General features: G+C 42.6%; 4 protein-coding genes and 1 pseudogene across 4 annotated transcripts; 4 read left to right on the top strand and 1 right to left on the bottom strand.

Moving 5' to 3' along the window:
• Nucleotides 1–955: 955 nt before the first annotated feature.
• Nucleotides 956–5,813, top strand: LOC148115986 (vomeronasal type-2 receptor 26-like). Its single transcript, XM_087885345.1, has 5 exons — nt 956–995; nt 1,844–2,190; nt 3,346–3,588; nt 4,091–4,204; nt 4,884–5,813. Exons 1-5 carry the CDS (start codon nt 956–958, stop codon nt 5,811–5,813), a joined length of 1,674 nt encoding a protein of 557 aa, XP_087741471.1.
• Nucleotides 5,814–12,056: 6,243 nt separating this feature from the next.
• Nucleotides 12,057–22,180, top strand: LOC148115985 (vomeronasal type-2 receptor 26-like). Its single transcript, XM_087885344.1, has 7 exons — nt 12,057–12,217; nt 15,963–16,254; nt 16,333–16,464; nt 16,921–17,145; nt 19,057–19,284; nt 20,102–20,228; nt 21,276–22,180. The coding sequence occupies exons 1-7, from the start codon at nt 12,057–12,059 to the stop codon at nt 22,178–22,180; spliced, it is 2,070 nt and encodes a 689-aa protein (XP_087741470.1).
• An 8,183-nt stretch (nt 22,181–30,363) lies between these two features.
• On the bottom strand, nt 30,364–38,477 carry LOC148115984 (vomeronasal type-2 receptor 26-like). The gene is made up of 6 exons (XM_087885342.1): nt 38,317–38,477; nt 36,452–36,743; nt 35,493–35,717; nt 32,768–32,995; nt 32,293–32,419; nt 30,364–31,268 (listed from the first exon to the last, which is right to left on the bottom strand). The coding sequence occupies exons 1-6, from the start codon at nt 38,475–38,477 to the stop codon at nt 30,364–30,366; spliced, it is 1,938 nt and encodes a 645-aa protein (XP_087741468.1).
• Nucleotides 38,478–38,491: 14 nt separating this feature from the next.
• LOC148115983 (vomeronasal type-2 receptor 26-like) lies at nt 38,492–43,339 on the top strand (annotated as a pseudogene).
• Nucleotides 43,340–49,565: 6,226 nt separating this feature from the next.
• On the top strand, nt 49,566–59,365 carry LOC148115982 (vomeronasal type-2 receptor 26-like). The gene is made up of 6 exons (XM_087885341.1): nt 49,566–49,726; nt 53,467–53,758; nt 54,425–54,649; nt 56,563–56,790; nt 57,308–57,434; nt 58,461–59,365. The coding sequence occupies exons 1-6, from the start codon at nt 49,566–49,568 to the stop codon at nt 59,363–59,365; spliced, it is 1,938 nt and encodes a 645-aa protein (XP_087741467.1).
• Nucleotides 59,366–70,651: the final 11,286 nt, after the last annotated feature.

The raw sequence follows: 70,651 nt of genomic DNA, 5'->3' as shown, positions 1-70,651 counted from the left end.
CTCTTTTCTATTGTTTCTTTTAATTGTAAGCCACTCAGAGACAAAATCGGTCTCATTTGTTTGTAGAATTCATGGTGAATCTATGAATTCTATAAACAAATGACTAACTAAAGCAATCAGCCAACCAATACAGGGGTGAGGTGGAAGAGAGATTTTCTTTTGTTTCTCTGTATCCACTTTTCTTTCTTTCTTTCTTTCTTTCTTTCTTTCTCTTTCTTTTCATTCTTTCTTTCTTTGGCAAACATGTACAAGATAGCAGGTAGAAGTATGAACATGGACATGAACGAAGGAAAGAATACAAATAAATGGGGACAGTAGGATAAGGATGGAAGGCACGCTGGTGCGCTTATGCACAACCCCTTACAGACCTCTTAGGAATGGTGTGTGAGGTCCACAGTAGACAGTTTAAGGTTGAAGCTGTGAGGGTTTGAGGATATAACAATGGACTTGAGTAGAGCATTCCAGGCGTTGACCACTCTGTTGCTGAAGTTGTATTTTCTGCAATTGAGTTTGAAGCGGTTTACCTTGAGTTTACCTCTAGCTCTACTCATAGGACAGAATAGAAAATGAATGGGGAAAAATATTTTGACTGAAGTTTTACACTTTAAAACTTAAAGTGAGTTTTGTGATCTGCAGTGTGCAGTAGGGGCCCAAAATAGATTCAGAAAGTAAGTTAGCAAAGAGAGCAGATCAGCGAGAGAGCATCTTGTTTTTTTGATGGCCAGGACCTGTATATATTTATTGAAGTGCCTCTAATGCAGTGTGCAGGGATTGACTTACCGTGAGAATTTTGTTGAAGGACTTCTATCAAAGCTTAATAATTGAAACCGTGCAACCATTGCAGAGACTATGCCACTAATCATATAATCTCCTGGCTTGTAATGATGCTCTGGATCCACTTCACTCTGCTGCAGAGTCAGGAGGCATTTGGCTTTGTGCATCACACCAGATCCCGATGGCCACAGAATCAGCACAAAGAGAAGCAGAAGCAACATGTATTGTGTCCCTGACTGAGTCTTTCCTGTGTCACCTGCTTTTAAAGAGAGAAAAATAAGAGGTGGAAGAAACCAAACCTAGTGTCTCCTGCTTGAGAAGGGGGGAAGGACTTGAAGATCTCCAATGTCCCTTCCAAATCTGTTGTTCTGTTATTTCTGTAAGATGCTTCGGATCAAGTCATAGTCAGCAACGGGACATAAACACAGCATCTGCTTTGATCTAAAACTACTATCAAATTCGCTTTCTGTATATACCCAGCATTTCTGACACAGACTCCACCCAACATTGCTTTGGAAGTCTGATATTGACACCAAAATATTTCCTCACATGTTTGTGTGACATTTTTTTTAAGTTTGCAGAAACCTCTCTAGGGCAATTAAGACAACAAATAAACCACTATGATTTGGATAATTGTATGGAAGAGAACTTTCAAATCTCTGAACCCTGAAGGAGGGAGAACTAATGACTTCAAGCTTTGAAAATGGGCCAGTGAGGAAGATTGGAGGATCTGGCCCAGATCTTTTTAATAAAACGCTTTTAGAAAACCCAGAATAGAGATTTTTAGCATGGCCAAAAAAAGTGACACTTAATATGTATTTACTTGGAGTTTTTACCTAGGAAAATTTATAGATAGATCTGTAGCCATCTGTGAATCTTATTTAGAGATGACTAACTAGTCCCTTAGGGATGTAGTGGCTCAGTGGCTAAGACACTGAGCTTATCGATTGGAAGGTTGGCAGTTCAGCAGTTCGAATCCCCCCAATACCTAAGGTGTCACTACGTAAAACCCAATACCCATATCAATTAATACATGTTGATTTCGTTGGGCCATTTACACCGTCCCTAGGGAAAAGGCAGTATTTCCTCATTGCCGTCGATGACTTCTCGAGGTACGGCTATGTGTATACCCTCATGGAAAAGTCTGAGGCTTTTGACGCCATAAAATCACTGTATAACTACGTCAAAACCCAGCACAAGCCCAGGATCGCGCAGCTGCAGAGCAACAGTGGGGCTGAGTTCATGTCCCAAAAATTCCAGGACTGGATAAGGCACAAGGGCATACACCATTTTTGTACAGCACCTTTTACTCCTGCGCAGAACGGCGTTGTAGAAAAACGAAACGGCATTCTGCAGACTATGGTGCGCAGCCTGATTGCGGATGTTGGGGTTGCGGAATCGTACTGGGCGGAGGCGGTACACTACGCCAACTACACCCTGAATTAATAATAATAATAATAATAATAATAATAATAATAATAATAATAATAATAATAATAATAATAATACTGACAGGCACTTGGTCCACAACACACCTGACATAACAATAGTTGAAAAGAAAAAGGTATGGTTCATTGACATTGCAATACCTGGTGATGCACGGATTGAAGATAAGCAGCAAGAAAAAATCACAAAGTACCGAGATTTGCAAATTGAAGTTGAGCGACTGTGGAAAAAGAAATCGTGTGTTGTCCCGATTGTAATTGGAGCCCTTGGAGCAATACCCAAAGGGCTACCCCGCTATTTAGAAATTCTAAATTTGCCGGACTTGAACATTTTGACTCTACAAAAAACCACCTTACTCGGAACAGCTTACATCCTCCGACGATACCTTAACAGTTCTTAAGTCCTTGGTTAGGACTCAAGCTGCTGAGCTATTAACCAGCCTCAAAGGCTGTGAATCTCACTAAAGATTAACTAATAATAATAATAATAATAATAATAATAATAATAATAATAACAACAACAACAACAACAACAACAACAACAACAACGGTACCTGGAGCAGTGTTGTGAACCACACCCCATATTTTCTGGTCCACGGTAAGAAGCTAAGTTTGGGACACTTGTGTGTGTTTGGCTCCTACACTTGGGTGCACATCCCCAAGCAGCTGCAGAAGAAGGGGAGATCCATCTCCCAGAGACTGAAGTTCTTGGGCTATGCCCCTGGCTCCAAGTGGGGGTTTGAGGAAGTAACAAAGGAGCCGGGTAGAGCATTCCAGGCATTGACCACTCTGTTGCTGAAATCATATTTCCTGCAATCGAGTTTGGAGGGTTTACCTTAAGTTTGTGTCTATTGTGTGCTCAAAGTTAGCTACGTAGCCAGTTTTGTTTTTTCACCAAAAATTATTCTGATCAAGATATTTAAATATTATGTTAGCAGCTGTTATTATTCCCCTGCTTATTAATATTCTTCTACCCAAGTTTGACTCTGACAATAAAACCTGTCTTTTTGAGCAGAGAGACAGAAATGTTCAGAGCTCTCCCAGCATAGACAATGGGGTCTTTAAAAAAGAAACACAAACCTCTGATGTCCCTTCTAAACTTTTATTTACCTTACGTTCTTTCCAGCTTCACCCCTTCCTTCAAAGCTCTCAGTTTTACAATAATTCCATAGAAGGGGTATATTTGGATGAGAAAGGAGATCTTACACCTGACCTGGACATTGTGAGCTGGATTGTTTTCCCAAATAAATCTGTCAAGAGAGTGAAATCTGGGAGCCTAGAAAAACGGGAATCCCAGGATTTTAAATTTTCCATTGACCGGAAGAATATCGCACAGGTGGAACTGCTGAACAAGGTGCGAGTAATACTGGTATTTATTTTATTCCACTGAAGGTGGCTATAACAGGAATACACTTGAATTCTCCATCGGTGGAGAATTGCTTTCAATGCCTTTGAGTTAGCACATCAGCTGATAAGACTCTCAAGAGTGAAAAATACCTTTATTGCTTATGGATAATAATTTTCAATTTTCATACAAACCATTCACTGAGTCTATGGAAAGAAAGGTAGAATGAGGAGCCATTCAAACAACGTGGTTTACCTAGCCAAAGAAAAGTATGCAGGCAATATATCCTTGAGCAATTAAATATCTACGTTTAAAATGAAAGTCGAAATTTTTAATGTGTGTGAAACACTAAAAGCAATTAGAAACAGAGAGGAGTGTGCAATTCAATCTTTTAGATCTAATTAGTCAAAGCTATGTCTTGGAATAAACCCTCTGCCATTTTTCTGAAAATAAGTTATTTTTCTGGGTATGTTATGTATGCCACCCATCTCACTATCCAGAGTTTTATTTCCTTTTCTCTCCTCAGCCCTTTCCTCCTTCTACATGTGTGGAAAGCTGTCATCCTGGATTTATGAAAGTGGCACAGGAAGGGAGGCCCATCTGCTGCTATGACTGCCATCCTTGTGCAGAAGGAACCCCAGTGTAAGTTTCAGTTTCTCAAGTTTCCAAAACCACTGTCCCATTGTCCAAACAAGGTGGGAGCTGGATGGTTGGCTACATCTCTCCTCCAACTTCTCCACACCCACAGAACCAGTAGTAAAAAATTTTGAAACCCACCACTGGTCCAGTGCATATCTTAATTTAATTTATTGTATTGCTTTTTTCACTGCTTGAATATTTAAAGGTATACTTAGACTACGTTGATCATTAAACCCCATTACATTAGCTTTTTAATTAGATAAATGTAGGCTCAAAAAAATTAAGTGGTCCTGATATGGGAGGAAGAAAGTTCTTTATTTAAGTGAATTTCAAACTCTTTCCAGCATAAAGAGAATTGCAACCCAAATAAAACAGGCTCTTTTGTAGGGTAGCTGCCAACCCAAACTAATGCTAATTCCATTGGAGAGCTTGGACTGATTATCATCAAGTCCTTATCTGAGAATACCCAGGAAAGTCTTTGGGAAGTTAAAATGAAAGCTCATGAAGAGGGACAAAGGTGCTGGGTTTTTTTCTTTTTCTTTTTGCTGAACAAACTGAAAAATTAACTCTGTACATCGTCCTGGCACTACTGGTGAAAAGCCAGTACTTAAATTTCTGAACGCATTCATGCACACCATCATCAGTTTCACTCCAACTATGCAGATAACGGAAGAACCTAGTTTATATTGATCTTGCTCTTTTCAGATGCTGAAAAATGCACCAAATGTCCAGCAGATAAGTATCCAAATATCAACCGAGATGACTGTATACCTAAGACTGAAACGTTCCTATCCTATCAAGAAAATTTGGGGATCATCCTAGCTTCACTTGCCTTGTTCCTCTCTTTAGTAACAGGTTTTGTCTTGGGAATCTTCATTAAATTCCGAGAAACTCCCATAGTCAAAGCCAACAATCGGGACCTTTCCTACATCCTCCTCATCTCCCTCCAGCTTTCCTTCTTGACCTCTTTTCTATTCATTGGCCAGCCAAGGAGAGCCATGTGCCTTCTCCAACAAACAGCCTTCAGCAACATCTTCACAGTTGCCATTTCTACAGTCTTGGCCAAAACAGTCACTGTGGTATTAGCATTCTTTGCCACAAAACCAGGGAATAATTTACAGAGATGGTTAGGGAAGACCTTGGCCAATTCTATCATCCTTTTGTGTTCTGGTGTCCAAGTTGTCCTCTGCAGCATCTGGTTGGCCACTTCTCCCTCATTCCCGGAGTCAGACAGGTACTCACAACCTGCAGAGATCATCCTCCAATGTAATCAAGGCTCCGTTGCCATGTTCTACCTTGCCCTTGGCTACATGGGTTTCCTGGCTATCATCTGCTTCACAGTGGCTTTTCTGGCTAGGAATCTCCCCGGGGCCTTCAACGAAGCCAAGCTGATCACCTTCAGCATGCTGGTCTTCTGCAGTGTCTGGGTGTCTTTTGTGCCCACTAACTTGAGCACCAAAGGAAAATACATGGTGGCTGTGCAGGTCTTCTCCATCTTAGCCTCCAGTGCTGGTCTGTTGGGTTGCATCTTCATCCCCAAGTGCTACATTATCCTTCTGAGGCCAGACTTGAATACAAAAGAGCAACTTACAACCAGAAGAAGTGTATAAATGTGAAATAGAGGAATTTGTGCTCTCAATATATTCCAATGGGCCAATCATAGAAAATGATCCAAGTGTTCTGACCTAGGCTTCCTTAGAAAGTAAACAGCACAAACAAAGTCCCAGCAAACCTCTTTAATTCATACGGCTGTAAATTACTTTCATTTACAGTCCGCAAGGCTTGATAAACAGTCTTTCAGAGGAAGGTTATCAACACCCACCTATCTCGTATGGAACGCTGCCAAAGATCTAATTTCCAGACTCAGGGCAAGGCCAAATCTGGCACAGAGTCACAAATAGAAGTTTCAAATCTTGAATCAGCCAGATGAACTAATTGCTTCCTGCAAAAGCTCACATCCCATTCACTTCTCCTTTCTGTGTTATGGGAGAGGCCAATCTTCTCCAAGCTTTACTCCCAAGTCGATCATATTTCCTTAATTGTTCCCGTCTCCTGGCAGCTCTGCGCATGCACACACTGGGAACAGGCTCATGCTGTTCTTCTGCCTCACTGATGTCAGACTCCGGAGACTCCGGAAGCAGCAAAGAACTACCAGATGGCCTTGGCCCCCTCTCTGCCTCTGACTTAGAGCCATTTCCAAGCTTTCCCCAGACTCCAGGACTGGCCCACATTCCTCCCCAACTTCCTCACGTCTGAATCTGCTGCCAGCTTTGGTGGCTGCTGGTGGGCGACAACACCAAGTTGTCCTCCATATATGATTTGGGAAAGTGATTTTGCTTGAAATAATAAAAGGGCAGTTGGAAAATAGTGTCCCACATCCTTGTCCAGGAGAATTGCAATATGGCTGCTTAGTTCTTTGAACAGCCACTGCATCCTATCTGTCTTCAGCCTACCTGAAATGCCACACCACAAATATTTGAAACATGATGCTTGTGCAATGGGAATCTTGCTGATATGCCAGAAATATCAGAGAGCCAAGGTGGCACAGTGGTTAGGGTGCAGTACTGCAGCTACTTCAGCTGACTGATAGTTCAGCAGATCAGTGGATCAAATCTCACCGGCTCAAGGTTGACTCCATCCTTCCAAGGTGGATAAAATGAGGACCCAGATTTTTGGGGGCAATATGCTATTTAGTATACTGTCTTTGGTGTAAGCAGCCCAGAGTCCTTGGAGAGTGGGTGGCATAGAAATATGAATAATAAAATAAAAAAATAATAAATAATAAAATAATATTTTGGGAGGTTGGTGTTCTCTAAAAGTCCAATTATTTTAATATAAATTATCAGCAAATGTAATTACTGGCAATATTGTAGTCAAGATCTCATCTGTCAGTGTCCCAAGTAATGCACCCATAGAAAACAGAACTCCGAGGAAGGCAGGTTCCTCAAAGAACAGTTTATTGGATACTTCATATTGGCAGAACTGGAGAAAGCCGGCTCTGAATTTTCCCGTGGCTTTCACCTGGTTAAAAGTAAAAGTTTCCTTTCCCCACCTCCCCCTGAAATCACTGGTCATGCTGTCCAATTCAGGTACTGACTGGTTGCCTGGTTACTTGCTTCTCCTTTGGCCAGCCACCTGTGAGAATGCCCTTGGTTCCTATAGGAAAACTTTATTGTTTGAGCTATAAAACCCCATCTAACTATTCCCCCTCCCCACCATCCCCATTGGTGTGGCAACTCTCAAGCCTCCAAGTTGGCTTCAGCCAGGTTTACTTCATGGTTGGCATCAGCAACTGCAACAATGAAGAGACACTTCCTGGCCAAATTAGGAGGATATTCAGGATTATCTACCCAGTGTGATGTCCTAGGGTACAGCACAGAGATAACACAAACAGCTGGCAGTTCAAACTGCCCCTTTAATGCTCCAAATCTCCCAAAATTCTCCCACGTTTCTGGCAAGTCCCAGTGCAGAGTGATAACAAAACCCCACACAAACCTCAAGCAGCTTCTAGCTGCAATTAGTCCAGCCCAGCGCTGTCCACACCAAGGCTGCATGGCAATAAATCCAAATATATTTGGCAAATCAAGGGCAAATCAAGGCGTTCAGGGAGCAAAAGATCCAGGTAATTAGTCCAGAACGCCAAAAGGAATGCAAGGCCTCTTGGCAAGTTCAAACATCGGCACGCAACACTTCAGGAACTAGAGCGTTTGTTCCTAACAAATGCCCCTCCCCACAGCGTCTCCTTAAGTCTCATTCCCCAGGTGTGCCTGCTGAAGATAGACACTCTTCTCGCAAGTAGCCTACTCAGTCTGCAATGATCACACCTTCTCTGCACTCTCCGAGCTTTTGGATCAGGAGGGGGTGGTTCTTGCTCCTCATCTGAGCTCTGTCTCTCATGTTCATCCTGCCCATGTTCCTCCCTGCTTGCAGGTCTTACTAATTCTGAAAAGCCTTGCCTGGACTGACTCTGCCCTTCCCCAGCTTCCTCCAAGGCCAACGGAGCTGCCCTCTCAATCGCTGTCAGCTCTTGTTCCAGTTCATCTTCCCCCACAGAGTCAGACTCCGATGGGAGCAAGACACCTGGTCTACTACGTTGTTATATGAAGGGGAAGATTCATTCTCTGAGCTTGTGGGTTGGTTTCTGAACCTTTCATTACCTGGCTAGGTAACATCTCTAACAGAGTTCAAGGTATGTCAGTGTCAGTGTTTATAAGGGCTTCAGCTGTGGGTGTATAAAGTGAAGGTCTTGTAATGGTCTGGTTATCTGTGAGTCTTCTGCTGGGGTGGTTATGAACTGCATGGGGCTTGCATGGGTTGGTTGAGGGTCAGAGCTGTCTCTGGTTGACTATGTGCTTGATTTGGATTCTGAGAGGTTTGTAAGCTGCTCATAGATCAGTGTGTCTATTGATGGAATTGCTTGTGGAATGCCAGGCTTCAATGAACTCACGAGCGTGCTGGGTGGTAGCGTGGCTGGTGATTTTTGTGTTGCTCCAATCAAACGGGTGCTGTTTGGTGTCAGTGTGGGTAGAGGTTCAGGATTTGGGAGAATAGAATGGAATGGAATAGAATAGAATAGAATAGAATAGAATAGAATAGAATAGAATAGAATAGAATAGAATAGAATAGAATAGAATAGAATAGATTTTTTTATTGGCCAAGTGTGATTGGACACACAAGGAATTTGTCTTGGAGCGTATGCTCTCAGTGTACATAAAAGAAAAGATACGTTCATCAAGAATCATAAGGTACAACACTTAATGATAGTCATAGGGTACAAATTAGCAATCAGGAAACAATATTAATATAAATCGTAAGGATACAAGCAACAAAGTTACAGTCATACCTTCATAAGTGGAAGGAGATGGGTGGTGGGAATGATGAGAAGATTAATAGAAGTGCAGACGTAGTAAATAGTTTGACAGTGTTGAGGGAACTATTTGTTTAGCAGAGTGATGGCATTTGGAAAAAACTGTTGTTTTGTCTAGTTGTTCTGGTTGTGCAGTGTTCTATAGCGTCGTTTTGAGGGTAGGAGTTGAAATAGTTTATGTCCAGGATGCGAGGGGTCTGTAAATATTTCCACAGTCCTCTTTTTGACTCGTGCAGTATACAGGTCCTCAATGGAAGGCAGGTTGGTAGCCATTGTTTTTTCTGCAGTTCTAATTATCCTCTGAAGTCTGTGTCTGTCTTGTTGGGCTGCAGAGCCAAACCAGACAGTTATAGAGGTGCAGATGACAGACTCAATAATTCCTCTGTAGAAGTGGAACATCATGGTGTTTGACTGCCAGCCGGTGTTCGTGGATCCTGGTTTTTAATTGATGTGATGTTTGTCCCGCGTAGAATTGCTTGCAATGATTACAGTTGATTTTGGAGATTACATTGCTTCTTTCATCCTTCTGTATTTCGTCTTTGGTTCTGGATAATTCCTGGTGGAATGTGGTTGTGGGTTTGTGGGCTATTGTTGTTCCTAGGGGTTGGAGGATTCTGGCTGTCATTTCCGACACCCCTTTTGTATACGATAGGGTTAGGTTTTTCCTGAGTAGGATGTCTGTGAAATGTGTTGTAGTTTGCATGCTGTGTCGGAATAGGAAGTTTTTTGGATAGCCATTATAGAGAAAGACGTTGAGCAACGATTTCTCTTCCACCTTTCTTAGTGTTGTGGTGCTGCAGTGTGTCTTGGCCCTTTTGAACAGGATCTGGATACAGCTTCTTTTGTGTACAGTAGGGTGGGGTTGCTTGCGAAGCTGAGGATCTGGTCCATGTGAATGGATTTGTGGTAGACACAGGTTTCTAGTTCTCTGTTGTCTAGTGTCCTTATGTCAATGAGGAGGAATGGGAGTCTGTTTCCTCTTTGCATGTGAATTTGATCCCAGGGTATATGTTATTGATGCAGTAGCAGTGAACCTTGACTATTTCCTTTGTATTCTGAATTTTGATTCCACACATTCTAAGTCAGGATGAATATCTTCTGGGATGGGATCTTAATTTAAAGTCTAAAGGCATTGGTTACCCATATACAATTTGAAAGGCAGAAATATATGTTTAGCTCCCTTAAAGATGGGTTTTTCACAAGTAGGAGTGCCAGGGGAAGTCAGCAAAATCAACTTGAATCCTCCGGGAAGGGTACCGGTCTCTAGAAAATCAGGAGGGACCTGGCCTCAGCCCCCTTCCTTTGGAATAGGCTAAAGAAACTGCACAGATACCAATCATTTCCTATGTCTCTCTTTGACTTCTTTCTCCTACCCAATGTTGGTTGAACCTTTGAGCTGCTGCTTTTGCTCCTTCATGGGTCTGGTAACATGGTGACTCATGAGGTTAAAATGCTGGGCTCCTGATAGGGAAGCCCGTGTTCAAGACCCATTGCTGCCACAAGCCATATGCTGTCATATGCTCCAGCTCCTGCCGACCCAGCGGTTCAAAAGCAGGTGACTGAGAGTAGATTAATGGGTATCACTTCAGCGGGCAACTTCATGGGACATGAAAGGAGCCCCCAAATGGGTGCCCCCAGGGTGATGATGATATCACTGGCAAATCCTTTAACCACAGAAACACTTTGGTGTTTCTGACATAGAAAAAAATAATGGGTCTGGTTATGGAACATAAACTTTGTTTTACTGCCATTCTTGAAATAATCCCTTTCTCTTTCAATTTCTATTTCCAAATTCCTAGTTCACAAGTTATTGTTTAGTGCTTTTTCTTTGTCTTTTTCTTCCTCAGGTGCTGCTCCATACATTTGTCTCTCTCAAAATAGGGACTAGTTAAAAGGTAACCGTAAAGGTTCCCCCGCACATGCGTGCTAGTTGTTCCCGACTCTAGGGGGCAGTGCTCATCTCAGTTTCTAAGCCAAAAAGCCAGCGCTGTCCAAAGACATCTCTGTGGTCATGTGGCCGGCATAACTCAACACCAAAGGTGCACAGAACGCTGTTACTTCCCACCAAAGTGGTCCCTATTTTTCTACTTGCATTTTTTACATGATTTCGAACTGTTAGGTTGGCAGAAGCTGGGACAAGTAACGGGATCTCACCCTGTTACACGGCACTAGGGATTCGAACCGTTGAACTGCCGACCTTTCGATCGATAAGCTCAGTGACTTAGCCACTGAGACCCTGCATCCCTAAGGGACTAGTTAGTCATCTCTAAATAAGATTCACAGGTGACTACAGATCTATCTATAAATTTTCCTAGGTAAAAAGTCCAAATAAATACATATTAAGTCTCACTTTTTGTGGCCATGCTAAAAATCTCTCTTTATTCTGGGTTTTCTAAAAGCGTTTTATTAAAAAGATCTGGGCCAGATTCTCCTATCTTCCTCACTGGCCCATTTTCAAAGCTTGAAGTCTCTAGTTCTCCCTCCTTCAGGGTTCAGAGATCTGAAAGTTCTCTTCCATACAATTATACAAATCATAGTGGTTTATTTGTTGTCTTAATGCCCTAGAGAGATTTCTGCAAACTTAAAAAAAATGTCACACAAACATGTCAGGAAATATTTTGGTGTCAATATCAGACTTCCAAAGCAATGTTGGGTGGAGTCTGTGTCAGAAATGCTGGGTATATACAGAAAGCGAATTTGATGGTAGTTTTAGATCAAAGCAGATTCTGTGTTTATGTCCCGTTGCTGACTCTGACTTGATCTGAAGCATCTTACAGAAATAACAGAACAACAGATTTGGAAGGGACCTTGGAGATCTTCTAGTCCTTCCCCCCTTCTCAAGCAGGAGACACTAGTTTGGTTTCTTCCACCTCTTATTTTTCTCTCTTTAAAAGCAGGTGACACAGGAAAGACTCGGTCAGGGACATAATACATGTTGCTGCTGCTTCTCTTTCTGCTGATTCTGTGGCCATGGGGATCTGGTGTGATGCACAAAGCCAAATGCCTCCTGACTCTGCAGCAGAGTGAAGTGGATCCAGAGCATCGTTACAAGCCAGGAGATTATATGATTAGTGGCATAGTCTCGGCAATGGTTGCACGGTTTCAATTATTAAGCTTTGATAGAAGTCCTTCAACCAAATTCTCACGGTAAGTCAATGCGTGCACACTGCATTAGAGGCCCTTCAATAAATGCATACAGGTCCCGGCCATCAAAAACACAAGAAGCTCTCTCGCTGATCTGCTTTCTTTGCTAACTTACTTTCTGAACCTATTGTGAGTCCCTACTGCACACTGCAGATCACGAAACTAATTTTAAGCTTTAAGGTATAAAACCTCAGTCAAAATAAGAGCCTTGATAGTACAGTGGTCTAAGCACCCTGTTATTAACACAGCTGCCTGCAATTTACTGCTGGTTTGAATCTCTCCAAGGCTCAAGGTTGACTCAGCCTTCCATCCTTTCTAAGGTAGGTGAAATGAGGACCCAGTTTGTGGGGGCAATAAGCTGACTTTGTATAAATATACAAAAGTGTCCTATGAGTAGAGCTAGGGGTAAACTCAAGGTAAACCGCTTCAAACTCAATTGAAGAAAGTACGACTTCAGTAACAGAGTGGTCAACGCCTGGAATGCTCTATTCAAGTCCATTGTTACATCCTCAAACCCTCACAGCTTCAATCTTAAACTGTCTACTGTGGACCTCACACACCATTCCTAAGAGGTCTGTAAGGGGTTGTGTTTAAGCGCACCAGTGTGCCTTCCATCCTTATCCTACTGTCCCCATTTATTTGTATTCTTTCCGTCGTTCATGTCCATGTTCATACTTATACCTGCTATCTTGTACATGTTTGACAAAGAAAGAAACAAAGGAAAGAAAGAAAGAAAGAAAGAAAGAAAGAAAGAAAGAAAGAAAGAAAGAAAGAAAGAGTGGATACAGAGAAACAAAAGAAAATCTCTCTTCCACCTCACCCCTGAGGCTGCCACAAAGAAGAGGGCAGCACCAGAAGGCAGGACAAGAAATAAGGGTTGGAAACTATTCAAGGAGCCTTGGTAGTACAGTGGTTTAAAGCACCCTGTTATTAACACAGCTGCCTGCAATTACTGCAGGTTCGAATCTTACCAGGCTCAAGGTTGACTCAGCCTTCCATCCTTTCTAAGGCAGGTTAAATGAGGACCCAGTTTGTGGGGGCAATAAGCTGACTTTGTATAAATATACAAAAGTATGAAGGCTATTGCTTAACGCATTGTAAGCCGGGCTGAGTCTCCGCAGAAAGGCGGCATATAAATCAATTTTTTTTTAAAAAAGGAGGGAAGCAACCTGGAATTAAGGAGAAACTTTCCAACAGTGAGGACAATTAACCAGTGGAACAGAACTTTGCTCCAGATGTTGTGGGTGCTCCATCACTGGAGGTTTCTAAGAAGAGACTGGACAGTCACTTGTCTGAGATGGTATAGGTTCTCCTGCTTGAGCAGGAGGCTGGACTAGAACCCCTCCAGGTTCCCTTCCAACTCTATTCTATTCTATATTCTGTGGGACACCTGATCCAAGCACAGCAGAATGTTGTTTTTTTCTGTCTGCATCAGAGATGTCTCCATCATTGTTTCTCCACGCTAAAATTTACTGCTGGGATGAAAGCCTCCCAGTTAAGAACATAGGAATTGATATCTCAATGGTGCTTTTTTTTCAACCATGACCTGGATGACTGAGAATATCCATAGATATATAGGAATTGATAGACAGGGAAAATATAACTCATTCTTGTTCACAAATTCATGCCAGGAACCAAGCAAAATCTTTAAATGAAATAATAATCTATTGGTTGGTTGATTGCTTTAGTTAGTCATTTGTTTATAGAATTCATAGAATTCACTATGAATTCTATAAACAAATGAGACCCATTTTGTCTCTGGGTGGCTTACAATTAAAAGAAACAATTGAAAACAGGAAAAGAATCAAAGAAAGGCCCCAGAACAAGAAAAAGTAAGCAACAACATTGTTTCAACTTTGACTCGGCCCAAGACCTGATGGTTAACAGACTCTGAATATCATCAAAAGGTAACCAACTAACATCCATCTAAAAGAGACTCAACCTTCTCTCTGTCCAAGATACGGAGAAAATAACCTGGTCTTGAACTTGAAATGGATTGGTTTTCATATATGCAAATATAGTCTAGATATGATGAAGATTCTAAAAAGGAGGGTTTTTTTATAGCACCTTGACAAACTTAGATAAAATTTTAATAGGTTCTGATGACTATGTGATTAAAAAATTGTATAGCCATTTATTAGAAGTAAAATTGGCAGAAGAACAAATGAAAGAAACAATGATTGCATGGGGGAAAAATGTGGGTCATGGGATTTAGTTAGAGAAATGGGAAAAATTATGGTCACAGAATTATAAAATGACAATGTCAACAGCATATAAGGAAAACTTGTATAAGATGTTTTACAGGTGGCATCTACCCCCGGCAAGAATAGCCGGAATGTATAAGAACAAATCGGAGAAATGTTGGAAGTGTCATCAGTCCCCGGGCACATATTACCATATGTGGTGTACATGTGTAAAAGCTAAAAGATATTGGACTAAAATCCACAGGTGGTTGGAAAAAATGACAAAGAAACATATTGACTTTAAACCAGAGATATTTTTATTGGGGATTTTACCAGAAATATATAATAGAGAAATGAGATATTTAATTGTGAATGTTTTAACGGCAGCTAGAATTGTATTTGCTAGAAACTGGAAAGGTGAGAAGATACCCACATATGACGACGTTATCAAGAAAATCTTGGAGTGTGCTGAAATGAGTAAATTGACATTTGAAATTAGTGAACAAGAAGATAAACAATATTATTTGATATGGGATTTATTTTATCAATGGTTAGACAAGAAAGAATGGAAATGAAATATGAAATGAAATGGATAAGATAATAAAATATATAAAGGGGTTCCCCCCCCTTTTATAGGATAATTTATTGTTAAATAATTGGTAAAGGAAAATAATAATGTAATAAACTGTTAAATAAGAAAATGTGGGATAGAGGATTAAGCACAAAAGATTTGTAACCGATCAATACACTTTCTGTAATTCTAATGGATGACAATTGTTTTATGTTTTAAGTTTTGTTTAAAAATAAAAAAAATTTTCAAAAAAAAAATAACTTGATTTTGAACAGTTTCTGAATATTATCCATGCAGGAGCTATTTTGAATCAGTTTAAACTCTTGGGGCCAATGCCAAATATATTGATAATATCTAGAACATAAAAGAGATAATAGTTCCTTTTATCTCTCTGGGTATATCAATCAGTTTTACTAAGACAGAGGAAGCAACCCATCACATATATAAAATATTAAATGCTAGAAGACAAGCGCATGAAATTGAAGCGTTGCAAGTTTCACCAATTAGGAGAGTGACTTTTAACTAATATCGTATGATCCAAAAATATTGTATTGATACCGTGTTTCCCCCAAAATAAGCCCTCTCCCGAAAATAAGCCCTGCCCTGAAAATAAGCCCTCCCCCAAAAATAATCTCTCCCTGAAAATATTTAAATGCATGCACAGCCGGTCCCCACCATTTCCTCTAGTTAGGGTTAGAGAGAGAGAGTTGGAAATCAGGTAAAATGGCAAGAGGAGCCCCGTCTTGCTCCACGTGCCCCAAAGTAATAAGACCTCCCTGAATATCAGGCCAAGCACTTATTTCGGGGTTCAAAAACATATAAGACAGGGCCTTATTTTCAGGGAAACACCGTATTATTCTTTTTCTATTAATGTTTTTGTTAATATTTTGGAATATTCCAAACTGTTTGGGGTAAAATTGTGATTGAGTGTACTACAACTATTCTCATGGAATGAAAGTTAAATTTATTTTCATTCATATCTTCATATCTGCAGAGTATCAACCAAGAGGTATTGGAAATTTGTACCTTTCCTTTTCACCATTGAGGACATCAACCGGAATGACCACCTCTTACCCAACATCACCCTGGGTTATAATATCTATGAAAATTTCTTCAAGGTAGAGATGACTACAGATCCTTTGCTGGACCTGCTTTCCGATGGGGAGGCCAATGTGCCCAACTACAGGTGTGGAAGGCAGAGAAACACAGTGGCTGTTCTGGAAGAGGCCGAGGCTGGCATCTCCATTCAGATTTCCAGCATGTTGGGCACCTACAAAGTCCCTCAGGTGTGTCTTTCTTGGGAAACAATGTTCAATTGTGTGATTTTCAATCAGAATTGAAATAATATCTTCCATTTCTTCCAGATCAGTTATAGTTTTGCTTCCAAGATTCTGGGGGATAAAACTCAGCATCCTTTCTTCTACACGATGCTCCCTGCTGAAGGAGTCCAGTACCCAGGGATGATCCAGCTTCTCCTCTATTTCAAGTGGACCTTGGTTGGTCTTGTTGCTCCGGAAACTGACCAGGGACAGAGGTTCATGAGGACAATGTCTGCTTTGATGTTGAAGAATGGCATTTGTGTGATTATATATCAAAGCTTTAGATTGAATGTCGCTAATATGGTTTTCAAAGTAACAGAATATTACAAATGGAGAAAAGTCAATGTCTTTGTTTATGGTTCAGAGACTAGTTCGTTCTCAGTAGGAATGGTAGTTATCAACACAATACTTGCACATCTTCCAGAACGTGTCATAGATAAAGTCTGGATCATCACAGCTCAGTGGGATCTCAGTCTTGATTTTATGTTTAGTGTGAAGTCCCTGAAACACATTGGTTGCATTTTTTCTTTCTTGATAAAGAAAAGAAAATGGGCAAACTATGAAGATTTTAAAACCTTGGTTAAACTCCTAATTAACTTTTTGGAGAAAACCTTTATATGTTCATCCACCAAGGATGCCCCTTCAGTGAAAGTCTGGAGACGGTGTAGACAAACAGAAGAATTGGAGGCTGTGAGGAAAGTGGAGATTGATCGGATCCTAACTCTGGACAGCTACCTCATTTACAACACCATTTGGTCTGTGGGAATAGCCTTAAATTCAGCTTACATAGCCGCATTCAAGAGATCAATGAGAAACAGGGGCATGAAGGTAGAAGATCCAAGGCTAAAGGCTTGGCAGGTACTTCTTTTCCATTAGACATATTTCCTCAAAATATGGGAAATAGTTTTATCACTGGATGACTTGGTTATTTATTCTGAAAAATGAAATTACTCAGAAACTCAATTCCAATCTAATCACAACCTTCTGTTTCTTTCTGCTCTTATCCTCCCCCCACCAGGGGTGGGATTCGCACAATTTACCTACCAGTTCTCCCAGCACCAAAAATGTGAGCAGACGCGGGCTTGCTTCACTCGCGACGTGCCACCTCCACACATGCGCATGGCTTGAAAATGTGGCTAAATAGAATGGCATAGCGCCGGGGCAGGTTGCTACTACCAGTTCGCCTGAACTGGTCCGAACCGGCTGAATACCACCTCTGCCACCCCACCCCCAATATTCTCTTGTTTTAATTTTATGTTTTTAAAAGCGAATTCATTGGTTTCTTGGTTGTTCAATCCATTCTTTTTTTTTTCCAAACTGATGAAGTTGGTACAAACAACAAGCCATCAAATGGTAGCAAGAAGGATAATATCAACCAATATCTTTCAGTGATGATCAGGGGTGGGTTCTAAATTTTTTTACTACCAGTTCTGTGGGCGTGGCTTATTTCTGGGTGTGGCTTGGAGGTCATGTGACTAGGTGGGCATGGCTAGCTGGTCAGAGTCATTTCTGGAAGGTCCTCACACTTACGACCAGTCCTCGAATTTACTACCCGACTCATTTGTTTGCTTTTAACACCGATCAGCTGTAGGACGGCCCTTTGAAGCCCCGCGGCAAGAGTTTAAACAGTTTTTTTCCCTCTAGTCATCAGCTGGGACTCAGGAGGCAGCAATAGATTGGGGGTGGGACCAAATAAAAGGTAAGAATAACTTAGGGGGGTGGGGGGTGAGAGGGCAGGGGAGAGAACCAGTTCGTTGACGTCATATCATCACCACTACCGGCTCAGCCGAACCGGACTGAACCGGGAGGAACCCACCACTGGTGATGATGCTTGCAGTGTGACGTCACTGATCTTCACCATTGAAGGCCGTAAAGAAAGCATAGGAAAGTAAGAATAGCAAAGCTACCTACTTTACTTGGGCAACTAAGGATACAACACAAGAGAAAAATCTAACAAGAACTCTCAAGTTAAAGGAAAATCTGAATGGATGAAATTTCAGGCATCTGTTTTTAGATTAATTAAACATGATTTTGTTTTAAAAAATACTTTTGTCTTTACAGGAGTTGTACATTTCTATTGCTCTAATAAAGCATTGGGACCATGAATGACCACATTCCTATCTTCTGTCCTTTACCATCATTATTTTATTTTTATTTATTTTATTTTATTTATTTTATTTTGTCAAGCATGTATTTTATGACAGATACAAGTGTAACCATAATTGTAAATACATGAAAAGGATACGAATAAAAGAAAACATTAGGACAGGGACGGTAGGCACACTGGTGCTCTTATGCATGCCCCTTACAGACCTCCTAGGAATGGGGTGAGATCAACACTAGACAGTCTAAGGTTAAAGTTTTGGGGGTTTGGGGATGAAACCACAGAGTCAAGTAGTGCATTCCACGCATTGACCACTCTGTTGCTGAAGTGGTATTTCCTGCAATCGAGTTTGGAGCAGTTTACCTTCAGTTTGTATCTATTGTGTGCTCAAAGTTAGCTACGTAGCCAGTTTTGTTTTTTGGGTTTTTTTTTTGCCAAAAATTGTTCTGATCAAGATATTTAAATATTAAGTTAGCAGCTGTTATTATTCCCCTGCTTATTAATATTTTCCACCCAAGTTTGACTCTGACAATAAAACGTGTTTTTTTGAGCAGAGAGACAGAAATATTCAGAGCTCTCCCAGCATAGACAAAGGGGTCTTTAAAAAAGAAACACAAACCTCTGATGTCCCTTTTAAATTTTTATTTACCTTACGTTCTTTCCAGCTTCACCCCTTCCTTCAAAGCTCTCAGTTTTACAATAATTCCATAGAAGGGGTATATTTGGATGAGAAAGGAGATCTTACACCTGACCTGGACATTGTGAACTGGATTGTTTTCCCAAATAAATCTGTCAAGAGAGTGAAATCTGGGAGCGTAGAAAAACGGGAATCCCAGGATTTTAAATTTTCCATTGACCGGAAGAATATCGCACAGGTGGAACTGCTGAACAAGGTGTGAGTAATGCTGGCATTTATTTTATTCCACTGAAGGTGGCTATAACAGGAATACACTTGAATTCTCCATCGGTGGAGAATTGCTTTCAATGCCTTTGAGTTATCACATCAGCTGATAAGACTCTCAAGAGTGAAAACGCCTTTATTGGCCATAAATAATAATTTTCAATTTTCATACAAACCATTCACTGAGTCTATGGAAAGAAAGGTAGAATGAGGAGTCATTCAAACAACATGGTTTACCTAGCCAAAGCAAAGTATTCAAGAGCCTCGGTAGTACAGTGGTCTAAGGCACCCTGTTATTAAGCTGGTTATTAAGACCAGCTGCCTGCAATTACTGCAGGTTCAAATCTCGCCAAGGCTCAAAGTTGACTCAACCTTCCATCCTTTCTAAGGTAGGTAAATTGAGGACCCAGTTGTGGGGGCAATAAGCTGACTTTGTATAAATATACAAAAGGATGAAGGCTATTGCTGAGCACATTGTAAGCCGCCCTGAGTCTCCAGAGAAGGGCGGCATATAAATCAAATTTTAAAAAATAAATAAATAAATAAATAAAAGTATGCAGGCAATATATCCTTGAGCAATTAAATATCTACATTTAAAATGAAAATCTAAATTTTAATGTGTGTGAAACGCTAAAAGGAATGAGAAACAGAGGAGGAGTGTGTAGTTCAATCTTTTAGATCTAATTAGTCAAAGCTACATCTTGGACTAAACCTTCTGCCATTTTTCGGAAAATAAGTTAATTTTCTGGGTATGTTATATATGCCACCCATCTCACAATCCAGAGTTTTATTTCCTTTTCTCTCCTTAGCCCTTTCCTCCTTCTACATGTGTGGAAAGCTGTCATCCTGGATTCATGAAAGTAGCTCAGGAAGGGAGGCCCATTTGCTGCTATGACTGCCGTCCTTGTGCAGAAGGAACCATCTCCACCATTGAAGGTGGGTGACTCCAGAGGAAAGGGGAAGACTTTCAGGATGACCATAGATATTCCGGCATTTTTAACTAAAGAGTGACAAAGATTTTCTCCTTCTAACTGGAGTCACTTCAAAAACTATAAAAATGAGCCTTGTCTTTTCATCCCTATTCAGAAGAGAGAAGACATTAGTTCTTGCTTTCTTGACATGGGTGGGAGGAAAAAGAAACAATGGAACAGACCAACCAGATAAGTGCTCTCCAGAAATAAAACCTGACCATTTCCTTGGTCCAGATGAAGGGGGGCATTCATATTTGCAGGGGCCATTGCGTCCTTGATTTCAACATCTTATTCATGTCAGGCTCCAAGTAATGCATCCATCACAAATAAAACTTCAAGGCATTACTTCTCCTCAAAGAACAAATTTATTTAGATACATCATCTTGGCACTACTGGTGAAAAGCCAGTACTAAAGTTCCCGGGCTTTTCACCCCAATGTAAGTTTCAGTTTCTCAAGTTTCCAGAACCACTGTCCCATTGTCCAAACAAGGTGGGAGCTGGTTGATCGGCTACATCTCTCCTCCTCCTTCTCCGATCAGCCAGACGTTAGAATGTGGTTACTCATCAGTTAGGAATGCTGTTTTGAATGAAGACTCCCCCCCCTTCAGCTCCCAACTTTGTCAAGCTGAATGCATGTCAGAATGCCCAAAGATACAAACAATCCCACACCCCAATCAATTATAGGCTTGACAATTCCTTCCTGTGATTCACCTAATCCAGTACCAGCAGGCCCAGTCTCTACATGGGTCATTGATGAGAGGACTGTGGGGTGCTTTGGATTGCATGTCTAACACATGCTTCATGGAATCACACTGAGATTCCATTAAAGGCAGCCGGATCTCGTCCTGGGAATGTGTGGCAGAGAATCTCAGTTGCTTTTTGAACTTGTCCTTTTGCTTAATATTACTCAAATTTCTGAACATATTCATGCACCCCATCACCAGTTTCACTCCAACTATACAGATGATGGCAGAACCTAGTTTATGAGAGATATTGATCTTGCTCTTTTCAGATGCTGAAAAATGCACCAAATGTCCAGCAGATCAGTATCCAAATATCAACCGAGATGACTGTATACCTAAGACTGAAACGTTCCTATCCTATCAAGAAAATTTGGGGATCATCCTAGCTTCACTTGCCTTGTTCCTCTCTTTAGTAACAGCTTTTGTCTTGAGAATCTTCATTAAGTTCCGAGAAACTCCCATAGTCAAAGCCAACAATCGGGACCTTTCCTACATCCTCCTCATCTCCCTCCAGCTTTCCTTCTTGACCTCTTTTCTATTCATTGGCCAGCCAAGGAGAGCCATGTGCCTTCTCCAACAAACAGCCTTTAGCAACATCTTCACAGTTGCCATTTCTACAGTCTTGGCCAAAACAGTCACTGTGGTATTAGCATTCTTTGCCACAAAACCAGGGAATAATTTACAGAGATGGTTAGGGAAGATGTTGGCCAATTCTATCATCCTTTTGTGTTCTGGTGTCCAAGTTGTCCTCTGCAGCATCTGGTTGGCCACATCTCCCTCATTCCCAGAGTCAGACATGTACTCACAACCTGCAGAGATCATCCTCCAATGTAATCAAGGCTCCGTTGCCATGTTCTACCTTGCCCTTGGCTACATGGGTTTCCTGGCTATCATCTGCTTCACGGTGGCTTTTCTGGCCAGGAATCTCCCTGGGGCCTTCAATGAAGCCAAGCTGATCACCTTCAGCATGCTGGTCTTCTGCAGTGTCTGGGTGTCTTTTGTGCCCACTTACTTGAGCACCAAAGGAAAATACATGGTGGCTGTGCAGGTCTTCTCCATCTTGGCCTCCAGTGCTGGTCTGTTGGGTTGCATCTTCATCCCCAAGTACTACATTATCCTTCTGAGACCAGACTTGAATACAAAAGAGCATCTTACAACCAGAAGAAATGTATAAATGTGAGATAGAGGAATTTGTGCTCTCAATATATTCCAATGGGCCAATCATAGAAAATGATCCAAGTGTTCTGACCTAGGCTTCCTTAGAAAGTAAACAGCACAAACAAGGTCCCAACAAACCTATTTAATTCATACGGCTGTAAATTACTTTCATTTACAGTCCGCAAGGCTTGATAAACAGTCTTTCAGAGGATGCTGCCAAAGAGCTAATTTCCAGACTCAGGGCAAGACCAAACCTGGCACAGAGTCACAAATAGAAGTTTCAAATCTTGAATCAGCCAGATGAACTAATTACTTCCTGCAAAAGCTCACGTCCCATTCACTTCTCCTTTCTGTGTTATGGGAGAGGCCAATCTTCTCCAAGCCTTACTCCCAAGTCGATCCTGTTTCCTTAATTGTTCCTGTCTCCTGGCAGCTCTGCGCATGCACACACTGGGAACAGGCTCATGCTGTTCTTCTTCCTCGCTGATGTCAGACTCCGGAGACTCTGGAGGCAGCAAAGAACTACCAGATGGCCTTGGCCCCCTCTCTGCCTCTGACTCAGAGCCATTTCCAAGCCTTCCCCTGACTCCAGGACTGGCCCACGTTCCTCCCCAGCCTCCTCACTGTTTTAATCTACTGCCAGCTTTGCTGGCCGCTGGTGGGCCACAACACCAAGTTGCCCTCCATATATGATTTGGGACAATTATTTTGCTTGAAATAATTAAAGGGCAGCTGGAAAATAGTGTCCCACATTCTTGTCCAGGAGAATTGCAATATGGCTGCTTAGTTCTTTGAACAGCCACTGCATCCTATCTGTCTTCAGCCTACCTGAAATGCCACACCACAAATATTTGAAACATGATGCTTGCGCAATGGGAATCTTGCTGCTATGCCAGAAATATTTTGGGGGGTTGGGGTTCTCTAAAAGTTCAATTATTTTAATTTAAATTATCAGCAAATGAAATTCCTGGCAATATTGGAGTCAAGATCTCATCTGTCACTGTTCCAAGTAATGCACCCATAGAAAACAGAACTCCGAGGAAGGCAGGTTCCTCAAAGAACAGTTTATTGGATACTTCATATTGGCACAACTGGAGAAAGCCGGCTCTGAATTTTCCCGTGGCTTTCACCTGGTTAAAAGTAAAAGTTTCCTTTCCCCACCTCCCCCTGAAATCACTGGTCATGCTGTCCAATTCAGGTACTGACTGGTTGCCTGGTTACTTGCTCCTCCTTTGGCCAGCCACCTGTGAGAATGTCCTTGGTTCCAATAGGAAAACTTTATTGTTTGGGCTATAAAACCCCATCTAACTATCTTCCCCCCCTCCCACCATTGGTGTGGCAAATCTGAAGCCTCCAAGTTGGCCTAGGGCACGGCACAGAGATAACACAAACAGCTGGCAGTTCAAACTGCCCCTTTATTGCTCCAATTCTCCCAAAACTCTCCCATGTTTCTGGCAAGTCCAAGTGCAGAGTGATAACAAAACCCCACACAATCCTCAAGCAGCCTCTGGCTGCAATTAGTCCAGCCCAGTGCTGTCTGCACCAAGGCTACATGGCAATAAATCCAAATATATTTGGCAAATCAAGGAGTTCAGGGAGCAAAAGATCCAGGTAATTAGTCCAGAACGCCAAAAGGAATGCAAGGCCTCTTGGCAAGTTCAAACGTCAGCACGCAACACTTCAGGAACTCAGCGTTTGTTCCTGACATATGCCCCTCCCTACAGAGTCTCCTTAATCAGGAGGGGGTGGTTCTTGCTCCTCATCTGAGCTCTGTCTCTCATGTTCATCCTGCCTCTGCCTGCAGGCCTTACTAATTCTGAAAAGCCTTGCCTGGACTGACTCTGCCCTTCCCCAGTTTCCTCCAAGGCCAACGGAGCTGCCCTCTCAATCGCTGTCAGCTCTTGTTCCAGTTTATCTTCCCCCGCAGATTCAGACTCCGACGGGAGCAAGACACCTGGTCTACTACGTTGTTATATGAAGAGCATGTGCGCAGTCCTGCTGCAAACCAGTAGTAAAGATAAGTAGAACCAGGGGTGAAATGCTCCCAGTTCGGACCGGATCACCCGATCTGGTAGCGTTGGTGGTGGGTGGTTCAAAGAACCGGTAGCAAAAATCCCTGCCTCCTCCATGCCCAGCTGAGCCACGCGATCATCTGAGGTTTTTTTTTTTTTTAACTTTTAAAAGCATTTTTTCTATAACCTCTTCGGCTGAAAAAATGCTTTTAAAAGTAAAAAAAAAAGCCTCAGATGATCACGCGGCTCAGCTGGTAGCGTCAGAGGCTTCTAAAAGCAGTTTTTTCTGCACCCTCTTCGGTCAAAGAGGTTGTAGGAAAAAATGCCTTTAAAAGCCTTTGGCGATCCCAGCTGAGTTGCCTGATCATCAGAGGCTTCTAAAAGCACTTTTTTCTGCAATCTCTTAAGGTTGTAGAAAAAATGCTTTTAAAAGTAAAAAAAAAAAAGTTGGCCACGCCCACCCAGTCACATTAATACCCCCCAAGCCATGCCCACAGAACCAGTAGTAACAAATTTTACATTTCACCACTGAGTAGAACCCACCCCTGCACCATACCCACAAAGATGATGCCACTACAGAACACAGAAACCATCATGAAACTCCTGCATCTATGCCTCGATTCATAGTTCAATGGGAAAAACTAGAAGCAAATGCAAGGTATCTTGATGGGATCACTTATATCAGGCCTAATAGCAGAAGCAGTCATGCAACGACTCAAATCCATGGCTCCATCCACCATCATCCAATCAGAATTCTGGACACGCTACATCGATGACACCTTTGATGACACCATTATCAAATGCTCCTAAACTGAAGAAACACACCAACTACTCAATAACATATACCCTGGGATCAAATTCACATGCAAAGAGGAAACAGACAACAGACTCCCATTCCTCGTCATTGACATAAGAACACTAGAACAGAGAACTAGAAACCTGTGTCTACCACAAATCCATGCACATGAACCAGATCCTCAGCTTCGCAAGCAACCCCACCCTACTCCACACAAAAGAAGCTGTATCCAGATCCTGTTCAAAAGTGCCAGGACACACTGCAGCACCACAACACTAAGAAAGGTGGAAGAAACATTATTGCTCAATGTCTTTCTCTATAACGGCTATCCAAAAAACTTCCTATTCCGACGCAGCATGCAAACTACAACACATTACACAGCCAACCACCATGCAAAACCTAACCCTATCGTATACAAAAGGGGTGTCGGAAATGACAGCCAGAATCCTCCAACCCCTAGGAATAACAATAGGCCACAAACCCACAACCACATTCCGCCAGGAATTATCCAGAACCAAAGACAAAATACAGAAGGATGAAAGAAACAATGTAACCTACAAAATCAACTGTAATCATTGCAAGCAATTCTATGTGGGACAAACATCACATCAATTAAAAAGCAGCATCCACGAACACCGGCTGGCAGTCAAACACCAAGAAGTTATTATTGAGTCTGTCATCTGCACCTCTATAACTGTCTGGTTTGGCTCTGCAACCCAACAAGACAGACACAGACTTCAGAGGATAATTAGAACTGCAGAAAAAATAATGGCTACCAACCTGCCTTCCATTGAGGACCTGGATACTGCACGAGTCAAAAAGAGGACTGTGGAAATATTTACACACACCTCACATCCTGGACATAAACTGTTTCAACTCCTACCCTCAAAATGACACTATAGAGCACTGCACACCAGAACAACTAGACACAAGGACAGTTTTTTCCCCGAACGCCATCACTCTGCTAAACAAATAATTCCCTCAACACTGTCAAACTATTTATTACGTCTGCACTACTATTAATCTTCTCATCATTCCCACCACCCATCTCCTTCCACTTATGACTTTATGACTATAACTTTGTTGCTTGTATCCTTACGATTTATATTGATATTGTTTCCTGATTGCTAATTTGTACCCTATGACTATCATTAAGTGTTGTACCTTATGATTCTTGATGAAGGTATCTTGTCTTTTTATGTACACTGAGAGTGTATGCACCAAGACAAACTGGAGGCCGTACGGATCTGGATGGGGAGAAACATGCTCAGGCTCAACCCAACCAAGACTGAGTGGCTGTGGTTTCTGATGTCCCGATATAGTCAGCTGGTGCCATCGCTGACTATTGGGGGCAAATCGTTGGCCCCCATGGAAAGGGCTTGCAACTTGGGCGTCCTCCTGGATTCACGGCTGTCTTTAGAAGAGCACTTGACGGCCGTGACCGGGAGGATTTTTCATCAGGTTCGCCTGATCCGCCAGTTGCGTCCCTTTCTAGATCGGGACTCTCTACACACAGTCACTCATGCCCTAGTCATCTCTCATCTGGACTATTGTAACGCTCTCTACATGGGGCTCCCTTTGAGGTGCACTTGGCGGCTCCAACTGGTGCAGAGTGCGCCTGCACGGGTGGTTATGGGAGCGACATGGAATTCCCATGTAACACCTCTCCTGCGTGAGCTGCACTGGCTCCCAGTGGTCTTCTGAGTGCACTTCAAGGTTCTGGTTATCACCTTTAAAGCGCTCCATGGCTTAGGACCTGGTTATCTACGGGACCACCTGCTACCACCAATAGCCTCCCACTGGCCAGTACACTCCCATAGAGAGGGGCTCCCCCGGGTGCCATCGGCCAAACAATGTAGACTGGTGGCCCCTAGAGGGAGAGCCTTCTCTGTGGGGGCACCTACGATCTGGAACGAGCTCCCCCCAGAGATACGGAGGATTCCGGATCTGCACGACTTCCGTCGCACGCTTAAGACTTTTTTATTTCATCAAGCTGGCCTGGCCTAAATCTTCTCCCCTTTTTAGATGGAAATTTTAATTTTTTTTTAAATTATGGGGTATTTTAAATTCAGCCAAATTATTTAATTCCTTTTAATTTATTTTAAATTTTTGTATTTATGTGTTTTATCTTGTGGCTGTTCACCGCCCTGAGTCCTTCGGGAGAAGGGCGGTATAGAAATTTAATAAAATAAAATAAAATAAATAATAAATAAATTCCTTGTGTGTCCAATCACACTTAATGTCAGCCTCCAACTTTCTGCTTTGGCTGCCATAAGAAATGGGGGAGGGAAGAGCGTGGGGGAGGGAAGCAAGCTGGTGGATTTTGAAGAAACGAAATCTAAGCACCGAAGTGGCTATCGGGTCAACCGTCATTGCGTTCCTGATTGATGACGATGCCAGACGTGCTTCCACCTGACCTCTGGGAGACCTTTGGATTGGGTGATTGATGATGGACAGTGGGAGGGGATGCTTTCTATATGCAACTTTCGCGCCTATTGCTTTAGTTTCAGCTTTCCTTTGGTTGCGTTCATTTCATCTTCCAGTAAAAGTACATTACTCTATAAAATATGGAGTTTGGCTCATTCTTTCCTGACTTTGAAGGAAGCACACCTGACACTTGGCCAATAAAAGAATTCTATTCTATTCTATTCTATTCTATTCTATTCTATTCTATTCTATTCTATTCTATTCTATTCTCCCAAATCCTTAACCTCTACCCACACTGACACCAAACAGCACCCGTTCGATTGGAGCAACACAAAAATCACCAGCCATGCTACCACCCAGCACGCTCATGAGTTCATTGAAGCCTGGCATTCCACAAGCAATTCCATCAATAGACACACTGATCGATGAGCAGCTTACAAACCTCTCAGAATCCAAATCAAGCACATAGTCAACCAGAGACAGCTCTGACCCTCAACCAACCCACGCAAGCCCCATGCAGCTCATAACCTCCCCATCAGAAGACTCACAGATAACCAGACCATTACAAGACCTTCACTTTATACACCCACAGCTGAAGCCCTTATAAACACTGACATACCTTGAACTCTGTTAGAGATGTTACCTAGCCAGGTAATGAAAGGTTCAGAAACCAACCCACAAGCTCAGAGAATGAATCTTCCCCTTCATATAACAACGTAGTAGACCAGGTGTCTTGCTCCCGTCGGAGTCTGACTCTGCGGGGGAAGATGAACTGGAACAAGAGCTGACAGCGATTGAGAGGGCAGCTCCGTTGGCCTTGGAGGAAACTGGGGAAGGGCAGAGTCAGTCCAGGCAAGGCTTTTCAGAATTAGTAAGGCCTGCAAGCAGGGAGGAACAGAGGCAGGATGAACATGAGAGACAGAGCTCAGATGAGGAGCAAGAACCACCCCCTCCTGATCCAAAGGCTCGGAGAGTGCAGAGAAGGTGTGATCATTGCAGATTGAGTAGGTTACTTGCGAGGAGAATGTACTGCCCAACTTCAGCAGGCACACCTGGGAAATGAGACTTAAGGAGACGCTGTGGGGAGGGGCATTTGTTAGGAACAAACGCTCTAGTTCCTGAAGTGTTGCGTGCCGACGTTTGAACTTGCCAAGAGTCCTTGCATTCCCTTTGGTGTTCTTGACTAATTACCTGGATCTTTTGCTCCCTGAACGCCTTGATTTGCCCTTGATTTGCCAAATATATTTGGATTTATTGCCATGCAGCCTTGGTGTGGACAGTGCTGGGCTGAACTAATTGCAGCCAGAGGCTACTTGAGATTTGTGTGGGGTTTTGTTATCACTCTGCATTGGGACTTTCCAGAAACATGGGAGAGTTTTGGGAGATTTGGAGCAATTAAGGGGCAGTTTGAACTGCAAGCTGTTTGTGTTATATCTGTGCCGTGCCCTAGGTCATCAAACCAGGTAGATAATCCAGATTATCCTCCCAATTTGACCAGGAAGTGTCTCTTCATTCTTTTGCTGCTGTTGCTGATGCCAACCCTGAAGTAAACCTGGCTGAAGCCAACTTGGAGGCTTCAGAGTTGCCACACCAATGGTGATGGGGGGGGGATAGTGAGATGGGGTTTTATAGCCCAAACAATAAAGTTTTCCTATCGGAACCAAGGGCATTCTCACAGGTGGCTGGCCAAAGGAGGAGCAAGTAACCAGGCAACCAGTCAGTACCTGAATTGGACAGCATGACCAGTGATTTCGGGGGGAAGGAGGAAACTTTTACTTTTAACCAGGTGAAAGCCACGGGAAAATTCAGAGCTGGCTTTCATCAGTTGTGCCAATATGAAGTATCCAATAAACTGTTCTTTGAGGAACCTGACTTCCTCGGAGTTCTGTTTTCTATGGGTGCATTACTTGGAACAGTGACAGATGAGATCTTGACTCCAATATTTTCAGGAATTTCATTTGCTGATAATTTAAATTAAAATAATTGAACTTTTAGAGAACCCCAACCTCCCAAAATATTTCTGGCATAGCAGCAAGATTCCCATTGCGCAAGCATCATGTTTCAAATATTTGTGGTGTGGCATTTCAGGTAGGCTGAAGACAGATAGGATGCAGTGGCTGTTCAAAGAACTAAGCAGCCATATTGCAATTCTCCTGGACAAGGATGTGGGACACAATCTCCCAACTATCCTTTAATTATTTCAAGCAAAATCTTAGTCCCAGATCATATATGGAGGACAATTTGGTGTTGTGGCCCACCAGAGGCAAAGCAGATTCAGCAAAGCAGATTCAGACAGTGAGGAGGTTGGGGAGGAATGTGGGCCAGTCCTGGAGTCTGGGGAAGGCTTGGAAATGGCTCTGAGTCAGAGGCAGAGAGGGGGCCAAGGCCATCTGGTAGTTCTTTGCTGCCTCTGGAGTCTCTGGAGTCTGACATCAGTGAGGCAGAAGAACAGCATGAGCCTGTTCCCAATGTGTGCATGCGCAGAGCTGCCAGGAGACAGGAACAATTAAGGAAACAGGATCGACTTGGGAGTAAGGCTTGGAGAAGATTGGCCTCTCTCATAACACAGAAAGGAGAAGTGAATGGGACGTGAGCTTTTGCAGGAAGCAATTAGTTCATCTGGCTGATTCAAGATTTGAAACTTCTATTTGTGACTCTGTGCCAGGTTTGGCCTTGCCCTGCGTCTGGAAATTAGATCTTTCGCAGAGTTCCATACGAGATAGGTGGGTGTTGATAACCTTCCTCTGAAAGACTGTTTATCAAGCCTTGTGGAGTGTAAATGAAAGTAATTTACAGCCGTATGAATTAAAGAGGTTTGCTGGGACTTTGTTTGTGCTGTTTACTTTATAAGGAAGCCTAGGTCAGAACACTTGGGTCAGAACAATCACACCTAGGTCAGAACAATCATTTTCTATGATTGGCCCATTGGAATATATTGAGAGCACAAATTCCTCTATTGCACATTTATACATTTCTTCTGGTTGTAAGATGCTCTTTTGTATTCAAGTCTGGCCTCAGAAGGATAATGTAGCACTTGGGGATGAAGATGCAACCCAACAGACCAGCACTGGAGGCCAAGATGGAGAAGACCAGCACAGCCACCATGAATTTTCCTTTGGTGCTCAAGTAAGTGGGCACAAAAGACACCCAGACACTACAGAAGACCAGCATGCTGAAGGTGATCAGCTTGGCTTCATTGAAGGCCCCAGGGAGGTTCCTGGCCAGAAAAGCCACCGTGAAGCAGATGATAGCCAGGAAGCCCATGTAGCCAAGGGCAAGGTAGAACATGGCAACGGAGCCTTGATTACATTGGAGGATGATCTCTGCAGGTTGTGAGTACATGTCTGACTCTGGGAATGAGGGAGAGGTGGCCAACCAGATGCTGCAGAGGACAACTTGGACACCAGAACACAAAAGGATGATAGAATTGGCCAAGGTCTTCCCTAACCATCTCTGTAAATTATTCCCTGGTTTTGTGGCAAAGAATGCTAATACCACAGTGACTGTTTTGGCCAAGACTGTAGAAATGGCAACTGTGAAGATGTTGCTAAAGGCTGTTTGTTGGAGAAGGCACATGGCTCTCCTTGGCTGGCCAATGAATAGAAAAGAGGTCAAGAAGGAAAGCTGGAGGGAGATGAGGAGGATGTAGGAAAGGTCCCGATTGTTGGCTTTGACTATGGGAGTTTCTTGGAATTTAATGAAGATTCTCAAGACAAAACCTGTTACTAAAGAGAGGAACAAGGCAAGTGAAGCTAGGATGATCCCCAAATTTTCTTGATAGGATAGGAACGTTTCAGTCTTTGGTATACAGTCATCTTGGCTGATATTTGGATACTGATCTGCTGGACATTTGGTGCATTTTTCAGCATCTGAAAAGAGCAAGATCAATATCTCTCATAAACTAGGTTCTTCCATCATCTGCATAGTTGGAGTGAAACTGGGGATGGGGTGCATGAATATGTTCATAAATTTAAGTAGTATTAAGCAAAAGGACAAGTTCAAAAAGCAACTGAGATTCTCTGCCACACATTCCCAGGATGAGATGTGATTCCTTTAATGGAATCTCAGTGAGATTCCATGAAGCATGTGTTAGACATGCAATCCAAAGCACCCCACAATCCTCTCATCAATGACCCACGTAGAGACTGGGTCTCCTAGTACTGGATTAGGTGAATCACAGGAAGGAATTGTCAAGCCTATAATTGATTGGGGTGTGGGATTGTTTGTATCTTTGGGCATTCTGACATGCATTCAGCTTGACAAAATTGGGAGCTGAAGCGGGGTGTGTGTGTGAGTCTTCATTCAAAACAGCACTCCTGATGATCGGCGAAGGTGGAGGAGAGATGTAGCCGACCAACCAGCTCCCACCTTGGTTGGACAATGGGATGGTGGTTTTGGAAACTTGAGAAACTGAAACTTACATTGGGGTGAAAAGCCCAGGAACTTTAGTACTGGCTTTTCACCAGTAGTGCCAAGACGATGTATCTTAATAAATTTGTTCTTTGAGGAGAATAATGCCTTGAAGTTTGATTTGTGATGGATGCATTACTTGGAGCCTGACATGAATAAGATGTTGAAATCAAGGTCGCAATGGCCCCTGCAAATATGAATGCCCCACCTTCATCTGGACCAAGGAACTGGTCAGTTTTTATTTCTGGAGAGCATTTATCTGGTTGGTCTGTTCCATTGTTTCTTTTTCCTCCCACCCATGCCAAGGAAGCAAGAACTAATGGCTTCTATCTTCTGAATAGGGATGAAAAGACAAGGCTCATTTTTATAGTTTTTGAAGTGATTCCAGTTAGAAGGAGAAAATCTTTGTCACTCTTTAGTTAAAAATGCCTGAATGTCTATGGTCATCCTGAAAGTCTTCCCCTTTCCTCTGGAGTCACCCACCTTCCATGGTGGAGATGGTTCCTTCTGCACAAGGACGGCAGTCATAGCAGCAAATGGGCCTCCCTTCCTGAGCCACATTCATGAATCCAGGACGACAGCTTTCCACACATGTAGAAGGAGGAAAGGGCTGAGGAGAGAAAAGGAAATAAAACTGTGGATAGTGAGATGGGTGGCATATATAACATACCCAGAAAATTAACTTATTTTCAGAAAAATGGCAGAGGGTTTATTCCAAGACGTAGCTTTGACTAATTAGATCTAAAAGATTGAATTGCACACTCCTCCTCTGTTTCTCATTCCTTTTAGTGTTTCACACACATTAAAAATTTAGACTTTCAGTTAGTTTAGTTATTTAGTTTTATCAGCTGATGTGATAACTCAAAGGCATTGAAAGCAATTCTCCACCCATCCCAAAAGTGTATTCCTGTTTTAGCCACCTTCAGTGGAATAAAATAAATGCCAGCATTACTCGCACCTTGTTCAGCAGTTCCACCTGTGCGATATTCTTCCGGTCAATGGAAAATTTAAAATCCTGGGATTCCCGTTTTTCTAGGCTCCCAGATTTCACTCTCTTGACAGATTTATTTCGGAAAACAATCCAGCTCACAATGTCCAGGTCAGGTGTAAGATCTCCTTTCTCATCCAAATATACCCCTTCTATGGAATTATTGTAAAACTGAGAGCTTTGAAGGAAGGGGTGAAGCTGGAAAGAACATAAAGTAAATAAAAATTTAAAAGGGACATCAGAGATTTGTGGGGGGTTTTTTTTAAGACCCCTTTGCATATGCTGGGAGAGTTCTGAACATTTCTGTCTCTCTGCTCAAAAAAACACGTTTTATTGTCAGAGTCAAACTTGGGTGGAAGAATATTAATAAGCAGGGGAATAATAACAGCTGCTAACTTAATATTTAAATATCTTGATCAGAATAATTTTTGGCAAAAAAACAAAACTTGCTACGTAGCTAACTTTGAGCACACAATAGATACAAACTTAAGGTAAACCGCTCCAAACTCGATTGCAGGAAATACGACTTCAGCAACAGAGTGGTCAATGCGTGGAATGCACTACCTGACTCTGTGGCTTCTTCCCAAAACCCCCAAAATTTTAACCTTAGACTGTCTACTGTTGACCTCACCCAGTGGTGAAATCTAAAATTTGTTAAAACCGTTTCTGTGGGTGTGGCTTGGTGGTGGTGTGGGTAATGTGACTGGGTGGGCGTGGCCATTTTTTTTTACTTTTAAAACCATTTTTTCTACAACCTCTTCAGCGAAGAGGTTGTAAAAAAATGCTTACAAAAAACTCTGACGATCCCAGCTGAGTTGCCTGATCGGCAGAGGCTTTTCTTCTTTTAAAAGCCTTTGACGATCCCAGCTGAGCTGCGCGATTATCAGAGGCTTTTTTTTTTACTTTTAAAAGCATTTTTTCGGCAAAAGAGGTTGTAGAAAAAATCCTTTTAAAAGTTAAAAAAAAAGCCTCTGATGATTGTGCGGCTCAGCTGGGCATGGGTGGGGGGGGCAGGGATTTTTGCTACCGGTTCTGCGAACCACCCGCCTCCATCACTTGGGTGATCAGACCGAACCGGGAGCATTTCTCCCCTGACCTCACCCCATTCCTAGGAGGTCTGTAAGGGGCGTGCATAAGATCACCAGCGTGCCTACCATCCCTGTCCTAATATTTTCTTTTATTCATATCCTTTTCATGTATTTATAATTATGGTTACACTTGTATCTGTCATAAAATACATGCTTGACAAAATAAAATAAGTAAAATAAAATAAATAAAAATAAAATAATGATGGTAAAGGGCAGAAGTTAGGAATGTGGTCATTCATGGTCCCACTGCTGTATTAGAGCAATAGAAATATACAACTCCTCTAAAGACAAACAAGTATTTTTTTAAAAAAAAAATCATGTTTAATTAATCTAAAAACAGATGCCTGAAATTTCATCCAGTCAGATTTTCCTTTAACTTGGGGGTTGTTGTTAGATTTTTCTCTTGTGTTGTATCCTTAGTTGCCCAAGTAAAGTATTATTTATTTATTTTATCAAATTTATATGCCGCCCTTCTCCCATAGGACTCGGGGCGGCTCACAGAATAGAAACAACATAACAATAAAACAGTGCTAAAACAAGCCAATTTAAAATCCCCAGACAATTAAAACCTCACGGCAGATCAGGGAATTTACTCAAAAAGCCATGTCTTCAGGTCGGCGTAGAAAGTGCGGAGGTCGGGGGCTGTCCGGATCCCAGTGGGTAATCCATACCAGAGGGTGGGTGTGACCACAGAGAACACCCTCATCCTGGGGGCCGCCAGCCGACATTGTCTGGCCAACGGCACCCAGAGAAGGGCAGGCCTATGTGAGCGCACTGGGTGGTGGGAGGCCGGTAGGAGGTGGTCTTGCAAGTACCCTGAGCCCATGCCATGAAGGGTTTATAGGTAAGTACCAGCACCTTGAAGCAGATCCAAAGGGCCACCAGCAGCCAGTGCAGCTCACGCAGGAGAGGTGTTACACGGGAGTAACAGGAAGTTCCCGTAACAACCCGCGCGGCCGCATTCTGGACCAGCTGGAGCCTCCGGGTGCATCCCAAGGGTGCACTAGGTAGCTTCGCTATTCTTACTTTCCTGTGCTTTCTTCAGGGTCTTCAGTGGTGAAGATCAGTGACGTCAGACTGCAAGCATCCTCACTGAAAGATATTGGTTGATATTATTCTTCTTGCTACCATTTGATGGCATGTTGTTTGTGCCAACTTCATCAGTTTGGAAAAAAAAAAGAAACCAATGTATTCGCTTTGAAAACACATAAAATTAAAACAAGAAAATATTGGCAGGGGGGAGGGCAGAGGTGGTATTCAGCCGGTTTGGACCAGTTCGGGCGAACTGGTAGTACCGACTGGGCCTGGCGCTATGCCCTCCTATTTAGCCACATTTTCAAGCCATGCGCATGTGTGGAGGTGGCACATCATGAGTGAATCAAGCCCGCCTGTGCTCACATTTTTGGTGCTGGGCAAACTGGTAGGTAAATTATGCAAATCCCACCTCTGGTGGGGAGGAGGATAAGTGCAGAAGGAAACAGAAGGTTATGATTAGATTGGAATTGAGTTTCTGAGTAATTTCATTTTTCAGAATAAATAACCAAGTCATCCAGTGAGAAAACTATTTCCCATATTTTGAGGAAATATGTCTAATGGAAAAGAAGTACCTGCCAAGCCTTTAGCCTTGGATCTTCTACCTTCATGCCCCTGTTTCTTATTGATCTCTTGAATGCGGATATGTAAGCTGAATTTAAGGCCTTTCCCACAGACCAAATGGTGTTGTAAATGAGGTAGCTGTCCAGGGTTAGGATCCGATCAATCTCCTCTTTCCTCAAAGCCTCAAATTTTTCTGTTTGTCTACACCGTCTCCAGACTTTCACTGAAGGGGCATCCTTGGTGGATGAACATATAAAGGTTTTCTCCAAAATGTTAATTAGGAGTTTAACCAAGGTTTTAAAATCTTCATAGTTTGCCCATTTTCGTTTCTTTATCAAGAAAGAAAAAATGCCACCAATGTATTTCAAGGAATTCACACTAAACATAAAATCAAGACTGAGATCCCACTGAGCTGTGGTGATCCAGACTTTATCTATGACACGTTCTGGAAGATGTGCAAGTAGTCTGTTGATAACTGCCATTCCTACTGAGAACGAACTAGTCTCTGAACCATAAACAAAGACATTGACTTTTCTCCATTTGTAATATTCTTTTAATTTGAAAACCATATTAGCAACATTCAATGTAAAGCTTTGATGTATAACCACACAAATTCCATTCTTCAACATCAAAGCAGACATTGTCCTCATGAATCTCTCCCCCTGGTCAGTTTCTGGAGCAACAAGACCAACCAAGGTCCACCTGAAATAAAGAAGTAGCTGGACCATCCCTGGGTACTGGACTCCTTCAGCAGGGAGCATCGTGTAGAAGAAAGGATGCTGAGTTTTATCCCCCAGAATCTTGGAAGCAAAACTATAACTGATCTGGAAGAAATGGAAGATGTTATTTAAATATAACAAGAAAATGCAATTCTTCTCATTACCATAATCAAACTCTGCTTATAATTTACAGCAGAGGAATTCTGATTGAAAATCACACAATTGAACATTGTTTCCCAAGAAAGACACACCTGAGGGACTTTGTAAGTGCCCAGCATGCTGGAAATCTGAATGGAGATGCCAGCCTCGGCCTCTTCCAGAACAGCCACTGTGTTTCTCTGCCTTCCACACCTGTAGTTGGGCACATTGGCCTCCCCGTCTGAAAGCAGGTCCAGCAAAGGATCTGTAGTCATCTCTACCTTGAAGAAATTTTCATAGATATTATAACCCAAAGTGATGTTGGGTAAGAGTTGGTCATTCCGGTTGATGTCTTCAATGGTGAAAAGGAAAGGTACAATTTTCCAATAATACTTGGTTGATGCTCTGCAGATATGAACATATGAATGAAAATAACATTTAACTTTCATTCCATGAGAATAGTTTTAGTACACTCAATCACAATTTTACCCCCAAACAGTTTGGAATATTCCAAAATATTTAGAAAAATATTAATAGAAAAAGAATAATACTGTGTTTCCCTGAAAATAAGACCCTGTCTTATATGTTTTTGAACCCTGAAATAAGCACTTGGCCTTATTTTCGGGGAGGTCTTATTACTTTGGGGCACGTGGAGCAAGACGGGGCTCCTCTTGCCGTCTTACCTGATTTCCAGCTCTGTCTCCCTAACCCTAACTAGAGGAAATGGCGGGGACCGGCTGTGCATGCATTTAAATATTTTCAGGGAGAGATTATTTTCGGTGAGGGCTTATTTTCAGGGCAGGGCTTATTTTTGGGAGAGGGCTTATTTTTGGGGAAACATGGTATCAATAGAATATTTTTGGATCATACAATATTAGTTAAAAGTCACTCTCCTAATTGGTGAAACTAGCACTGTTTCAATTTCACGCGCTTGTCTTCTAGCATTTAATATTTTATATATGTGATGGGTTGCTTCCTTTGTCTTAGTAAAACTGATTGATATACCCAGAGAGGTAAAAGGAACTATGGATAGAGAGAAGGTTGAGTCTCTTTTAGATGGATGTTAGTTGGTTACCTTTTGATGATATTCAGAGTCTGTTAACCATCAGGTCTTGGGCCGAGTCAAAGTTGAAACAATGTTGTTGCTTACTTTTTGTTGTTCTGGAGGCTTTCTTTGATTCTTTTCCTCTTTTCTATTGTTTCTTTTAATTGTAAGCCACTCAGAGACAAAATCGGTCTCATTTGTTTGTAGAATTCATGGTGAATCTATGAATTCTATAAACAAATGACTAACTAAAGCAATCAACCAACCAATACAGGGGTGAGGTGGAAGAGAGATTTTCTTTTGTTTCTCTGTATCCACTTTTCTTTCTTTCTTTCTTTCTTTCTTTCTTTCTTTCTTTCTTTCTCTTTCTTTTCATTCTTTCTTTCTTTGGCAAACATGTACAAGATAGCAGGTAGAAGTATGAACATGGACATGAACGAAGGAAAGAATACAAATAAATGGGGACAGTAGGATAAGGATGGAAGGCACGCTGGTGCGCTTATGCACAACCCCTTACAGACCTCTTAGGAATGGTGTGTGAGGTCCACAGTAGACAGTTTAAGGTTGAAGCTGTGAGGGTTTGAGGATATAACAATGGACTTGAGTAGAGCATTCCAGGCGTTGACCACTCTGTTGCTGAAGTTGTATTTTCTGCAATTGAGTTTGAAGCGGTTTACCTTGAGTTTACCTCTAGCTCTACTCATAGGACAGAATAGAAAATGAATGGGGAAAAATATTTTGACTGAAGTTTTACACTTTAAAACTTAAAGTGAGTTTTGTGATCTGCAGTGTGCAGTAGGGGCCCAAAATAGATTCAGAAAGTAAGTTAGCAAAGAGAGCAGATCAGCGAGAGAGCATCTTGTTTTTTTGATGGCCAGGACCTGTATATATTTATTGAAGTGCCTCTAATGCAGTGTGCAGGGATTTACTTACCGTGAGAATTTTGTTGAAGGACTTCTATCAAAGCTTAATAATTGAAACCGTGCAACCATTGCAGAGACTATGCCACTAATCATATAATCTCCTGGCTTGTAATGATGCTCTGGATCCACTTCACTCTGCTGCAGAGTCAGGAGGCATTTGGCTTTGTGCATCACACCAGATCCCGATGGCCACAGAATCAGCACAAAGAGAAGCAGAAGCAACATGTATTGTGTCCCTGACTGAGTCTTTCCTGTGTCACCTGCTTTTAAAGAGAGAAAAATAAGAGGTGGAAGAAACCAAACCTAGTGTCTCCTGCTTGAGAAGGGGGGAAGGACTTGAAGATCTCCAATGTCCCTTCCAAATCTGTTGTTCTGTTATTTCTGTAGGATGCTTCGGATCAAGTCATAGTCAGCAACGGGACATAAACACAGAATCTGCTTTGATCTAAAACTACTATCAAATTCGCTTTCTGTATATACCCAGCATTTCTGACACAGACTCCACCCAACATTGCTTTGGAAGTCTGATATTGACACCAAAATATTTCCTGACATGTTTGTGTGACATTTTTTTTAAGTTTGCAGAAACCTCTCTAGGGCAATTAAGACAACAAATAAACCACTATGATTTGGATAATTGTATGGAAGAGAACTTTCAAATCTCTGAACCCTGAAGGAGGGAGAACTAATGACTTCAAGCTTTGAAAATGGGCCAGTGAGGAAGATTGGAGGATCTGGCCCAGATCTTTTTAATAAAACGCTTTTAGAAAACCCAGAATAGAGATTTTTAGCATGGCCAAAAAAAGTGACACTTAATATGTATTTACTTGGAGTTTTTACCTAGGAAAATTTATAGATAGATCTGTAGCCATCTGTGAATCTTATTTAGAGATGACTAACTAGTCCCTTAGGGATGTAGTGGCTCAGTGGCTAAGACACTGAGCTTATCGATTGGAAGGTTGGCAGTTCAGCAGTTCGAATCCCCCCAATACCTAAGGTGTCACTACGTAAAACCCAATACCCATATCAATTAATACATGTTGATTTCGTTGGGCCATTTACACCGTCCCTAGGGAAAAGGCAGTATTTCCTCATTGCCGTCGATGACTTCTCGAGGTACGGCTATGTGTATACCCTCATGGAAAAGTCTGAGGCTTTTGACGCCATAAAATCACTGTATAACTACGTCAAAACCCAGCACAAGCCCAGGATCGCGCAGCTGCAGAGCAACAGTGGGGCTGAGTTCATGTCCCAAAAATTCCAGGACTGGATAAGGCACAAGGGCATACACCATTTTTGTACAGCACCTTTTACTCCTGCGCAGAACGGCGTTGTAGAAAAACGAAACGGCATTCTGCAGACTATGGTGCGCAGCCTGATTGCGGATGTTGGGGTTGCGGAATCGTACTGGGCGGAGGCGGTACACTACGCCAACTACACCCTGAATTAATAATAATAATAATAATAATAATAATAATAATAATAATAATAATAATAATAATACTGACAGGCACTTGGTCCACAACACACCTGACATAACAATAGTTGAAAAGAAAAAGGTATGGTTCATTGACATTGCAATACCTGGTGATGCACGGATTGAAGATAAGCAGCAAGAAAAAATCACAAAGTACCGAGATTTGCAAATTGAAGTTGAGCGATTGTGGAAAAAGAAATCGTGTGTTGTCCCGATTGTAATTGGAGCCCTTGGAGCAATACCCAAAGGGCTACCCCGCTATTTAGAAATTCTAAATTTGCCGGACTTGAACATTTTGACTCTACAAAAAACCACCTTACTCGGAACAGCTTACATCCTCCGACGATACCTTAACAGTTCTTAAGTCCTTGGTTAGGACTCAAGCTGCTGAGCTATTAACCAGCCTCAAAGGCTGTGAATCTCACTAAAGATTAACTAATAATAATAATAATAATAATAATAATAATAATAATAATAACAACAACAACAACAACAACAACAACAACAACAACTGCACCTGGAGCAGTGTTGTGAACCACACCCCATATTTTCTGGTCCACGGTAAGAAGCTAAGTTTGGGACACTTGTGTGTGTTTGGCTCCTACACTTGGGTGCACATCCCCAAGCAGCTGCAGAAGAAGGGGAGATCCATCTCCCAGAGACTGAAGTTCTTGGGCTATGCCCCTGGCTCCAAGTGGGGGTTTGAGGAAGTAACAAAGGAGCCGGGTAGAGCATTCCAGGCATTGACCACTCTGTTGCTGAAATCATATTTCCTGCAATCGAGTTTGGAGGGTTTACCTTAAGTTTGTGTCTATTGTGTGCTCAAAGTTAGCTACGTAGCCAGTTTTGTTTTTTCACCAAAAATTATTCTGATCAAGATATTTAAATATTATGTTAGCAGCTGTTATTATTCCCCTGCTTATTAATATTCTTCCACCCAAGTTTGACTCTGACAATAAACCTGTCTTTTTGAGCAGAGAGACAGAAATGTTCAGAGCTCTCCCAGCATAGACAATGGGGTCTTTAAAAAAGAAACACAAACCTCTGATGTCCCTTCTAAACTTTTATTTACCTTACGTTCTTTCCAGCTTCACCCCTTCCTTCAAAGCTCTCAGTTTTACAATAATTCCATAGAAGGGGTATATTTGGATGAGAAAGGAGATCTTACACCTGACCTGGACATTGTGAGCTGGATTGTTTTCCCAAATAAATCTGTCAAGAGAGTGAAATCTGGGAGCCTAGAAAAACGGGAATCCCAGGATTTTAAATTTTCCATTGACCGGAAGAATATCGCACAGGTGGAACTGCTGAACAAGGTGCGAGTAATACTGGTATTTATTTTATTCCACTGAAGGTGGCTATAACAGGAATACACTTGAATTCTCCATCGGTGGAGAATTGCTTTCAATGCCTTTGAGTTAGCACATCAGCTGATAAGACTCTCAAGAGTGAAAAATACCTTTATTGCTTATGGATAATAATTTTCAATTTTCATACAAACCATTCACTGAGTCTATGGAAAGAAAGGTAGAATGAGGAGCCATTCAAACAACGTGGTTTACCTAGCCAAAGAAAAGTATGCAGGCAATATATCCTTGAGCAATTAAATATCTACGTTTAAAATGAAAGTCTAAATTTTTAATGTGTGTGAAACACTAAAAGCAATTAGAAACAGAGAGGAGTGTGCAATTCAATCTTTTAGATCTAATTAGTCAAAGCTATGTCTTGGAATAAACCCTCTGCCATTTTTCTGAAAATAAGTTATTTTTCTGGGTATGTTATGTATGCCACCCATGTCACTATCCAGAGTTTTATTTCCTTTTCTCTCCTCAGCCCTTTCCTCCTTCTACATGTGTGGAAAGCTGTCATCCTGGATTTATGAAAGTGGCACAGGAAGGGAGGCCCATCTGCTGCTATGACTGCCATCCTTGTGCAGAAGGAACCCAAATGTAAGTTTCAGTTTCTCAAGTTTCCAAAACCACTGTCCCATTGTCCAAACAAGGTGGGAGCTGGATGGTTGGCTACATCTCTCCTCCAACTTCTCCACACCCACAGAACCAGTAGTAAAAAATTTTGAAACCCACCACTGGTCCAGTGCATATCTTAATTTAATTTATTGTATTGCTTTTTTCACTGCTTGAATATTTAAAGGTATACTTAGACTACGTTGATCATTAAACCCCATTACATTAGCTTTTTAATTAGATAAATGTAGGCTCAAAAAAATTAAGTGGTCCTGATATGGGAGGAAGAAAGTTCTTTATTTAAGTGAATTTCAAACTCTTTCCAGCATAAAGAGAATTGCAACCCAAATAAAACAGGCTCTTTTGTAGGGTAGCTGCCAACCCAAACTAATGCTAATTCCATTGGAGAGCTTGGACTGATTATCATCAAGTCCTTATCTGAGAATACCCAGGAAAGTCTTTGGGAAGTTAAAATGAAAGCTCATGAAGAGGGACAAAGGTGCTGGGTTTTTTTCTTTTTCTTTTTGCTGAACAAACTGAAAAATTAACTCTGTACATCGTCCTGGCACTACTGGTGAAAAGCCAGTACTTAAATTTCTGAACGCATTCATGCACACCATCATCAGTTTCACTCCAACTATGCAGATAACGGAAGAACCTAGTTTACATTGATCTTGCTCTTTTCAGATGCTGAAAAATGCACCAAATGTCCAGCAGATAAGTATCCAAATATCAACCGAGATGACTGTATACCTAAGACTGAAACGTTCCTATCCTATCAAGAAAATTTGGGGATCATCCTAGCTTCACTTGCCTTGTTCCTCTCTTTAGTAACAGGTTTTGTCTTGGGAATCTTCATTAAATTCCGAGAAACTCCCATAGTCAAAGCCAACAATCGGGACCTTTCCTACATCCTCCTCATCTCCCTCCAGCTTTCCTTCTTGACCTCTTTTCTATTCATTGGCCAGCCAAGGAGAGCCATGTGCCTTCTCCAACAAACAGCCTTCAGCAACATCTTCACAGTTGCCATTTCTACAGTCTTGGCCAAAACAGTCACTGTGGTATTAGCATTCTTTGCCACAAAACCAGGGAATAATTTACAGAGATGGTTAGGGAAGACCTTGGCCAATTCTATCATCCTTTTGTGTTCTGGTGTCCAAGTTGTCCTCTGTAGCATCTGGTTGGCCACTTCTCCCTCATTCCCGGAGTCAGAAATGTACTCACAACCTGCAGAGATCATCCTCCAATGTAATCAAGGCTCCGTTGCCATGTTCTACCTTGCCCTTGGCTACATGGGTTTCCTGGCTATCATCTGCTTCACGGTGGCTTTTCTGGCCAGGAATCTCCCTGGGGCCTTCAACGAAGCCAAGCTGATCACCTTCAGCATGCTGGTCTTCTGCAGTGTCTGGGTGTCTTTTGTGCCCACTAACTTGAGCACCAAAGGAAAATACATGGTGGCTGTGCAGGTCTTCTCCATCTTGGCCTCCAGTGCTGGTCTGTTGGGTTGCATCTTCATCCCCAAGTGCTACATTATCCTTCTGAGGCCAGACTTGAATACAAAAGAGCAACTTACAACCAGAAGAAGTGTATAAATGTGAAATAGAGGAATTTGTGCTCTCACTATATTCCAATGGGCCAATCATAGAAAATGATCCAAGTGTTCTGACCTAGGCTTCCTTAGAAAGTAAACAGCACAAACAAAGTCCCAGCAAACCTCTTTAATTCATACGGCTGTAAATTACTTTCATTTACAGTCCGCAAGGCTTGATAAACAGTCTTTCAGAGGAAGGTTATCAACACCCACCTATCTCATATGGAACGCTGCCAAAGATCTAATTTCCAGACTCAGGGCAAGGCCAAATCTGGCACAGAGTCACAAATAGAAGTTTCAAATCTTGAATCAGCCAGATGAACTAATTGCTTCCTGCAAAAGCTCACATCCCATTCACTTCTCCTTTCTGTGTTATGGGAGAGGCCAATCTTCTCCAAGCTTTACTCCCAAGTCGATCATATTTCCTTAATTGTTCCCGTCTCCTGGCAGCTCTGCGCATGCACACACTGGGAACAGGCTCATGCTGTTCTTCTGCCTCACTGATGTCAGACTCCGGAGACTCCGGAAGCAGCAAAGAACTACCAGATGGCCTTGGCCCCCTCTCTGCCTCTGACTCAGAGCCATTTCCAAGCTTTCCCCAGACTCCAGGACTGGCCCACATTCCTCCCCAACTTCCTCACGTCTGAATCTGCTGCCAGCTTTGGTGGCTGCTGGTGGGCGACAACACCAAGTTGTCCTCCATATATGATTTGGGAAAATGATTTTGCTTGAAATAATAAAAGGGCAGTTGGAAAATAGTGTCCCACATCCTTGTCCAGGAGAATTGCAATATGGCTGCTTAGTTCTTTGAACAGCCACTGCATCCTATCTGTCTTCAGCCTACCTGAAATGCCACACCACAAATATTTGAAACATGATGCTTGTGCAATGGGAATCTTGCTGATATGCCAGAAATATCAGAGAGCCAAGGTGGCACAGTGGTTAGGGTGCAGTACTGCAGCTACTTCAGCTGACTGATAGTTCAGCAGATCAGTGGATCAAATCTCACCGGCTCAAGGTTGACTCCATCCTTCCAAGGTGGATAAAATGAGGACCCAGATTTTTGGGGGCAATATGCTATTTAGTATACTGTCTTTGGTGTAAGCAGCCCAGAGTCCTTGGAGAGTGGGTGGCATAGAAATATGAATAATAAAATAAAAAAATAATAAATAATAAAATAATATTTTGGGAGGTTGGTGTTCTCTAAAAGTCCAATTATTTTAATATAAATTATCAGCAAATGTAATTACTGGCAATATTGTAGTCAAGATCTCATCTGTCAGTGTCCCAAGTAATGCACCCATAGAAAACAGAACTCCGAGGAAGGCAGGTTCCTCAAAGAACAGTTTATTGGATACTTCATATTGGCACAACTGGTGAAAGCCGGCTCTGAATTTTCCCATGGCTTTCACCTGGTTAAAAGTAAAAGTTTCCTTCCCCACCTCCCCCTGAAATCACTGGTCATGCTGTCCAATTCAGGTACTGACTGGTTGCCTGGTTACTTGCTTCTCCTTTGGCCAGCCACCTGTGAGAATGCCCTTGGTTCCTATAGGAAAACTTTATTGTTTGGGCTATAAAACCCCATCTAACTATTCCCCCTCCCCACCATCCCCATTGGTGTGGCAACTCTCAAGCCTCCAAGTTGGCTTCAGCCAGGTTTACTTCATGGTTGGCATCAGCAACTGCAACAATGAAGAGACACTTCCTGGCCAAATTAGGAGGATATTCAGGATTATCTACCCAGTGTGATGTCCTAGGGTACAGCACAGAGATAACACAAACAGCTGGCAGTTCAAACTGCCCCTTTAATGCTCCAAATCTCCCAAAATTCTCCCACGTTTCTGGCAAGTCCCAGTGCAGAGTGATAACAAAACCCCACACAAACCTCAAGCAGCTTCTAGCTGCAATTAGTCCAGCCCAGCGCTGTCCACACCAAGGCTGCATGGCAATAAATCCAAATATATTTGGCAAATCAAGGGCAAATCAAGGCGTTCAGGGAGCAAAAGATCCAGGTAATTAGTCCAGAACGCCAAAAGGAATGCAAGGCCTCTTGGCAAGTTCAAACATCGGCACGCAACACTTCAGGAACTAGAGCGTTTGTTCCTAACAAATGCCCCTCCCCACAGCGTCTCCTTAAGTCTCATTCCCCAGGTGTGCCTGCTGAAGATGGACACTCTTCTCGCAAGTAGCCTACTCAGTCTGCAATGATCACACCTTCTCTGCACTCTCCGAGCTTTTGGATCAGGAGGGGGTGGTTCTTCCTCCTCATCTGAGCTTTGTCTCTCATGTTCATCCTGCCCATGTTCCTCCCTGCTTGCAGGTCTTACTAATTCTGAAAAGCCTTGCCTGGACTGACTCTGCCCTTCCCCAGCTTCCTCCAAGGCCAACGGAGCTGCCCTCTCAATCGCTGTCAGCTCTTGTTCCAGTTCATCTTCCCCCACAGAGTCAGACTCCGATGGGAGTAAGACACCTGGTCTACTACGTTGTTATATGAAGGGGAAGATTCATTCTCTGAGCTTGTGGGTTGGTTTCTGAACCTTTCATTACCTGGCTAGGTAACATCTCTAACAGAGTTCAAGGTATGTCAGTGTCAGTGTTTATAAGGGCTTCAGCTGTGGGTGTATAAAGTGAAGGTCTTGTAATGGTCTGGTTATCTGTGAGTCTTCTGCTGGGGTGGTTATGAACTGCATGGGGCTTGCATGGGTTGGTTGAGGGTCAGAGCTGTCTCTGGTTGACTATGTGCTTGATTTGGATTCTGAGAGGTTTGTAAGCTGCTCATAGATCAGTGTGTCTATTGATGGAATTGCTTGTGGAATGCCAGGCTTCAATGAACTCACGAGCATGCTGGGTGGTAGCGTGGCTGGTGATTTTTGTGTTGCTCCAATCAAACGGGTGCTGTTTGGTGTCAGTGTGGGTAGAGGTTCAGGATTTGGGAGAATAGAATAGAATAGAATAGAATAGAATAGAATAGAATAGAATAGAATAGAATAGAATAGAATAGAATAGAATAGAATAGATTTTTTTATTGGCCAAGTGTGATTGGACACACAAGGAATTTGTCTTGGAGCGTATGCTCTCAGTGTACATAAAAGAAAAGATACGTTCATCAAGAATCATAAGGTACAACACTTAATGATAGTCATAGGGTACAAATTAGCAATCAGGAAACAATATTAATATAAATCGTAAGGATACAAGCAACAAAGTTACAGTCATACCTTCATAAGTGGAAGGAGATGGGTGGTGGGAATGATGAGAAGATTAATAGAAGTGCAGACGTAGTAAATAGTTTGACAGTGTTGAGGGAACTATTTGTTTAGCAGAGTGATGGCATTTGGAAAAAACTGTTGTTTTGTCTAGTTGTTCTGGTTGTGCAGTGTTCTATAGCGTCGTTTTGAGGGTAGGAGTTGAAATAGTTTATGTCCAGGATGCGAGGGGTCTGTAAATATTTCCACAGTCCTCTTTTTGACTCGTGCAGTATACAGGTCCTCAATGGAAGGCAGGTTGGTAGCCATTGTTTTTTCTGCAGTTCTAATTATCCTCTGAAGTCTGTGTCTGTCTTGTTGGGTTGCAGAGCCAAACCAGACAGTTATAGAGGTGCAGATGACAGACTCAATAATTCCTCTGTAGAAGTGGAACATCATGGTGTTTGACTGCCAGCCGGTGTTCGTGGATCCTGGTTTTTAATTGATGTGATGTTTGTCCCGCGTAGAATTGCTTGCAATGATTACAGTTGATTTTGGAGATTACATTGTTTCTTTCATCCTTCTGTATTTCGTCTTTGGTTCTGGATAATTCCTGGTGGAATGTGGTTGTGGGTTTGTGGGCTATTGTTATTCCTAGGGGTTGGAGGATTCTGGCTGTCATTTCCGACACCCCTTTTGTATACGATAGGGTTAGGTTTTTCCTGAGTAGGTTGTCTGTGAAATGTGTTGTAGTTTGCATGCTGTGTCGGAATAGGAAGTTTTTTGGATAGCCATTATAGAGAAAGACGTTGAGCAACGATTTCTCTTCCACCTTTCTTAGTGTTGTGGTGCTGCAGTGTGTCTTGGCCCTTTTGAACAGGATCTGGATACAGCTTCTTTTGTGTACAGTAGGGTGGGGTTGCTTGCGAAGCTGAGGATCTGGTCCATGTGAATGGATTTGTGGTAGACACAGGTTTCTAGTTCTCTGTTGTCTAGTGTCCTTATGTCAATGAGGAGGAATGGGAGTCTGTTTCCTCTTTGCATGTGAATTTGATCCCAGGGTATATGTTATTGATGCAGTTGCAGTGAACCTTGACTATTTCTTTTGTATTCTGAATTTTGATTCCACACATTCTAAGTCTGGATGAATATCTTCTGGGATGGGATCTTAATTTAAAGTCTAAAGGCATTGGTTACCCATATACAATTTGAAAGGCAGAAATATATGTTTAGCTCCCTTAAAGATGGGTTTTTCACAAGTAGGAGTGCCAGGGGAAGTCAGCAAAACCAACTTGAATCCTCCGGGAAGGGTACCGGTCTCTAGAAAATCAGGAGGGACCTGGCCTCAGCCCCCTTCCTTTGGAATAGGCTAAAGAAACTGCACAGATACCAATCATTTCCTATGTCTCTCTTTGACTTCTTTCTCCTACCCAATGTTGGTTGAACCTTTGAGCTGCTGCTTTTGCTCCTTCATGGGTCTGGTAACATGGTGACTCATGAGGTTAAAATGCTGGGCTCCTGATAGGGAAGCCCGTGTTCAAGACCCATTGCTGCCACAAGCCATATGCTGTCATATGCTCCAGCTCCTGCCGACCCAGTGGTTCAAAAGCAGGTGATTGAGAGTAGATTAATGGGTATCACTTCAGCGGGCAACTTCATGGGACATGAAAGGAGCCCCCAAATGGGTGCCCCCAGGGTGATGATGATATCACTGGCAAATCCTTTAACCACAGAAACACTTTGGTGTTTCTGACATAGAAAAAAATAATGGGTCTGGTTATGGAACATAAACTTTGTTTTACTGCCATTCTTGAAATAATCCCTTTCTCTTTCAATTTCTATTTCCAAATTCCTAGTTCACAAGTTATTGTTTAGTGCTTTTTCTTTGTCTTTTTCTTCCTCAGGTGCTGCTCCATACATTTGTCTCTCTCAAAATAGGGACTAGTTAAAAGGTAACAGTAAAGGTTCCCCCGCACATGCGTGCTAGTTGTTCCCGACTCTAGGGGGCAGTGCTCATCTCAGTTTCTAAGCCAAAAAGCCAGCGCTGTCCAAAGACATCTCTGTGGTCATGTGGCCGGCATAACTCAACACCAAAGGTGCACAGAACGCTGTTACTTCCCACCAAAGTGGTCCCTATTTTTCTACTTGCATTTTTTACATGATTTCGAACTGTTAGGTTGGCAGAAGCTGGGACAAGTAACGGGATCTCACCCTGTTACGCAGCACTAGGGATTCGAACCGTTGAACTGCCGACCTTTCGATCGATAAGCTCAGTGTCTTAGCCACTGAGACCCTGCATCCCTAAGGGACTAGTTAGTCATCTGTAAATAAGATTCACAGGTGGCTACAGATCTATCTATAAATTTTCGTAGGTAAAAAGTCCAAATAAATACATATTAAGTGTCACTTTTTGTGGCCATGCTAAAAATCTCTCTTTATTCTAGGTTTTCTAAAAGTGTTTTATTAAAAAGATCTGGGCCAGATTCTCCAATCTTCCTCACTGGCCCATTTTCAAAGCTTGAAGTCACTAGTTCTCCCTCCTTCAGGGTTCAGAGATCTGAAAGTTCTCTTCCATACAATTATCCAAATCATAGTGGTTTATTTGTTGTCTTAATGCCCTAGAGAGGTTTCTGCAAACTTAAAAAAAATGTCACACAAACATGTCAGGAAATATTTTGGTGTCAATATCAGACTTCCAAAGCAATGTTGGGTGGAGTCTGTGTCAGAAATGCTGGGTATATACAGAAAGCGAATTTGATGGTAGTTTTAGATCAAAGCAGATTCTGTGTTTATCTCCCGTAGCTGACTCTGACTTGATCTGAAGCATCTTACAGAAATAACAGAACAACAGATTTGGAAGGGACCTTGGAGATCTTCTAGTCCTACCCTCTTCTCAAGCAGGAGACCCTAGTTTGGTTTCTTCCACCTCTTATTTTTCTCTCTTTAAAAGCAGGTGACACAGGAAAGACTCGGTCAGGGACATAATACATGTTGCTTCTGCTTCTCTTTCTGCTGATTCTGTGGCCATGGGGATCTGGTGTGATGCACAAAGCCAAATGCCTCCTGACTCTGCAGCAGAGTGAAGTGGATCCAGAGCATCATTACAAGCCAGGAGATTATATGATTAGTGGCATAGTCTCGGCAATGGTTGCACGGTTTCAATTATTAAGCTTTGATAGAAGTCCTTCAACCAAATTCTCACGGTAAGTCAATCCCTGCACACTGCATAAGAGGCACTTCAATGAATGCATACAGGTCCCGGCCATCAAAAACACAAGAAGCTCTCTCGCTGATCTGCTTTCTTTGCTAACTTACTTTCTGAACCTATTGTGAGTCCCTACTGCACACTGCAGATCACGAAACTAATTTTAAGCTTTAAGGTATAAAACCTCAGTCAAAATAAGAGCCTTGATAGTACAGTGGTCTAAGCACCCTGTTATTAACACAGCTGCCTGCAATTTGCTGCTGGTTTGAATCTCTCCAAGGCTCAAGGTTGACTCAGCCTTCCATCCTTTCTAAGGTAGGTGAAATGAGGACCCAGTTTGTGGGGGCAATAAGCTGATTTTGTATAAATATACAAAAGTATGCTTAACGCATTGTAAGCTGCCCTGAGTCTCCGGAGAAGGACTGCATATAAATCAAATTTGAATATATTGCCCCCACAATAGAGCCTGGAATGCTCTATTCAAGTCCATTGTTACATCCTCAAACCCTCACAGCTTCAATCTTAAACTGTCTACTGTGGACCTCACACACCATTCCTAAGAGGTCTGTAAGGGGTTGTGCATAAGCGCACCAGTGTGCCTTCCATCCTTATCCTACTGTCCCCATTTATTTGTATTCTTTCCTTTGTTCATGTCCATGTTCATACTTATACCTGCTATCTTGTACATGTTTGACAAAGAAAGAAACAAAGGAAAGAAAGAAAGAAAGAAAGAAAGAAAGAAAGAAAGAAAGAAAGAAAGAAAGAAAGAAAGAAAGAGTGGATACAGAGAAACAAAAGAAAATCTCTCTTCCACCTCACCCCTGAGGTGCCACAAAGAAGAGGGCAGCACCAGAAGGCAGGACAAGAAATAAGGGTTGGAAACTATTCAAGGAGCCTTGGTAGTACAGTGGTTTAAAGCACCCTGTTATTAACACAGCTGCCTGCAATTACTGCAGGTTCGAATCTTACCAGGCTCAAGGTTGACTCAGCCTTCCATCCTTTCTAAGGCAGGTTAAATGAGGACCCAGTTTGTGGGGGCAATAAGCTGACTTTGTATAAATATACAAAAGTATGAAGGCTATTGCTTAACGCATTGTAAGCCGCCCTGAGTCTCCACAGAAAGGCGGCATATAAATCATTTTTTTTTAAAAAAGGAAGGAAGCAACCTGGAATTAAGGAGAAACTTTCCAACAGTGAGGACAATTAACCAGTGGAACAGAACTTTGCTCCAGATGTTGTGGGTGCTCCATCACTGGAGGTTTCTAAGAAGAGACTGGACAGTCCCTTGACTGAGATGGTATAGGTTCTCCTGCTTGAGCAGGAGGCTGGACTAGGAGACCTCCAGGTTCCCTTCCAACTCTATTCTATTCTATATTCTGTGGGACACCTGATCCAAGCACAGCAGAATGTTGTTTTTTTCTGTCTGCATCAGAGATGACTTCATCATTGTTTCTCCACGCTAAAATTTACTGCTGGGATGAAAGCCTCCCAGTTAAGAACATAGGAATTGATATCTTAACAGTGCTTTTATTCAACCATGACCTGGTTGAGTGAGAATCTCCATAGATATATAGGAATTGATAGACAGGGAAAATATAACTCATTCTTGTTCACAAATTCATGCCAGGAACCAAGCAAAATCTTTAAATGAAATAATAATCTATTGGTTGGTTGATTGCTTTAGTTAGTCATTTGTTTATAGAATTCATAGAATTCACTATGAATTCTATAAACAAATGAGACCCATTTTGTCTCTGGGTGGCTTAAAATTAAAAGAAACAATTGAAAACAGGAAAAGAATCAAAGAAAGGCCCCAGAACAAGAAAAAGTAAGCAACAACATTGTTTCAACTTTGACTCGGCCCAAGACCTGATGGTTAACAGACTCTGAATATCATCAAAAGGTAACCAACTAACATCCATCTAAAAGAGACTCAACCTTCTCTCTGTCCAAGATACGGAGAAAATAACCTGGTCTTGAACTTGAAATGGATTGGTTTTCATATATGCAAATACAGTCTAGATATGATGAAGATTCTAAAAAGGAGGGGTTTTTTATAGCACCTTGACAAACTTAGATAAAATTTTAATAGGTTCTGATGACCATGTGATTAAAAAATTGTATAGCCATTTATTAGAAGTAAAATTGGCAGAAGAACAAATGAAAGAAACAATGATTGCATGGGGGGAAAATGTGGGTCATGGGATTTAGTTAGAGAAATGGGAAAAATTATGGTCACAGAATTATAAAATGACAATGTCAACAGCATATAAGGAAAACTTGTATAAGATGTTTTACAGGTGGCATCTACCCCCGGCAAGAATAGCCGGAATGTATAAGAACAAATCGGAGAAATGTTGGAAGTGTCATCAGTCCCCGGGCACATATTACCATATGTGGTGGACACGTGTAAAAGCTAAAAGATAAAAAATATTCCACAGGTGGTTGGAAAAAATGACAAAGAAACAAATTGACTTTAAACCAGAGATATTTTTATTGGGGATTTTACCAGAAATATATAATAGAGAAATGAGATATTTAATTGTGAATGTTTTAACGGCAGCTAGAATTGTATTTGCTAGAAACTGGAAAGGTGAGAAGATACCCACATATGACGACGTTATCAAGAAAATCTTGGAGTGTGCTGAAATGAATAAATTGACATTTGAAATTAGTGAACAAGAAGATAAACAATATTATTTGATATGGGATTTATTTTATCAATGGTTAGACAAGAAAGAATGGAAATGAAATATTAAATGAAATGGATAAGATAATAAAATATATAAAGGGGTTCCCCCCCTTTTATAGGATAATTTATTGTTAAATAATTGGTAAAGGAAAATAATAATGTAATAAACTGTTAAATAAGAAAATGTGGGATAGAGGATTAAGCACAAAAGATTTGTAACCGATCAATACACTTTCTGTAATTCTAATGGATGACAATTGTTTTATGTTTTAAGTTTTGTTTAAAAATAAAAAAAAATTTCAAAAAAAAAAACCTGGTTTTGAACAGTTTCTGAATATTATCCATGCAGGAGCTATTTTGAATCAGTTTAAACTCTTGGGGCCAATGCCAAATATATTGATAATATCTAGAACATAAAAGAGATAATAGTTCCTTTTATCTCTCTGGGTATATCAATCAGTTTTACTAAGACAGAGGAAGCAACCCATCACATATATAAAATATTAAATGCTAGAAGACAAGCGCATGAAATTGAAGCGTTGCAAGTTTCACCAATTAGGAGAGTGACTTTTAACTAATATCGTATGATCCAAAAATATTGTATTGATACCGTGTTTCCCCCAAAATAAGCCCTCTCCCGAAAATAAGCCCTGCCCTGAAAATAAGCCCTCCCCCAAAAATAATCTCTCCCTGAAAATATTTAAATGCATGCACAGCCGGTCCCCACCATTTCCTCTAGTTAGGGTTAGAGAGAGAGAGTTGGAAATCAGGTAAAATGGCAAGAGGAGCCCCGTCTTGCTCCACGTGCCCCAAAGTAATAAGACCTCCCTGAATATCAGGCCAAGCACTTATTTCGGGGTTCAAAAACATATAAGACAGGGTCTTATTTTCAGGGAAACTCCGTATTATTCTTTTTCTATTAATGTTTTTGTTAATATTTTGGAATATTCCAAACTGTTTGGGGTAAAATTGTGATTGAGTGTACTAAAACTATTCTCATGGAATGAAAGTTAAATTTATTTTCATTCATATCTTCATATCTGCAGAGTATCAACCAAGAGGTATTGGAAATTTGTACCTTTCCTTTTCACCATTGAGGACATCAACCGGAATGACCACCTCTTACCCAACATCACCCTGGGTTATAATATCTATGAAAATTTCTTCAAGGTAGAGATGACTACAGATCCTTTGCTGGACCTGCTTTCCGATGGGGAGGCCAATGTGCCCAACTACAGGTGTGGAAGGCAGAGAAACACAGTGGCTGTTCTGGAAGAGGCCGAGGCTGGCATCTCCATTCAGATTTCCAGCATGTTGGGCACCTACAAAGTCCCTCAGGTGTGTCTTTCTTGGGAAACAATGTTCAATTGTGTGATTTTCAATCAGAATTGAAATAATATCTTCCATTTCTTCCAGATCAGTTATAGTTTTGCTTCCAAGATTCTGGGGGATAAAACTCAGCATCCTTTCTTCTACACGATGCTCCCTGCTGAAGGAGTCCAGTACCCAGGGATGGTCCAGCTTCTCCTCTATTTCAAGTGGACCTTGGTTGGTCTTGTTGCTCCGGAAACTGACCAGGGACAGAGGTTCATGATGACAATGTCTGCTTTGATGTTGAAGAATGGCATTTGTGTGATTATATATCAAAGCTTTAGATTGAATGTCGCTAATATGGTTTTCAAAGTAACAGAATATTACAAATGGAGAAAAGTCAATGTCTTTGTTTATGGTTCAGAGACTAGTTCGTTCTCAGTAGGAATGGTAGTTATCAACACAATACTTGCACATCTTCCAGAACGTGTCATAGATAAAGTCTGGATCATCACAGCTCAGTGGGATCTCAGTCTTGATTTTATGTTTAGTGTGAAGTCCCTGAAACACATTGGTTGCATTTTTTCTTTCTTGATAAAGAAAAGAAAATGGGCAAACTATGAAGATTTTAAAACCTTGGTTAAACTCCTAATTAACTTTTTGGAGAAAACCTTTATATGTTCATCCACCAAGGATGCCCCTTCAGTGAAAGTCTGGAGACGGTGTAGACAAACAGAAGAATTGGAGGCTGTGAGGAAAGTGGAGATTGATCGGATCCTAACTCTGGACAGCTACCTCATTTACAACACCATTTGGTCTGTGGGAATAGCCTTAAATTCAGCTTACATATCCGCATTCAAGAGATCAATGAGAAACAGGGGCATGAAGGTAGAAGATCCAAGGCTAAAGGCTTGGCAGGTACTTCTTTTCCATTAGACATATTTCCTCAAAATATGGGAAATAGTTTTATCACTGGATGACTTGGTTATTTATTCTGAAAAATGAAATTACTCAGAAACTCAATTCCAATCTAATCACAACCTTCTGTTTCTTTCTGCTCTTATCCTCCCCCCACCAGGGGTGGGATTCGCACAATTTACCTACCAGTTCTCCCAGCACCAAAAATGTGAGCACACGCGGGCTTGCTTCACTCGCGACGTGCCACCTCCACACATGCGCATGGCTTGAAAATGTGGCTAAATAGAATGGCATAGCGCCGGGGCAGGTTGCTACTACCAGTTCGCCTGAACTGGTCCGAACCGGCTGAATACCACCTCTGCCACCCCACCCCCAATATTCTCTTGTTTTAATTTTATGTTTTTAAAAGCGAATTCATTGGTTTCTTGGTTGTTCAATCCATTCTTTTTTTTTTCCAAACTGATGAAGTTGGTACAAACAACAAGCCATCAAATGGTAGCAAGAAGGATAATATCAACCAATATCTTTCAGTGATGATCAGGGGTGGGTTCTAAATTTTTTTACTACCAGTTCTGTGGGCGTGGCTTATTTCTGGGTGTGGCTTGGAGGTCATGTGACTAGGTGGGCATGGCTAGCTGGTCAGAGTCATTTCTGGAAGGTCCTCACACTTACGACCAGTCCTCGAATTTACTACCCGACTCATTTGTTTGCTTTTAACACCGATCAGCTGTAGGACGGCCCTTTGAAGCCCCGCGGCAAGAGTTTAAACAGTTTTTTTCCCTCTAGTCATCAGCTGGGACTCAGGAGGCAGCAATAGATTGGGGGTGGGACCAAATAAAAGGTAAGAATAACTTAGGGGGGTGGGGGGTGAGAGGGCAGGGGAGAGAACCAATTCGTTGACGTCATATCATCACCACTACCGGCTCAGCCGAACCGGACTGAACCGGGAGGAACCCACCACTGGTGATGATGCTTGCAGTGTGACGTCACTGATCTTCACCATTGAAGGCCGTGAGGAAAGCATAGGAAAGTAAGAATAGCAAAGCTACCTACTTTACTTGGGCAACTAAGGATACAACACAAGAGAAAAATCTAACAAGAACTCTCAAGTTAAAGGAAAATCTGAATGGATGAAATTTCAGGCATCTGTTTTTAGATTAATTAAACATGATTTTGTTTTAAAAAATACTTTTGTCTTTACAGGAGTTGTACATTTCTATTGCTCTAATAAAGCATTGGGACCATGAATGACCACAATCCTATCTTCTGTCCTTTACCATCATTATTTTATTTTTATTTATTTTATTTTATTTATTTTATTTTGTCAAGCATGTATTTTATGACAGATACAAGTGTAACCATAATTGTAAATACATGAAAAGGATACGAATAAAAGAAAACATTAGGACAGGGACGGTAGGCACACTGGTGCTCTTATGCATGCCCCTTACAGACCTCCTAGGAATGGGGTGAGATCAACACTAGACAGTCTAAGGTTAAAGTTTTGGGGGTTTGGGGATGAAACCACAGAGTCAAGTAGTGCATTCCACGCATTGACCACTCTGTTGCTGAAGTTGTATTTCCTGCAATCGAGTTTGGAGCAGTTTACCTTCAGTTTGTATCTATTGTGTGCTCAAAGTTAGCGACGTAGCCAGTTTTATTTTTTGGGTTTTTTTTTTTTGCCAAAAATTGTTCTGATCAAGATATTTAAATATTAAGTTAGCAGCTGTTATTATTCCCCTGCTTATTAATATTTTCCACCCAAGTTTGACTCTGACAATAAAATGTGTTTTTTTGAGCAGAGAGACAGAAATATTCAGAGCTCTCCCAGCATAGACAAAGGGGTCTTTAAAAAAGAAACACAAACCTCTGATGTCCCTTTTAAATTTTTATTTACCTTACGTTCTTTCCAGCTTCACCCCTTCCTTCAAAGCTCTCAGTTTTACAATAATTCCATAGAAGGGGTATATTTGGATGAGAAAGGAGATCTTACACCTGACCTGGACATTGTGAACTGGATTGTTTTCCCAAATAAATCTGTCAAGAGAGTGAAATCTGGGAGCGTAGAAAAACGGGAATCCCAGGATTTTAAATTTTCCATTGACCGGAAGAATATCGCACAGGTGGAACTGCTGAACAAGGTGCGAGTAATGCTGGCATTTATTTTATTCCACTGAAGGTGGCTATAACAGGAATACACTTGAATTCTCCATCGGTGGAGAATTGCTTTCAATGCCTTTGAGTTAGCACATCAGCTGATAAGACTCTCAAGAGTGAAAAACGCCTTTATTGGCCATGAATAATAATTTTCAATTTTCATACAAACCATTCACTGAGTCTATGGAAAGAAAGGTAGAATGAGGAGTCATTCAAACAACGTGGTTTACCTAGCCAAAGCAAAGTATGCAGGCAATATATCCTTGAGCAATTAAATATCTACGTTTAAAATGAAAGTCTAAATTTTTAATGTGTGTGAAACACTAAAAGGAATGAGAAACAGAGAGGAGTGTGCAATCCAATCTTTTAGATCTAATTAGTCAAAGCTATGTCTTGGAATAAACCCTCTGCCATTTTCCTGAAAATAAGTTATTTTTCTGGGTATGTTATGTATGCCACCCATCTCACTATCCAGAGTTTTATTTCCTTTTCTCTCCTCAGCCCTTTCCTCCTTCTACATGTGTGGAAAGCTGTCATCCTGGATTTAGGAAGGTGGCCCAGGAAGGGAGGCCCATTTGCTGCTATGACTGCCGTCCTTGTGCAGAAGGAACCATCTCCACCATTGAAGGTGGGTGACTCCAGAGGAAAGGGGAAGATTTTCAGGATGACCATAGACATTCAGGCATTTTAAACTAAAGAGGGACAAAGATTTTCTCCTTCTCACTGGAGTCACTTCAAAAACTATAAAAATGAGCCTTGTCTTTTCATCCCTATTCAGAAGAGAGAAGCCATTAGTTCTTGCTTCCTTGGCATGGGTGGGAGGAAAAAGAGACAATGGAACAGACCAACCAGATAAGTGCTCTCCAGAAATAAAAACTGACCATTTCCGTGTTACAGATGAAGGGGGGCATACATATTTGCAGGGGCCATTGCGACCTTGATTTCAACATCTTATTCATGTCAGGCTCCAAGTAATGCATCCATCACAAATCAAACTTCAAGGCATTACTTCTCCTCAAAGAACAAATTTATTAAGATACATCGTCTTGACACTACTGGTGAAAAGCCAGTACTAAAGTTCCCGGGCTTTTCACCCCAATGTAAGTTTCAGTTTCTCAAGTTTCCAAAAGCACTGTCACATTGTCCAAACAAGGTGGGAGCTGGATGGTTGGCTACATCTCTCCTCCTCCTTCTGCGATCAGCCAGACGTTAGAATGTGGTTACTCATCAGTTAGGAATGCTGTTTTGAATGAAGACTCCACCCCCCCTTCAGCTGCCAACATTTCAAGCTGAATACATGTCAGAATGCACAAAGATACAAACAATCCCACACCCCAATCAATTATAGGCTTGACAATTCCTTCCTGTGATTCACCTAATCCAGTACCAGCAGACCCAGTCTCTACATGGATCATTGATGAGAGGACTGTGGGGTGCTTTGGATTGCATGTCTAACACATGCTTCATGGAATCTCACTGATCTCGTCCTGGGAATATGTGGCAGAGAATCTCAGTTGCTTTCTGAACTTGTCCTTTTGCTTAATGTTACTCAAATTTCTGAACATATTCATGCACCCCATTACCAGTTTCACTCCAACTATACAAATGATGGAAGAACCTAGTTTATGAGAGATATTGATCTTGCTCTTTTCAGATGCTGAAAAATGCACCACATGTCCAGCAGATCAGTATCCAAATATCAATCGAGATGACTGCATACCTAAGACTGAAACTTTCTTATCCTATCAAGAAAATTTGGGGATCATCCTAGCTTCACTTGCCTTGTTCCTCTCTTTAGTAACAGGTTTTGTCTTGAGAATCTTCATTAAATTCCGAGAAACTCCCATAGTCAAAGCCAACAATCGGGACCTTTCCTACATCCTCCTCATCTCCCTCCAGCTTTCCTTCTTGACCTCTTTTCTGTTCATTGGCCAGCCAAGGAGAGCCATGTGCCTTCTCCAACAAACAGCCTTCAGCAACATCTTCACGGTTGCCATTTCTACAGTCTTGGCCAAAACAGTCACTGTGGTATTAGCATTCTTTGCCACAAAACCAGGGAATAATTTACAGAGATGGTTAGGGAAGACCTTGGCCAATTTTATCATCCTTTTGTGTTCTGGTGTCCAAGTTGTCCTCTGCAGCATCTGGTTGGCCACTTCTCCCTCATTCCCGGAGTCAGACATGTACTCACAACCTGCAGAGATCATCCTCCAATGTAATCAAGGCTCCGTTTCCATGTTCTACCTTGCCCTTGGCTACATGGGTTTCCTGGCTATCATCTGCTTCACGATGGCTTTTCTGGCCAGGAATCTCCCCGGGGCCTTCAACGAAGCCAAGCTGATCACCTTCAGCATGCTGGTCTTCTGCAGTGTCTGGGTGTCTTTTGTGCCCACTTACTTGAGTACCAAAGGAAAATACATGGTGGCTGTGCAGGTCTTCTCCATCTTGGCCTCCAGTGCTGGTCTGTTGGGTTGCATCTTCATCCCCAAGTGCTACATTATCCTTCTGAGGCCAGACTTGAATACAAAAGAGCATCTTACAACCAGAAGAAATGTATAAATGTGAGATAGAGGAATTTGTGCTCTCAATATATTCCAATGGGCCAATCATAGAAAATGACCCAAGTGTTCTGACCTAGGCTTCCTTAGAAAGTAAACAGCACAAACAAAGTCCCAGCAAACCTCTTTAATTCATACGGCTGTAAATTACTTTCATTTACAGTCCGCAAGGCTTTATAAACAGTCTTTCAGAGGAAGGTTATCAACACCCACCTATCTCGTATGGAACGCTGCCAAAGAGCTAATTTCCAGATGCAGGGCAAGGCCAAACCTGGCACAGAGTCACAAATAGAAGTTACAAATCTTGAATCAGCCAGATGAACTAATTGCTTCCTGCAAAAGCTCACGTCCCATTCACTTCTCCTTTCTGTGTTATGGGAGAGGCCAATCTTCTCCAAGCCTTACTCCCAAGTCGATCCTGTTTCCTTAATTGTTCCTGTCTCCTGGCAGCTCTGCGCATGCACACACTGGGAAGAGGCTCATGCTGTTCTTCTGCCTCACTGATGTCAGACTCCGGAGACTCCGGAAGCAGCAAAGAACTACCAGATGGCCTTGGCCCCCTTTCTGCCTCTGACTCAGAGCCATTTCCAAGCCTTCCCCAGACTCCAGGACTGGCCCACATTCCTCCCCAACTTCCTCACGTCTGAATCTGCTGCCAGCTTTGGTGGCTGCTGGTGGGCCACAACACCAAGTTGTCCTCCATATATGATTTGGGAAAATGATTTTGCTTGAAATAATAAAAGGGCAGTTGGAAAATAGTGTCCCACATCTTTGTCCAGGAGAATTGCAATATGGCTGCTTAGTTCTTTGAACAGCCACTGCATCCTATCTGTCTTCAGCCTACCTGAAATGCCACACCACAAATATTTGAAATATGATGCTTGTGCAATGGGAATGTTGCTGATATGCCAGAAATATCAGAGAGCCGAGGTGGCGCAGTGGTGAGGGTGCAATACTGCAGCTACTTCAGCTGACTGCTAGTTCAGCAGATCAGCGGATCAAATCTCACCGGGTCAAGGTTGACTCAGCCTCGCATCCTTCCAAGATGGATAAAATGAGGACCCAGATTGTTGGGGGCAATATGCTATTTAGTATACTGTCTTTGGTGTAAGCAGCCCAGAGTGAGTGGCATAGAAATATGAATAATAAAATAAAAAAATAATAAATAATAAAATAATATTTTGGGAGGTTGGGGTTCTCTAAAAGTTCAATTATTTTAATTTAAATTATCAGCAAATGTAATTACTGGCAATATTGTAGTCAAGATCTCATCTGTCAATGTCCCAAGTAATGCACCTATAGAAAACAGAACTCCGAGGAAGGCAGGTTCCTCAAAGAACAGTTTATTGGATACTTCATATTGGCACAACTGGTGAAAGCCGGCTCTGAATTTTCCCATGGCTTTCACCTGGTTAAAAGTAAAAGTTTCCTTCCCCACCTCCCCCTGAAATCACTGGTCATGCTGTCCAATTCAGGTATGACTGGTTGCCTGGTTACTTGCTCCTCCTTTGGCCAGCCACATTGTGAGAATGTCCTTGGTTCCGATAGGAAAACTTTATTGTTTGGGCTATAAAACCCCATTTAACTATTCCCCTTCCCCCCCATCACCATTGGTGTGGCAACTCTGAAGCCTCCAAGTTGGCTTCAGCCAGGTTTACTTCAGGGTTAGCATCAGCAACAGCAGCAAAAGAATGAAGAGACACTTCCTGCTCAAATTAGGAGGATACTCTGGATTATCTCCCTTGTGTGATGACCGAGGGCACGGCACAGAGATAACACAAACAGCTGGCAGTTCAAACTGCCCCTTTAATGCTCCAAATCTCCCCAAACTCTCCCACATTTCTGGCAAGTCCCAGTGCAGAGTGATAACAAAACCCCACACAAACCTCAAGAAGCCTCTGACTGCAATTAGTCCAGGCCTGTGCTGTCCGCACCAAGACTGCATGGCAATAAATCCAAATATATTTGGCAAATCAAGGGCAAATCAAGGAGTTCAGGGAGCAAAAGATCCAGGTAATTAGTCCAGAACGCCAAAAGGTCTCTTGGCAAGTTCAAACATTGGCACGCAATACTTCAGGAACTCAGCGTTTGTTCCCGACAAATGCCCCTCCCCACAGCATCTCCTTAAGTCTCATTCCCCAGGTGTGCCTGCTGAAGATGGACACTCTCCTCACAAGTAGCCTACTCAGTCTGCAATGATCACACCTTCTCTGCACTCTCCGAGCCTTGGATCAGGAGGGGGTGGTTCTTGCTCCTCGTCTGAGCTCTGTCTCTCATGTTCATCCTGCCTCTGTTCCTCCCTCCCTGCAGGCCTTACTAATTCTGAAAAGCCTTGCCTGGACTGACTCTGCCCTTCCCCAGCTTCCTCCAAGGCCAACGGAGCTGCCATCTCAATCGCTGTCAGCTCTTGTTCCAGTTCATCTTCCCCCGGAGAGTCAGACTCGGACGGGAGCAAGACACCTGGTCTACTATATTGTTATATGAAGGGGAAGATTCATTCTCTGAGCTTGTGGGTTGGTTTCTGGATGTTTCATTACCTGGCTAGGTAACATCTCTATCAGAGTTTTAAGGCATGTCTGTTAATGATGTCCAAGGATCAGGCCCAATAACTCCATCACACAGGTATTTCTTAAATCAATAGCTTTTATTGACATGGCATCTTATCATTGCAGGTACACATCTGGAACTGAGCCAGGACCGCATGGTTGGACCTTAAGTACCCCCGGGGCATGGCTAAGGTAAGGAGGGGTCAATGGGTTAGGGTGGTCCTAGGGGGTTGGCCTGCCCGGCTCCCCTGCCTCCAGTCACAGGTCTGAGGCTAGGCATTTATCACTGACAAAACCCCCTCTAAATGCCTGGCCGGGGTGTCCTTGGATTATGTGTACCTGAGATGTTGTTTTTGGGATGACACCCAATTTGGATGTTAGATATGTATGCTGTTTGTTTTGCAATGGTTTCGTTAGGATGTCTGCTGTCTGTTCTTCTGTGTCACAGTGTATGACCTTTATGAACCCGATGTTTGAAAACTGTCTAACATGTTTATGTTTTATGTCGATGTGCCTCGACCTCTGACCAACTGCCTCGGCCTTTGATATTTCCACTGCAGCTTTATTGTCCTCGTGTATGGTTATTGGGTAGCTGGGTTCTGCCCATACATTTGTGAGCAGGTCATCAAACCAGACCAGGTTGTTGGCGGCTTTGGACAGGCATATGTATTCGGCCTCTGTTGTGGATGTGGCTACCAGATTCTGTTTGCCTGTGTACCAATGTACTGGGCTGTTATTGAGGAAGAATATGTAGCCTGAGGTGCTCTTCCTACTTTTCACGTCCCCAGCCCGGTCAGCATTGGCATAGCATGTGAGTGTGGGTCTTGTGGTAGTCTCGGGTTCTAGTGATAGGCAGGCGTCAGCGCTATGTTTTAGGTACCTCAGCACCCTTTTGATGGCTTCCCAGTGGTAGACAGTGGGGTTGCCTACATGTCGAGATAACAACTTAACTGGCAGGGCGATGTCGGGCCTCGTCCAGTTCGCAATGTATAATAGTGAGCCGATGGTGGATCTGTACAGTGTATTGTCCTTGAATGCCTCAGCCTCATTGTAGATATCTTTTATGAAGTCTGGCCGCATTGGTGTCTCACACGTTTTGGCGTTTACCATGTTGCATTTTTGCAATAGTTCTAATATTTTGTCCTTTTGTGAGAGTGAAAGCCTTTGTCAGTCTTTGTAATTTGTACCCCCAGGTATTTATCCACCTTGCCTAGTATCTTTAGCGAGAAGTGTCTCCCTAGCTCGTTGGCAAAGTCATTACATTTGCTAGGCTGATCGCTGATGTATAGTATGTCGTCCACGTATATTAAGACGTATTCGACGGAGTTGCCTACCTTCTTAATGAAGAAGCAGTTGTCAGCCAAGGTGGCTGAGAATCCCATAGTTTCCAGAGTCTTGGACAAGTACTCGTACCAGCGTTTCCCTGATTGTTTGAGTCCATACAGACTTCTGTTTAGGACCCAAGTTTCCCCCTTCTTGGTGCTTTGGCTGGGTGGTGCTCTCACGTATATTTTCTTGTCTAGTTCAGCATGCAGGTAGGCTGTTTGTACATCGAACTGATGTACTTCTAGGCCGAGTAGCGATGCAATCACCAGTGCACATTTCACACTTTCGGCCCTGACTGTGGGGGAATATGTCTCTGTATAGTCCTCAGGGTATTTTTGGGTGAACCCTTGTGCCACTAGTCTGGCTTTGTAGAGGACTTTGTCTCCTTCTAAAGTTTTGATCTTATAGACCCACCTGGTGCCTATGGGTTTCTTATCCTCTGGGACCTCGGAGGGAGTATATACATTTAGCTCCCTTAGGCTGCTCATTTCCCTCTCCATGGCCTGTTCCCATTTTTCTTTTTCTCCCTCTGATAACTTTAGTACATCCTCGTATGTATTGGGGATTAGTTGGTTAGTGTGTAGTGACAAAACATAGTCCTCTAGCCTTTTTGGTGTCTTACCCCTGCTTGCCCTGACTGGCCTGGCTGGTGGCGTCTCAGTGTTGTGTAGGTACTTGGCTTCTTTCTCTGTGAGTGAGTCTACTTTGATGCAGGGGTGGTTCTCCTTCCATTCCCTAACTTGTACCCCCTGTCTCTTAGGTTTGCCTCTCTCCTGCTCTGTGGTCTTTCCTGTGTTGTGTCCTGCTCCCCCTTGGTTGCCTTCTGGATCATCCTTGTTAAGGGACACCTCGTTGAGGTGTATCTTGGACCAGTTGGCATTCTCATGAAAGACAGCAGTTCATGATATTACAAATCTGTTGTTGCTGTCTATGAATCTATATCCCTTCGTCCCTGGTTCGTATCCCATGAACCTCAACCTTCTGGATATTTTGTCTCCCTTGCGCCTCAATTGCCTGGGGATGTGCACATCTGCTGTGACCCCAAATATATGTAAGTGTGACACCTGTGGTTTCTTTTGGTACATCAACTCATATGGGGTTTTATTCAGTACACTGGACCACAGTCTGTTTAACGTATAGTTAGAATATATGAGTGCCTCTGACCAGAAATGTTGCCCTAGACCGTCATCCTCTAGTGCGCACCTCATCATGGTCTGTAGGGTGCCATTTTTTCATTCTCCAACGCCATTTTGGAAGGCGGAGAATGGAGAAGTTGTGTAGTGGACTACCCCGCGTGTCTTCAGCCATCGTGAGAAGTCGCTTGACAGAAATTCAGACCCCCGGTCTGTCATTATCTGTCTGATCTTGGTATTATGTTGTGTCTCTACCCTTGCATAGAATTCTTTAAATTTTTGGAATACCTCACCTTTGTGCTTCAGGGTGTATACGAAGCCATAGCGGCTGAAATCATCCACTATGGTCAAGAAGAATCTTTTCCTGTATTTAATGGAGGGCTTTAGTGGCCCCACTAGGTCCATATGTATGAGTTGGAAAATTGAGTTGGTGGTGTGTACCGATTTTTTGGGCCTGGGTTTTGTTTTTAGTTTGGAGCTTTTGCAAACAGAACACTCTAGGTAGTTCTCACAATTCTTTATTTTTACACCTTCGGAGCATTCCATCATTTTTTGTACCACGGGGAAACCTATGTGCCCTAATTTCCTATGTAATAGGTGCGCACAGTTGTCATGCATTAGTTTCCCTATTGTCGACTTTCTTTCCCCGGGTAGCCCCTGCTCTCTTGTGTCACTGGTTGCGTGTGCGTGGCTAACCCCCTCTATTTCCTCATTGTTGTTTTCCTTATTTGTGTTGCATGTGTTGTCGGGTTTTGCCCTTAGGTGGTTGTTTACCTTGGGCGGTGTGTCTCTGGCTGGGTGAAAAAATGGTAAGTCCCCACTGATCACTGTTTTCCCTATGCTCTTGCCCCCTCTAGTTACATGTACCTTCCCTTCTTTGAATGTCACCTCGACGTTGTTGTCCTTGCTCAGCTTTAGTGTGGCAAGTATGTTGTATGGTATATTTGGTACTAATAACACTCCCTGTACTGTTCCTATCCCTGGTACATATGCGTTACCTTTTCCTGTCACTTGTACGTTGTTTTGGTTGGCCACCTTTATTATAAAATCCTCTTTAGTGAATGAGATCAGTGCGTTCTGATCGTATGTGGTGTGGTTGGTGGCTCCCGAGTCTAGTAGCCACGTGCCCTCTTTCCTGTCCTGATCGGTGTGCTGTTCTTTGTCCCCTAGTCAGTACAGTGACCCAGCTTGGCTCTCTCTAGAGCTGTCCCTGTAGTTTCTTCTGTCCCTAGGGCTAGGGGAGTCTCTTCGTCTGTGCCGGTCATCTGGCGAGTGCCTATCGCTGTATCTTACCCTTTGATCTGGCCTGTCCCTCCGGTGTGGCCTGTCCCTGTCCCTAGTGTTCCTAGGGCAGTCCCTCTTGTAGTGGTTCTTTGAACCACATATGTAGCATTCTGTGTTGCTATGGCTTCTACCCTGTGGTTCCTGAAGTTCATTTCAGCCCAGCTGCCGTGGAGTGAGGAGCTTGTTTCTGCAGCTCCCGGGTGAAGGCTCCAATCTTCCGGATGGGCCTTCGGTTCCTCCTTGGCTGGCCTCGCTTGGCTGAAGTCTCTTCGGGTCGCTGCCTGGACCTCCGGAAAGCGGTACGGATCTTCGGTGAAGGTCAAGATCCTGCTGGGGCCGTGAATGGCCCCGGATGGCCCGGCCTCGCGTGGATGCCGCCTCCTGGTGTCGGGCCGAGTCCCCTGCCCGCCGATGGTCGCCCCCTGCCTGATGACGGTCCCACGGATCCTGGATCTGGTCCTGGTCGCCGGTCGGGTGAGTAGTCCCATCGTCTTCAGTGCTCTGTCCCCGGCTCCGTCGTTCCCATGGGTGGGCCTCCTGGGAGTCGTGGGTAGTGTTGGGTCTGCGTGGTGGCGGTCGGTCCCCTTGGGTGGGCATCGGCGTAGGCCCCTCTTGTGTCAGTGTCCCCTCTGTGTTTTCACCTGGCGCCGGAGTGTGTGTCCGGCAGCCTCATCATGTCCCCTAGGGCCGCGGTGATTAATTCTATCGCCCCATCGACCTCGAGCTCGGTAGGCGAGCTTGTAGTTTTTAGCTTAGGGCTTTTTTGTTCGCCGCGGTGGTCTTGAGTGGTTACTTCCGAATAGGCCCCGATTCCTGCCATGAGATTTGAATCTCGGGTGTCTATTGGTGGTTGGTCGGCCATCTTTGGTAACATCACCACCCAAGATGGCCACCGCAAAAGGGCGCGATTCTTTTTCGGCCTTTTCGGTGGGCTTTTGGTGGGGGCAGTCTTCTCTTACCGTGTCTTAGTCGTTGTAGTCGGACTCGTCTTCATCTTCCTCACTCGCTGCTTTGCAACTTTTGACCAGGCTTCAGAGTTCCGTGATGAGGTCGGTGTTGTTTTGTGCCGAGTCTATTAGTTTGAGGAGTCTTTCCTTCAGGTCGTATTTCTCTTTTGTTGGGCTCCTTGGTTCCTTCCATCCCTCGTCACGTCTGGTTGGGGTGCATGGGTGGTGGAGTAGGCTGCTCTTCTCGGGTACCTCTCCTTGTGTGTCTTCGGGCTGGGCAGGTCGTTCTGCCATCTTCTTGGTGAATGCCCTGGTATTCACCCTGTTCATCGTGGTTCTTTGCATGGAGTCCTCTGGCATGTCCTGGAGTGTTAGGATTGGGCTATTAAACCATCCTCTGCTACCATATTGTTCATGATGTCCAAGGATCGGGCCCAATAACTCCATCACACAGGTATTTCTTAAATCAATAGCTTTTTATTGACATGGCATCTTATCATTGCAGGTACACATCTGGAACTGAGCCAGGACCGCATGGTTGGACCTTAAGTACCCCCGGGCATGGCTAAGGTAAGGAGAGGTCAATGGGTTAGGGTGGTCCTTGGGGGTTGGCCTGCCTGGCTCCCCTGCCTCCAGTCCCAGGTCTGAGGCTAGGCATTTATCATTGACAATGTCAGTGTTTATAAGGGCTTCAGCTGTGGGTGTATAAAGTGAAGGTCTTGTAATGATCTGGTTATTTGTGAGTCTTCTGATGGGGAGGTTATGAACTGCATGGGGCTTGCGTGGGTTGGTTGAGGGTCACAGCTGTCTCTGGTTGACTATGTGCTTGATTTGGATTCTGAGAGGTTTGTAAGCTGCTCATCGATCAGTGTGTCTATTGATGGAATTGCTAGTGGAAAGCCAGGCTTCAATGAACTCACGAGCGTGGTGGGTGTTAGCATGGCTGGTGATTTTTGTGTTGCTCCAATAAAATGGGTGCTGTTTGGTATCAGTGTGGGTAGAGGTTAAGGATTTGGGAGAATAGAATAGAATAGAATATTTATTTATTTATTTATTTATTTATTTATTTATTTATTTATTTATTTATTTATTGGTTCGATTTATATGCTGCCCTTCTCCGGAGACTCAGGGCAGCTTACAATGCGTTAAGCAATAGCCTTCATACTTTTGTATATACCTGCTTAGTAGGGCTTTTGGCCCCAGCCAAGTGGTTCTTTTTTATACGAAGTCAGTTTATTGGCCCCACAATCTGGGTCCCCATTTTACCTACCTCGAAAGGATGGAAGGCTGAGTCAACCTTGAGCCTGGTGAGATTTGAACTTCACTTTAGTGGTTCATGTCAGCGCTTGGGAAATCATAGTTTGGAACGCTGACAGTTATTCCTAGGGGTTGGAGGATTCTGGCTGTCATTTCCGACACCCCTTTTGTATACGATAGGGTTAGGTTTTGCATGGTGGTTGGCTGTGTAATGTGTTGTGGTTTGCATGCTGTGTCGGAATAGGATGTTTTTTGGATAGCCATTATGGAGAAAGACGTCGAGCAACCATTTCTCTTCCACCTTTCTTAGTGTTGTGGTGCTGCAGTGTGTCCTGGCCCTTTTGAACAGGATCTGGATACAGCTTCTTTTGTATGCAGTGGGGTGGGGTTGCTTGCGAAGCTGAGGATCTGGTCCATGCGCATGGATTTGTGGTAGACACAGGTTTCTAGTTCTCTGTTGTCAAGTGTCCTTACGTCAATGACAAGGAATGGGAGCCTGTTGTCTGTTTCCTCTTTGCATGTGAATTGGATGTTATTGAGTAGTTGGTGTGTTTCTTCAGTTTAGGAGCATTTGATAATGGTGTCATCAAAGGTGTCATCGATGTAGTGTGTCCAGAACCACAACTTTCACTTTATATTGAAAATTCAATTTTGAATTGAGGAAGCTTCTTTCATGAGAAGCAAAACATTTCCAAGGAAAAAACCAAGGAAGTCCATTTGCCTTTTGGACAAGCACCCTTGGGACAGAGAAATTGAGACATACCGTATTTTTTGGAGTATAAGATGAACCGGAGTATAAGATGCACCTTAGTTTTTCGGGAAGAAAATAAGAAAAAAGTTGATTGGTGGGTGGATCAGCCTCCCGAAATACCCCCAATCAGTTGTTCCCAGTGGTGAATTTTAGCAACAGGTTAATTGGTTGTGAGCTCTATGCCTTCCTTTTTTTTTCAGCCTATGAAATTTCTGAAACTCTGTTTCAGAAAAAAACTTTTTTTTCTCCCTCTGAAAGCCTCTGAAACAGAGTTTCAGAAAAAAAAGGCTTTTTTTTCTGAAGCTCTGTTTGAAGGCATTTTTTCTGAAGCTTCTTTCAGAGGTTTTTATTCTGAAGGACTATCTGAACTCTGTTCAATCTCCTTTCTTTGGTATTGGTATATAGATTAACCTGTTCCGATCTGTTGGTTATTGTGTCATTCTCCAGATTTGTTAGCATAGTTTGGTTAGAGCCTTTACTGATTCTACTTATGAGGCCCTTTAACCTCCCATTTTTAAGTTTGTAAATTACATTTTTATGTTTGTTTATTAGTCATATGCGTAGAATTTCTCCTTATTTTCGGTTCAGTGTTTTAGTGTTCACTGTTTTTAGAATAGTGTAATTTTAATTTTGCTAACAATTTGAATGTAGGCCCCTCTTGATCTTGAGGCCCTAGGCTGAAGCCTAGTTAGTCTATAGGAAAATCCAGCCCTGTCTTTGACCCTCCTACTAGTATTTTGGAGGCGAATCCTTCAGTACCTACTGTCTAATAAACACTGCAGTAAACCTTGATTCTTTCCTTTGTATTCTGAATTTTGATTCCACACATTCTAAGTCAGGATGAATATCTTCTGGGACGGAATCTTAATTTAAAGTCTAAAGGCCATGGTTGCCCATATACAATTTCAAAGGCAGACATATATGTTTAGTTCCCTTAAAGATGGGTTTTTCACAAGTAGGAGTGCCAGGGGAAGTCAGCAAAACCAACTTGAATCCTCTGGAAAGGGTACCGGTCTCTAGAAAGTCAGGAGGGACCTGGCCTTAGCCCCCTTCCTTTGGAATAGGCTAAAGAAACTGCACAGATACCAATCATTTCCTATATCTCTCTTTGAATTCTTTCTCCTACCCAATGTTGGTTGAACCTTTGAGCTGCTGCTTTTGCTCCTTCATGGGTCTGGTAAGAGGAACATGGTGACTCATGAGGTTAAAATGCTGGGCTGCTGATAGGTAGGCCCGTGTTCAAGACCCATTGCTGCCACAAGCCAAGGGTGAGCTCCTGTTATATGCTCCAGCTCCTGCCGACCCAGCGGTTCAAAAGCAGGTGACTGAGAGTAGATTAATGGGTATCACTTCAGCGGGCAACTTCATGGGACATGAAAGGAACCCCCAAATCGGTGCTTCCAGGGTGATGATGATATCACTGGCAAATCCTTTAACCACAGAAACACTTTGGTGTTTCTGACATAGAAAAAAATGATGGGTCTGGTTATGGAACATAAACTTTGTTTTACAGCCATTCTTGAAATAATCCCTTTCTCTTTCAATTTCTATTTCCAAACTCCTAGTTCACAAGTTATTGTTTGGTGCTTTTTCTATGTCTTTTTCTTCCTCAGGTGCTGCTCCATACATTTGTCTGTCTCAAAATAGGGACTAGTTAAAAGGTAACGATAAAGGTTCCCCCGCACATACGTGCTAATCGTTCCCGACTCTAGGGGGCAGTGCTCATCTCAGTTTCTAAGCCAAAAAGCCAGCGCTGTCCAAAGACATCTCTGTGGTCATGTGGCCGGCATAACTCAACACCAAAGGAGCACAGAACGCTGTTACTGCCCACCAAAGTGGTCCCTATTTTTCTACTTGCATTTTTTACATGATTTAGAACTGTTAAGTTGGCAGAAGCTGGGACAAGTAACGGGAGCTCACCGTGTTACGCGGCACTAGGGATTCGAACCGCTGAACTGCCGACCTTTCGATTGATAAACTCAGCATTTTAGCAACTGAGCCACCACATCCCTAAGGGACTAGTTAGTCATCTCTAAATAAGAT

The sequence above is a fragment of the Pantherophis guttatus genome, chromosome 2 (assembly GCF_059756535.1).
Source record: "Pantherophis guttatus breed Tessera chromosome 2, ASM5975653v1, whole genome shotgun sequence".
Taxonomy (NCBI): Eukaryota; Metazoa; Chordata; class Lepidosauria; order Squamata; family Colubridae; genus Pantherophis; species Pantherophis guttatus.
The sequence above is the reverse complement of the archived record's forward strand: the minus strand, read 5'-3'. Positions and strand labels throughout refer to the sequence as shown.

What these genes read in the sequence shown, in the direction of transcription:
- LOC148115984 (XM_087885342.1), bottom strand. Translation starts at nt 38,477, where the DNA reads ATGCACAAAGCCAAATGCCTCCTGACTCTGCAGCAGAGTGAAGTGGAT. An exon ending in CCTTCAACAAAATTCTCACG is followed by an intron (nt 36,744 to 38,316) that starts GTAAGTAAATCC and finishes TCATATCTGCAG; the next exon opens with AGCATCAACCAAGTATTATT. An exon ending in GCACTTACAAAGTCCCTCAG is followed by an intron (nt 35,718 to 36,451) that starts GTGTGTCTTTCT and finishes TCATCCACCAAG; the next exon opens with GATGCCCCTTCAGTGAAAGT.
- LOC148115985 (XM_087885344.1), top strand. Translation starts at nt 12,057, where the DNA reads ATGCACAAAGCCAAATGCCTCCTGACTCTGCAGCAGAGTGAAGTGGAT. An exon ending in GCACCTACAAAGTCCCTCAG is followed by an intron (nt 16,255 to 16,332) that starts GTGTGTCTTTCT and finishes CATTTCTTCCAG; the next exon opens with ATCAGTTATAGTTTTGCTTC. An exon ending in CAAGGCTAAAGGCTTGGCAG is followed by an intron (nt 17,146 to 19,056) that starts GTACTTCTTTTC and finishes CGTTCTTTCCAG; the next exon opens with CTTCACCCCTTCCTTCAAAG.
- LOC148115982 (XM_087885341.1), top strand. Translation starts at nt 49,566, where the DNA reads ATGCACAAAGCCAAATGCCTCCTGACTCTGCAGCAGAGTGAAGTGGAT. An exon ending in GCACCTACAAAGTCCCTCAG is followed by an intron (nt 53,759 to 54,424) that starts GTGTGTCTTTCT and finishes TCATCCACCAAG; the next exon opens with GATGCCCCTTCAGTGAAAGT. An exon ending in CAAGGCTAAAGGCTTGGCAG is followed by an intron (nt 54,650 to 56,562) that starts GTACTTCTTTTC and finishes CGTTCTTTCCAG; the next exon opens with CTTCACCCCTTCCTTCAAAG.
- LOC148115986 (XM_087885345.1), top strand. Translation starts at nt 956, where the DNA reads ATGGCCACAGAATCAGCACAAAGAGAAGCAGAAGCAACAT. An exon ending in AATCGTACTGGGCGGAGGCG is followed by an intron (nt 2,191 to 3,345) that starts GTACACTACGCC and finishes CGTTCTTTCCAG; the next exon opens with CTTCACCCCTTCCTTCAAAG. An exon ending in ACAAGGTGCGAGTAATACTG is followed by an intron (nt 3,589 to 4,090) that starts GTATTTATTTTA and finishes TTCTCTCCTCAG; the next exon opens with CCCTTTCCTCCTTCTACATG.